Consider the following 72,089-nt stretch of genomic DNA (forward strand, 5'->3'; position numbering starts at 1 on the left):
AATGTACTGAAACTGGAGAGAGTTCAAAGGAGATTCACAAAAATAATTCTAGGAATGAATGGATAGTCACATGATAAGCATTGAATGAATCTGGGCCTGTATTCATTGGAATTCAGAAGAATGAGGTGTGACCACATTGAAACCTATTGAATGGTGAAAGGGCTTGATAGAGTGGTTGTGGACAGGATCTATTCTATGGTGGGGTCACTAAGACCAGAGGACATGCCTCAGAATAGAGCGGTGTCCTTTTACAACAGAGGTGAGGAGGAATTTCTCTAACCAGAGAGTGGTGATTCAGTGGAATTCTTTTCCACAGGCAGCTTTGGAGGCCAAGTAATTGGGTATATTTAAGTTAGAGCATGATAGATTCTTGATTAGTCAGGGCACGATGGGATATCGGGTGAAGGCAGGAGATTGAGGATGAGGGGACCCATGGCTCAGCCTATATCCACTGCTGAACTTTGAGCAGGTTTTTACCTGAGCAATCAATGCACTCATTCCCCTCAACACTTCTATGTGCAGGGTCCCTTAAGAAACAAACAGATAACCCAATACTTTGTACATGAGATAATGTCTGATGAGATTCCGATAGTAAATCTGACCTACTGCTGGAATGACCTGTTTTAATTCTCATCAAAACTGAAAAGGATTCTGAACAAATTATAGCTTTCCATGGACCAATTTTCCCACCTACTGTAAGCCCAAAATGATGGCAGCCTATCCTGTTGTATATATTCAAATAGATGGTTAGAAGGTCACTTCTTTATCGTTACCTATAATGCAGGCACAAAGACAGCCAAAGCAACATTCCCAGTTAAATTATCTTTTAATCCATCTGTAAAAATGGTTAACATATCATTATAAATTTCCTTAATATATTGATGAACCAACAGACTTTCAGGCAAAAACGGAATCTTTCGACTTTATTAAATTGTGTAACCTAAAATCAACTGAAGTCATTGTGGAAAAAGCCTTATTGTGAAGCTACAGGAGGACATGATGTGTAATCCCCACTTTGTTGTCTGTGGATGGCACCAGGGTGAAGCCGCTGATTGGTCACGTGTGCAATGGGTGGGGCTGGCATTTGGGAGTGCGTAGTGGGGTTTCATTTTAAATACCGTCCCGATGCTTCACACCGATAGTACTGGGTGACTTAGCGGGGGGCAAAAGCAATTAGTAGACACAGGTCTGTCAGGGGGCAGGTATGGTAGTCACGGTGTCTCATTGGTCAGAAGGGTGCCCTGGGCCCAGTCAGCGATGCAGTGTAGTGGAGGAGGCTATTCAGCCCTTCGTTACCATCCACTCCTCTGGTTAAAGTCATGGCAGAGCCAATTATCACCATCCTCCGATCGCTCCCCCCACCGCCCAATCTCAACATCATCTCCCTCCAAACTACATTTTTTCTTTCTTTTTCGATCTTTTTATTAAGTTTCCAGTTAACAAACATATCAATATTGATAATGGTACATAGAGATCGGGAATACATTAATAACGGTTAACATGTAAAAACAGATATTCCAAGTAGCAAATGGAGTTTAACCTCCCAATCTCTTAGTAATTAACCATGAAAAAGATAATTATAAAAAGTGAAAAAGAAAAAAGAAAACCCAAACTAAAAAAAAACTAAACTAAAAGAAAGACAATCAAAATTGGGCTGCCATATTTTGTCGGTTAAAATTATAATTTGCCATTAACTCCACTCCTCTATACATAAAAAATTACTAAAAAAGGATTCAGAAAGGGTCAACTCACATCATATGAAAATATTGATTAAATGGCCTCCAAGTTTCTTCAAATTTAACTGAAGGGTCCACAGTACTTCTGCTGATTTTTTCCAAATTTAGACGTGCTGTCGTTTGGGAAAACCATTGAAATGTGGTACGGAGGTTGGAATCTTTCCATTTAAGTAAAATGGAGCTTCTGGCTATTAATGTCATGAAAGCAATTAGACGACAAGCTGATGAGGATAAATGACCAGAATCTATCTCTGGTAGTCCAAAGATTGCAGTAATAGGATGAGGTTGTAAATCAACATGCAGAACCACTGAAATAATATCAAAAATATCTTTCCAATATTTTCCTAACAGAGGGCACAACCAGAACATATGTGTCAAAGAAGCTATTTCAGAATTATATCTATCACAAACAGGGTTTAGATGACGATAAAAACGAGCCAACTTATCCTTCGATGTATGTGCCTTACGAACCACCTTAAATTGTATCAAAGCTTGTCTGGCACACAATGAAGAAGTATTAACTAGTTTAAGAATTTTCTCCTATTTCACTGTAGATGATATCTGAAGTTCTCTCTCCCACTCATTCTTAATTTTATCAGAAGTACCTAGAGGTTTTTTCGTAATCAGATCATAAATAATTGCTATTAAACTCTTCTGAAAGGGGTTTAAACCAAAATTTTTTTCTGTAACTTCGATTTGATGTGATATCGGAAAGGTAGGTAAAGTAGCATTCAGAAAGTTTCTAATCTGTAAATATCTGAAAAGGTGTGATCTAGGCAAATTATATTTATTAGACAACTGGTCAAAAGACATAAAATAATCATCCATAAATAAAACATGAAAAAAGGTTATTCCTTTTATTTTCCACAGCAAAAAAGCTTGATCAATTCTAGTTGGTTAGAAAAAAAGTTAGATAAAATAGAGCTTGACAGGATAAATTTATTCAATCCAAAAAAATTATGAAATTGAAACCATATTTGTATTGTATGTGTAACTATTGGATTTATCATTTGTTTATTCAGTTTAGTAAATACAAAGGGAAGCACAGCTCCTGGAATAGAAGCCAAAGAAAACCCCTGTACAGACTCCCGCTCGAGGTTCATCCATCGTGGGGATTGAGATTCATCCAACTCTTGTGTCCAAAATGTTAAATATCTAATATTAATTGCCCAATAATAAAATCTAAGATTTGGCAAAGCAAAACCGCTTTCCTTTTTTGAGGTCTGTAAATATTTCTTACTTAACCTGGGATTTTTGACAGTATGGGGTCGCTCAGTCGACATCTTCCAGATTGCTCATGAAAATAACTCTTTCTTCTTTCATGGCTGTTTTTCACCTTGAATGTGTTTCTGGGACAGATAGAGTCTGCAATTTACAGTTTAGAGATTGTTTAAGTGATCCAGTGCTTTGATGTCTCAGAGAAGATTCTGGAAAGCAAGCGTGTACTTGGACAGCCTTGAGTTAAAGAAACTTCAGGATGGGAGATGAGCCGATATTCAACTCCATTTCATTGATTAAAGTGTCCATTAATCGCAGATTAAAGCATTCAAGGAGGTTGAGACATTGGGGCGAATGTGGAAGATGAGCGAGAGTTCAGTGCCAACGGCCTCCCTTTCCATTGCTGGGGGAGAAGGAGTCTGTGAGCGGCCTATCGCTGTGTGGCTCACTGTGGCAGGCAGGTAGGCCTCTCCCTTGTATGGTGTTCCTCTCTTTTGATGAGTGTCACTGATACCATAGGATGGAATGGTAGTTCTGTGTTTATGGATTGAACTATTGAGTGTGGACTTTTTCACTTATGGTTTTATATTATGTGTTTTTAGCACCCATTCCTTTACTGTTCAGTTGTGCAAAGGGGGGTTGTTTGGATGTTGATGTTCTGTGGTGTTCTGTAGTATTTTTGTGTGGGGGAGGGGTTGATTTTTGGGTATCGATGTTCTTGTTCCATTTTATGTGGGGGACGGGGTTTGGAGTTAATGATCAGGATAGCATTCTTTTTTGTAGTGGGGTGGTGGGAAAGATTTTTCTTTCTGAATAACTTACATATTCTTTCCTTGTTTGATGGCTATCTGGAGAAGATGGATTTCAGAGTTGTATACGGATACATGCTTTGATAATAAGTGAATATCTGAACCTTTGTATTTTCCATTGCTGACCATTCCTTCAGGTAAAAGCTGGCTGTGAAACCTTGTATCGGTATGATCCCTTTAAGTTTACTCCTGTATTCGACCCTGGTAGATCTCTGAGCTATCAGGATGACTGCAGAAACACAAGAGTTCTAGTCACCACCACCTTTTCACAGACAATTGAACACAGATGAATACAGCACAGGGACAAGCCATGCTGTTCACCGTGATACCAAATTGAACAACTCTCATTATGCTGAACTGCTTCTCAACCCTTTCCAAACCTCCAGCTCCTTCCTGTAACGTGGTCACCAGAAATCCAACTGGCCATCAGCAGGGGAATGGAGGGTCACTGAGCCTGGGCAGAACAGCAGTTCATCATGGACTAGATGGGCCAAAGGGCCAGAGTACTCTACGACTCCCTGGGGTCCTGCTATTGACTGTAAATGGCAGAGTTGCACAACTGAGCATTCCAGTATCAAAATCCCACTGTTTAATTCATAAATATACAGAGAATTTTATTTCAATAAGACACTTTGACATTAATATCAATATTTGCAAGCAATCTGCACACAGCTTTTCTTGCCAAAATTAATACGTTGCATTTTTATGGAATATAAATTGGGGGAGTAAACTCGTTATCTAAGAGCAGAATACATGCCTCATATTACAGCACTAACTGAGCTGATGAAGTCTCACCCACGTTCTTGTAGCATTGACAAGGTTTCACATTAAAGGAAATTGCAATATGTTCTGTCTTCTGTGAATGCAACTTCCCAACTGCCCTTACCCCCAAAATATGGGGTTTGTCTGTAATTAATTAACAAAATGTTCTGCAAAATTTGAAAATGATATCCATTTTCCTAGGTTCCTTTAAGGTTGTCACAGCCGCCTTGGTGGGGTGGCAGTGTGGATAAGATCCCACTAGCAATTAAATTCTCACAATGTCATACATTTCAAATAGCCTTTGATAACCAAGTCCAGCTTCTCATCTTCACCTGTGGCTTAGCTACTGAGCTCAGTGAAACTATTTCTACTGATAGGAGAAGGGGAAAGGGCAGTTTACTGTCTCCTTAACACCAATCGCTTCAGGAAGATGTCAGCAGTACAGTGAGAAGGAAGACTCTGATCTCAAATCTCTGCTGGCTCATGGGGAAGGCATCGGGTGTAACCCTGATGAAAATCCAGAGCTGGGGTCCCTAAGGCCACTACATTGAGCTCAACATGGGAAGTGAAACTAGGTTAAATGGGAATCTTGGTCAGCATGGATTGGATAGGCCGAATAATCTCTTTCCTTGCTGTTTGACTGTGAATTTGTGAAGGGGTTTAATCTCCTGCAGCTGCAGGGGAAAGCCCCTGGGGATGGGAAGAAATGGGTGGGGAGAGATGGACAGACCAGGAAGTTGTAGACCCTGTGGAAAGCAGAAAGGGGTGGGGAGGGGAGGATGTGGTGATTGTAGGATCACGTTGTAGTTGGTAGAAGTAGAGAGGTGTGACATTCCGGAGTCCCATGTGCTGATTTTTACCAGCAAGAAGCACACACATATTTAATAACCTGCTGCTGCTGAAGAATTATTTTTAGTCACTGGGTGCGTTTGACCATGGCATATTCAGTTGTTTCCTCGGTGACTTGTATTCTTGGAGCTGTCTTCTGCCGTTGGAACTGAATATCAGCATAAAACATCTCTGATTGCTCTGACTGGAACAGAAGAACACAGACGTTTACAGTACTGAAACAAACCACTCAGCCCCTGGTTTATATCTGACCCATTCCACAGGACATTGCTGCATTTGGCTACTAAAGACACGGTCTCTGTTGTAACCTCAGGGATCTTAGACACCAGAGATACTGACGATGCAATTAGTTTGAAGCAACACACAGAAAATGCAGACAAAGTTGAGGATCCCCACCACCATCCCATAATCACTATATCCCACTATCATCAGGAAGGAGGATATTTTATTCATGTATTGTTGATAATATTTGGTTTTATGTGGTAGATGTATTGTGGGTGTACCGTGGTCTGTTGGAACACTGTTTTGTCTGTTTGTATCCATGTACAGTCAGATGACCATAAACTTGAACTTGAACTGAGTTCTGTTGAACGTTGTGGGCTGGTCAGGTTGGTGCTGAATATGTTGTGACACTTGCAGGCTGCCCCAGCACATCCTTGGGTGTGTTGGATGTTAATGTATGTTTTGATATACATTGATAAATAAATCTGAATGACATTTGCTAAATATTTCCCTGCAAGGTTATGCCTCAGAATCGTTTGGCTCAGAACAGTTTACATGTGGAGTTTTTACAAAATTGAAATACAGTGCAGAATGGGCCCCTCGACCGTGACACTCAGCAACCCACCTACTTAACTCCAGCCTATCACAGGACAGGAGGAAATCAGAGTACCCAGAGGAAACCCACACGGTCACAGGCAGAACATTCAGACTCCTGAAGTGGTGGGAATTGAACCCCTGTTTCTTGTACTGTAAGACGCTTTGTTAACCACAGAAAGAGATGGACTCTTGATAAGCAAAGGGAAGAAAAGTTACTGGAGGAGATGGGATCATGGAGTTGCAGTTACAATTGAACCACCGTGACCTTAATAAACAACAGGGCAGGTCTGAGGGTAAATTGTTAAACTGGTTTATCGTAGCCATATGTACTGAGGTAGACTGAAGAACATACACATTGTTCACACAGATCAAATCATTACCATAGTGCACTGAGGTAGAACAAAATAAACCAATAACAGAGTGCAGAATAAAGTGTGACGGTCACAGAGAGAGTGCAGAGCAGACAGACAATAGGGTAGAAGGTCATAACGAGGTAGATTGTGAGTCAAGGGTCTTATCCTACAGGGGATCCTTTCAAGATTCAAAATTGTTCAACATCATTTCCATTTCACAAGTGCGAAGCAGAACAAAATAATTGTTACCCTGGATGTGATGCAGCACAAAAACACAAGAAGATAAAGAACACAACAATAAAAATATACAATAAATATAAATACTTATATAAATAGCTTATATACATAGATTGATCATATGTCCATAAAGTGACATCAGGCACAAGACAGTCTGTACATAAGGAGACAGTCAGGAAATGATAAAGTAGTGGTGGTTGGGGGTGTGGAGGGGTGGGTTAGTGGGTTGAGGTGTTGATCAGTCTTACTACTTGGGGAAAGTAACTGTTTTTGAGTCTCGTGGTCCTGGTGTGGATGCTACATAGCCTCCTCCCTGATGGGTGTGGGACAAACAGTCCATGAGCAGGGTGGGTGGGATCCTTCACAATGTTACTAGCCCTGTTCCAGCACCTCTCTGTATCTGTGTCTTTGATGGATGGTAGCTGGTGCTGGTGATGTGTTGGACAGTTTGGACTGCCTGTTGTAGATCTTTCCTGTCCACAGCAGTGCAGTTTCTGTACCGTGCAGTGATGCAGTTTGTTAGGATGCCCCCTACTGTACATCTGTAGAATGACATGAGTGTGGATGTGCAAAGTCCAGCTCTCTTCAGCCTCCTCAGAAAGTAGAGGTGAAATAGGCGAGTAGAGGAGAGTAGAAATACAGACAGACAGACAGACATACTTCATTGATCCCGAGGGAAATTGGGACTCTTTACAGTTGCGCCAACCAAGAATAGTGTAGAAATATGGCAATATAAAACCATAAATAGTTAAATAATAATAAGTTAATCATGCCAAGTGGAAATAAGTCCAGGACCAGCCTATTGGCTCAGGGTGTCTGACACTCCAAGGGAGGAGTTGTAAAGTTTGAGGCCACAGGCAGGAATGACTTCCTATGATGCTCAGTGTTGCATCTCGGTGGAATGAGTCTCTGGCTGAATGTACTCCTGTGCCTAACCAGTACATTATGGAGTGGATGGGAGACATTGTCCAAGATGGCATGCAACTTGGACAGCATCCTCTTTTCAGACACCACCATCAGAGAGTCCAGTTCCACCCCCACAACATCACTGGCCTTACGAATGAGTTTGTTGATCCTGTTGGTGTCTGCTACCCTCAGCCTGCTGCCCCAGCACACAACAGCAAACATGATAGCACTGGCCACCACAGCCTCATGGAACATCTTTAGCATCGTCCAGCAGATGTTAAAGGACCTCAGTCTCCTCAGGAAATAGAGACGGCTCTGACCCTTCTTGTAGACAGCCTCAGTGTTCTTTGACCAGCCCAGTTTATTGTCCATTCGTATCCCCAGGTATTTGTAATCCTCCACCATGTCCACACTGACCCCTTGGATGGAAACAGGGGTCACCAGTGCCCTAGCCCTCCTCAGGTCCACCACCAGCTCCTTAGTCTTTTTCACATTAAGCTGCAGATGATTCTGCCCGCACCATGTGACAAAGTTTTCCACCGTAGCCCTGTACTCAGCCTCATCTCCCTTGCTGATGCATCCAACTATGGCAGAGTCATCAGAAAACTTCTGAAGATAGCAAGACTCTGTTCAGTAGTTGAAGTCCGAGGTGTAGATGGTGAAGAGAAAGGGAGACAGGACAGTCCCCTGTGGAGCCCCAGTGCTGCTGACCACTCTGTCTGACACACAGTGTTGCAAGTGCACGTACTGTGGTCTGCCAGTCAGGTAATCAATAATCCATGACACCAGGGAAGCATCCACCTGCATCACTGTCAGCTTCTCGCCCAGCAGAGCAGGGCGGATGGTGTTGAACACACTGGAGAAGTCAAAAAACATGACCCTCACAGTGCTCGCCGGCTTGTCCAGGTGGGCGTAGACACGGTTCAGCAGGTGGACGATGGCATCCTCAACTCCTAGTCGGGGCCGGTAGGCGAACTGGAGGGGGTCTGAGTGTGGCCTAACCATAGGCTGGAGCTGCTCTAGATCAAGTCTCTCCAGGGTCTTCATGATGTGGGAGGTCAATGCCACCGGTCTGTAGTCATTGGAGCCACTGGGGCACGGCATCTTCGGTACAGGAACGAGGCAGGACATCTTCCACAGCTCAGGAACCCTCTGGAGACTCAAGCTCAGATTGAAGACATGGTGAAGTACTCCACATAGCTGGGGGGCACAGGCTTTGAGCACCCTGGGGCTGACACCATCTGAGCCTGCAGCCTTGCTTGGGTGGAGACGTTTCAGCTATATAAAAAATAGTTTTATAACAGCAGGGTAGAAGGGCCTGTTCCTACTGCTAATTCACATCAGCGTCTAAATAAAAGGTTAAAGAGGAAGTAATGGTGTTTATCGAACAGACTTCCATTACTTGATTTATTAGGAAGTAAAAGTGTTCATGGAAAACATTCGTCAATGTTATATTGAAGGAAGTTACTTACCATAGTAACATTTCTGGCTGCCTGGGTTTTCACCTCGGTTTCAGCTGAAATAAAATGAGAATTTGTTTGAGTGCCACACACGAGTGATAACTGAACTGAAATCACATTGTGATGAATGGTCTACTATTCACCCTTATCAAGTGCATTCAGATAGGGGCAGCAAACTGCAGAACATGCCACGTGAAGCATTTCCCATCAGAGCCTCCACAGGGGCATGGCAAGCAAGACTCGCATGTGATTCAAAGGACAGAGTCTTTTATCTGTTGATCAGTGTCAATCAAAGCCAAATCAGTTTCACTGTGATTCAACGTTGTGAAACAATAAAGCATGAAAACTTCCAAGGGGGGGGGGGTGAATACTGTTTATAGATTCTGTAATAGAGCAAAAATTATTGGGAAGTTGGGGGATTGGGAAGCTTTTAAATACCAGCAGAAGGCAACTAAAACAATCAGTAAGAAGGTAAAGATGGAATATGAAAATAAGCTCGCCAATAATATTAAAGAGGATACTAAAAGTTTGTTTAGACACATAAAGTGTAAAAATAAAGATGTAAGTGGATGTCTGACGCTGGAAAATGATGCTACAGAGGTGGTAATGGGGTCAAGGAAATGACAGATGGACTGAATAAGTATGTAACGCCCTTGGAAGGGGTTCACTGCGAATGTAAAGTTTGTTCTGCGGCAGCAGTGTTTGGGTTGTGATGAGAGATAACGGGGGCATTGGAATGTGCGCCGTTCAATGAAGCGAGTGTTTCTCTCATTGTGTGCCTAAGAGCAAGTGATTCGAGATCTTTTGTTCGGCAGAAGATGAAGAGGGAAGATGCCTGAAAGGGGTGGACGGAGTGGGGCTGGGATTCGACGAAATCCGGGGGAAATCGATGAAGGGCCACCAGAAGGGAAGCTGTGAGTTCCAATGTGCACATTAGACTGTTCACTAAAATGGGCCCTTTTTTGTTTATCTTTACTAACTCTCTGGTCAAATTAAGAACTATAAAGCTAAATTGTTAAATTGCATATAGTGTACTGTCTGTTATTTCTTGGTACTGATTTGTAACAGGATAACACATCACACAGCATCCACACAAACGAGAGGTTTTACACCTCAGACTTCACACGTTTGGCGGGGCCAGAGACTGTCTTCCTTAGATTCCCGTTATCTCCAGTCATAACCCAAACACTGCTGCTACAGCACAACCATTACGTTAGCAGTGAAACCTTTCCCAGTGCATTACAAGTATTTTGCATCAGCCTTCACTGTGGAAGGCACTAGCAGTATGGTGGGTGTTCCAGGTATCAGGAGGCATGAAGTGTCAGAAGTTAGCAGAACTAGAAGGAATGTTCTTGGGAAATTGAACAGTCTGAAGGTAGATAAGTCACCTGGACCTGATGGTCTACACCCCTGCATTCTGAAAAATGTGGCTGAAAAGATCATGGAGGCATCAGTGATATTCTTTCAAGAATCATTTAATTCTGGAATGGTTCCAGAAGACTGGAAAATTGAAAATGTCACTCCAATCTTCACGAAGAGAGAAATGTAGAAGAAAGGGAGCTATAGGCCAGTTAGTCTGACATCAGTGGTTGTAAAGATTTTGGATTGTTGAAGATGTGGTTTTGGGGTACTTGGAGGCAGATGATAAAATAGGCCATAGTCAGCATGGTTTCCTCAAGGGAAAATCTTACCTGACAAATCCGTTGGAATTCTTTGAAGAAATAACAAGCAGGATAGACAAAGGAGATGTGGTAGATGCTGTGTACTTTGATTTTCAGAAGGCCTTTGACATGGTGCCACAGATGAGGGTGCTTAACAAGCTGCGAGCCCATGGAATTACAGAAAAGGTTCTTGCATGGATAAAACAATGGCTGATTGGCAGAGGTAAAGAGTGGGAATAAAGGGAGCCTTTTCTGGTTGGCTGCTGATGACTCATGGTGTTCCACAGGGGTCTGTGTTTGGACTGATTATTTTTATGTTACATATCAATGATTTGAATGATGGAATTGATGGCTTTCTTGCAACGTTAGCAGATGAAACAATGATAGGTGGAAAGGTAGGTTGTTTTGAGGAAGTAGAGAGAATACAGTAGGACTTTGACAGATTGGAAAAATGAGCAAAGAAATGGCAGATGGAATAAAGTGCTGGGAGTGTATGGTCACGCACTTTGGTAGAAGGAATTAAAGGGTTGAATATTTTCTAAATGGAGAGAAAATACAAAAATCTGAGCTGTAAAAGGACTTGGCAGTTCTTGTGCAGGATTTCCTAAAGGTTAATTTGCAGGTTGAGTCAGTGATGAGGAAGGCAAATGCAATGTTAGCATTCATTTCAAGAGGACTGGAATATAAAAGTAAAGCTGCAGAGTTGAAATTTTATAAAACACTTGAGAGTATTGTGAGCAGGTTTGGGCACGTCGTCTTAGAAAGAATGTTTTGAAACTGGAAACGGTTCAAAGGTGATTCACAAAAATGATTCCAGGATTAAACAGCTTGTTATATGAAGACTGTTTGATGGTTTTGGGCCTGTATTCACTGGAATTCAGAAGAGTGAGGGGTAACTTAAGTGAAACCAATAGAATTGCGAAAGGCCTTGATAGAGTGGATGTAGAGAGGATATTTCCTATGGTAGGAATGTCTAAGACAAGAGGGCACAGCCTCAGAATAACAGACATGAGGAGGAATTTCTTCAGCTCGAGAGTTTTTAACCTGTGGAATTCATTGCCATGGGCAGCTGTAGAGGCCAAATCTTTATTTATATTTGAGGCAGAGGATGATAGATTATTGATTGGTCAGGGTGTGAAGGGATACAGGGAGAAGGGAGGAAATTGGGGCTGAGAGGAAACATGAATCAGCCATGATGAAATGGTGGAGCAAACTAAATGGACCAAATGGTCTAATTCTTTTCCGGTATCATAGAGTCTTTTGTTCTTATGGACTCTTTTCTTGTTTAGCTTGTGTGCAGCATCTTCTAGGCTAATGCTTCAGTACAAAGCTGCTTTCAGTTGGCTTTTCCATAAGCTTTTCAATTGAGAGTAAAGGATTAATCAAAGAACTAACTGTATGTCCTTTAGTTTGCCATGATCACAGGTGTGAGTTCAACTGAGGTGAAATGGATGAGAATTTGAAAATCTTATTTAACTTTATACAAGACCAAAACATATGAGTTAAGGTAGCCACCTCAGCATTACATCCATCACAGGTGGGGTTTATATTAGAAAAAATATGCGCGAGTTTATCTTTTGACATATGCGCCCTGTGCACTACCTTGAACTGAATCAAGGAGTGACAGGCACAGGTAGATGAATTGTTAACTAAATGATAAATTTTATTCCATTGACCATCTGCAAGTGACTCCCAAAGTTCCACATCCCAAGCACGTTTAACCTTATCATTAGACATCGTTCGTAAATTCATAAGCCGATTATGTATAATTGCTATCAATCCTTTTTGAAATGGTTTAAACTGAAAAATAACAGCTGTCATATTTGGTAAATGAGCAAATGGATAATTCGGTAACAAATCTCGTAGAAAACTCCTAACTTGTAAATATCTAAAAATTGTGCGTTAGATATATAATTTTTGGAGAGATGTTTTTAGAATGTTATCCAAAGTCATAGGTTTGGACCTACAACCTAATTCACTTACGGCAATCTTTGGGATCACTCCAAAGGAAGCAGGAAATGTTCCTGTTTCCGCTCAACATATTATAGCTTTTTCAACTTTATTGGCTAGGAGAGCTATTTTGTTGTATCGGGAAGATTCTAATCCACCTACTGTTTTATTTTTGGTTCTCTTCCATTATGTCATGTTGCTTGGAGAAAATCAGAAGTCAAATGTTTGATACATCTTTTAAATTTGAGCAAACTTGGCGACCTTTCATTCAATATTTTCATAAGATTTACATTTTCTTTTTTTATTACTTTTAAGGTAATCTTTTCTCTTCTTCTCCGTGATGTTTCAGATTTGACCACAAGGTTTTATCCCCCCTTTTTTTAGTAATTATATCGTCAAATGGACTGCCCAGTCTTCTTTCTTTTTTCTTTTTGTTTGTTTTAGGTTAGTTTAGTGGGTTTTTTTTTTCTTCTCGACAATAAAAATTTTGAGTCTTTTTTATGAATTGTTAAGAGGAGTTGTGGCTCCTTTTAGCTCAATACTGTACGTGATTTTGACAGTCTATATTCCTTTCTTTGTTTGTACTTTTACTGAAATATGTATTTGATATAACTTCTCCTTTGTATTTATTCTTATATTTTAAATCAATAAAAAATATTGAAAATTAGAATTTGAAAATCTTTACTCATTCATCCTTTTAGAGTGGAGAGAAGGAGATATTTCTTTAGCCAGAGAGTGGTGAATCTGTGGAATTTGTTGCTACAGGTGGCTGTGGATGCCGTGTTATGTACATTTATGGCAGAGATCGATAGATTCTTGATTATTCAGCATATGCCAAAGAGTGCTGAATGGGTGGAATTTTTTTGCCACATGTTGCTGTGGAGGTCAAGTCTGGACACTGGGGATGAGAGGAAAATTGGATCAGCTATGATGAAGTGGCAGAGCAGATGGGACAGATGATGGCCAAGTAATCTTGTTATATGTCCATTGGGGGCCTGAGTCACCCCAACCACAAACTGTTCCAGCTGCTACCATCCAGGAAGTAGCACTGCAGCATAAAAGCCAGGACCAACAGGCTCTGGGACAGCTTTTCCTGCCAGGCCATCAGACTGATTAATTCATGCTGATACAATTGTATTTCTATGCTATATTGACTGTCCTGTTATACATATTATTTATTACAAATGACTATAAATTACACATTGCACATTTAGATGAAGACATAGTATAAAGATTTTTACTTCTCATGTATATGAAGGATAGAAAAAATAAAGTCAATTCATTAATCATGTAACTAATCTTGTTTCAACTAATTTTAATCTATTTTTCTCTCACTATCATAGAGGGATGTCCCTTTAGAACAGAGACGAGGTGGTGTTTCTCAAATCAGAGAGTGGTGAATCTGTGAAATTCTTTGCCACAGGCAGCTGTGGAAGCCAAGTCTTTACTACATTTAAGGAAAATGTTAATAGATTCTTGATTAGTCAGGACATGTCTGCTCCTGTATCTTATGATCGTATGTTGTTAGTCTTGGTAAAATTCTGCTATTAATTTTGCATTAATGTTAACAAACTTTAGAGAATGTGCATGAACTGAGATTTTTTTAAAGTTTGCTCAAGACTGGTGATATGTCAGTCAGTGTCAGTGCCCTGTAGCAAGCTGTCCTCTGATTTGATGCAGATGTTGAGTGCTTAATTTGGATTGTGTGGATACAGAATCTGATTGGAATTGAGACCCTAATAGAGTAGAGATCTTCGCTCCTTTTCTATCTCTTGGTATGGTCTGTGTGTACGGGTATCAGTAATTTAGGACAAAGTTACGATGAATTTCCTTTCATCTGGCTTGTGAATCTTTATCCTTCTCTATCTCAGAGGATGAGGACAGTTTATTTGTCTGCATACATTAAAGAGAAGTGAAAAGGCAGGACTGGAGTTGCTGTTGAGGATGATGAAATGATTGATTACTCCCTTGTCCTGCATTGGGAATCATTGTTGAACATAACTATCATGTGAAGTAATTCCCAATATGAGCACTGAAATGAACTTTTTACCTGTAACTGTGGCATACACTGTGTTCTGATCTTCAGTAGAGCACCTGGGGAAATGGTGAAGATAATGTTCGTGAATTAGTTATATGATGGATGTTAATATCTAAAAACAACTTAACTATTTTATGAGAGTTTAAAGTAGTCAGATGATCTTTTCCGGTATAATGAAGTTTTGTGAAGGTAACAGTTGTCTGTTTCATGTCGGTTTCAGTACTCCTGATGGAATTGGATTAATCTCATCCTCAATACACGACACAGCAGGGTTGCCAGGATTAAGATAGGAATGGACTAGATTATTTCAATCACACTGGATACTGCAGATGCTGGAAATCCAAGGTAATACACACAAAATGCTGGAAGAACTCAGAAGGTCAGGCAGCATCCATGGAGAGGAATAAACCATTGACATTTCAGGATGAGACTCTTCATCAGGTCTGGAAAGGAAGGAGGAAGATGCCAGAATAAGAAGGTGGAGAGCGGGGAAGGAGGACAAAGCAGAAAGTGGTTTCCATGTCCAGTTTCACTTTTGCAGATGAAAGTATCCAGGATCTGCTAATGTATAAATTGGAGCTCACATTCAATTGTGAGCAGACGTTCATCCTGTAGTAGAGATAAGGTATCAGCAGGTCAGCTCAGGTACCTGGTCAGCACAGAGGCTGATGTTAATACGGGTATATTGGATAGAGTCATACTGTACAGAAACAGGTCCTTCAGACCACCCTGTACATACTGGCCCATCTCTACACTAATTCCATTTACCAGCACCTTGCTGATGAGAACGATTCAAACACTCATTGAGATACTTCTCAACAGTAGCGAGATGGTTCATACCAGTGATCTCAGTTCAGTTCCTGCCACTGTCCGTAAGGAGTTTGCACGTTCTGCACATAACTTTGTGGGATTACGCTGGATGCTCCAGTTTCCTCCCACAGTCCAAAGATGTACTGGCTGGTTGGTTAATTGGTCATTGTACGTTGTCCCATAATTAGACGAGGGTTAAATTGGGGGATTGCAGGGTGGTTTGGCTCAAAGGGCTGGAAGGACTGACTCCAGGCTGTATCTCAATAAGTAAGTAAAGGGTCTATCTGGGATGCAACCCATTGATGCAATCATGAAGAAGACATACCAAGCGTTCAACTTCATTAGGAGTTTGAGGAGATTTGATATGTCACCAAATCAGATGCACGGTGGAGCGCATTCTAACTAGTTGCAGAACGGCCTGAGAGAGTCTCCAATACAAAGATTGCAAGAGGCTGCAGGGGGTTGTAGACTCAGCCAGCTGGGGAACAGAACCGTCCCCGTCATCGAGGACTATTAAAGAGGCAGGGCCTCCAGAAGGTTTGTGAAATCCATCATTCAGGACCCTCACCATCCAGACATCCCCCGGCTTGTGAAATCCATCATTCAGGACCCTCACCATCCAGACATCTCCCTTGTGAAATCCATCATTCAGGACCATCACCATCCAGACATCCCCCTTGTGAAATCCATCATTCAGGACCCTCACCATCCAGACATCCCCCTTGTGAAATCCATCATTCAGGACCCTCACCATCCAGACATCCCCCGGCTTGTGAAATCCATCATTCAGGACCCTCACCATCCAGACATCCCCCGGCTTGTGAAATCCATCATTCAGGACCCTCACCATCCAGACATCCCCCGGCTTGTGAAATCCATCAGTTAGGACCCTCACCATCCAGACATCTCCCTTGTGAAATCCATCATTCAGGACCCTCACCATCCAGACATCCCCCGGCTTGTGAAATCCATCATTCAGGATCCTCACCATCCAGACATCCCCCGGCTTGTGAAATCCATCATTCAGGACCATCACCATCCAGACATCCCCCGGATTGTGAAATCCATCATTCAGGACCATCACCATCCAGACATCCCCCGGATTGTGAAATCCATCATTCAGGACCCTCACCATCCAGACATCCCCCGGCTTGTGAAATCCATCGTTCAGGACCCTCACCATCCAGACATCCCCCGGCTTGTGAAATCCATCAGTCAGGACCCTCACCATCCAGACATCCCCCGGATTGTGAAATCCATCATTCAGGACCATCACCATCCAGACATCCCCCGGCTTGTGAAATCCATCATTCAGGACCCTCACCATCCAGACATCCCCCGGCTTGTGAAATCCATCAGTCAGGACCCTCACCATACAGACATCTCCCTTGTGAAATCCATCATTCAGGACCCTCACCATCCAGACATCCCCCGGCTTGTGAAATCCATCATTCAGGACCCTCACCATCCAGACATCCCCCGGCTTGTGAAATCCATCATTCAGGACCATCACCATCCAGACATCCCCCGGATTGTGAAATCCATCATTCAGGACCCTCACCATCCAGACATCCCCCGGCTTGTGAAATCCATCATTCAGGACCCTCACCATCCAGACATCCCCCGGCTTGTGAAATCCATCAGTCAGGACCCTCACCATCCAGACATCTCCCTTGTGAAATCCATCATTCAGGACCCTCACCATCCAGACATCCCCCGGCTTGTGAAATCCATCATTCAGGACCCTCACCATCCAGACATCCCCCGGCTTGTGAAATCCATCATTCAGGACCATCACCATCCAGACATCCCCCGGATTGTGAAATCCATCATTCAGGACCATCACCATCCAGACATCCCCCGGATTGTGAAATCCATCATTCAGGACCCTCACCATCCAGACATCTCCCTTGTGAAATCCATCATTCAGGACCCTCACCATCCAGACATCCCCCGGCTTGTGAAATCCATCATTCAGGACCCTCACCATCCAGACATCCCCCGGCTTGTGAAATCCATCAGTCAGGACCCTCACCATCCAGACATCCCCCGGATTGTGAAATCCATCATTCAGGACCATCACCATCCAGACATCCCCCGGCTTGTGAAATCCATCATTCAGGACCCTCACCATCCAGACATCCCCCGGCTTGTGAAATCCATCATTCAGGACCCTCACCATCCAGACATCCCCCGGCTTGTGAAATCCATCAGTCAGGACCCTCACCATCCAGACATCTCCCTTGTGAAATCCATCATTCAGGACCCTCACCATCCAGACATCCCCCGGCTTGTGAAATCCATCATTCAGGACCCTCACCATCCAGACATCCCCCGGCTTGTGAAATCCATCATTCAGGACCATCACCATCCAGACATCCCCCGGCTTGTGAAATCCATCATTCAGGACCCTCACCATCCAGACATCTCCCTTGTGAAATCCATCATTCAGGACCCTCACCATCCAGACATCCCCCGGATTGTGAAATCCATCATTCAGGACCCTCACCATCCAGACATCCCCCGGCTTGTGAAATCCATCATTCAGGACCCTCACCATCCAGACATCCCCCGGCTTGTGAAATCCATCATTCAGGACCCTCACCATCCAGACATCCCCCGGCTTGTGAAATCCATCATTCAGGACCATCACCATCCAGACATCCCCCGGATTGTGAAATCCATCATTCAGGACCCTCACCATCCAGACATCCCCCGGCTTGTGAAATCCATCATTCAGGACCCTCACCATCCAGACATCCCCCGGCTTGTGAAATCCATCATTCAGGACCCTCACCATCCAGACATCTCCCTTGTGAAATCCATCATTCAGGACCCTCACCATCCAGACATCCCCCGGCTTGTGAAATCCATCATTCAGGACCCTCACCATCCAGACATCCCCCGGCTTGTGAAATCCATCATTCAGGACCCTCACCATCCAGACATCCCCCGGCTTGTGAAATCCATCATTCAGGACCCTCACCATCCAGACAACCCCTTGTGAAATCCATCATTCAGGACCCTCACCATCCAGACATCCCCCGGCTTGTGAAATCCATCATTCAGGACCCTCACCATCCAGACATCCCCCGGCTTGTGAAATCCATCATTCAGGACCCTCACCATCCAGACATCCCCCGGATTGTGAAATCCATCATTCAGGACCCTCACCATCCAGACATCCCCCGGCTTGTGAAATCCATCATTCAGGACCCTCACCATCCAGACATCCCCCGGCTTGTGAAATCCATCATTCAGGACCCTCACCATCCAGACATCCCCCGGCTTGTGAAATCCATCATTCAGGACCCTCACCATCCAGACATCCCCCGGCTTGTGAAATCCATCATTCAGGACCATCACCATCCAGACATCCCCCGGATTGTGAAATCCATCATTCAGGACCCTCACCATCCAGACATCCCCCGGCTTGTGAAATCCATCATTCAGGACCCTCACCATCCAGACATCCCCCGGCTTGTGAAATCCATCATTCAGGACCCTCACCATCCAGACATCTCCCTTGTGAAATCCATCATTCAGGACCCTCACCATCCAGACATCCCCCGGCTTGTGAAATCCATCATTCAGGACCCTCACCATCCAGACATCCCCCGGCTTGTGAAATCCATCATTCAGGACCCTCACCATCCAGACATCCCCCGGCTTGTGAAATCCATCATTCAGGACCCTCACCATCCAGACAACCCCTTGTGAAATCCATCATTCAGGACCCTCACCATCCAGACATCCCCCGGCTTGTGAAATCCATCATTCAGGACCCTCACCATCCAGACATCCCCCTTGTGAAATCCATCATTCAGGACCCTCACCATCCAGACATCCCCCGGCTTGTTACCACCGTCAGGGAGAATCAGATTTAGGTATAACGTCACTGGCATATGTCATGGAATTTGGTGTTTTGTGGCAGCAGTACATTGTAACACATAAAAATAACAAACTATAAATTTCAGTAAGTGTGTAAATATACATAGAAATGTGTGTATGTGTGTGTGTAAAATTAAATAAATAGTGCAAAAAGAGAAGCTAAAAAGTAGTGAGGTGGTGATCATGTGTTCACTGTCCATTCAGAAATCTGATGGTGGAGGAGAAGAAGCTGTTCCTGAAACGTTGAGTGTGTCTTCGGGCTCTTGTACCACTGCCTGTAATGAGCTCTTCAGGCCTGTGTGGGGCGCTGGAGAACACTGGTCTTTGAGGTTTTCCAAGTACCTGAATTAGTTCGTTGTTGTTTAATGAGAATTACTAATTACTTACAGTTGTTTGTGTTTTTCTCGAGCAACTCACACTTTGTCATGCATTCTCCTGTTGCTGTCTGTTTAAGCTTGTTAAGTTTATTTTGATCAGCTCAGGGATTCTGCGTTACTTGTATTATTTAAGCGGATGCTCTATTCGTGCTGATTGCTGGGTCCTGGTTTCAAGAATGTTGTTTCTCACTGCGTTGCTCGACCGAGCCACCGATGTTCTTTTGGAATTATTATGAACAAACTCTGGTCACCGTCCCTACATCAGTGTCCGTCTTTCCTCTGCACTTGGGTTGTGATATTGCCAGTGAACACTGTGACATCTCCTTGACAGTAGCAATGAAAAGCGAGCAAGTCCTGGCTGATGAGGGTCCTTAGTGTCAATGCCAGTTTTCAGAGACGTCGTTTCTTGAAGGTGTCCGGGATACTGGAGAGGTTGTGCCCATGATGGAGCTGGCTGAGACCATGAACCTGAATATCCACACACGATTCAGAAATGTCTGAATGGCCATACACTCATGGAGAAGTACAGCACGTAAACAGGCCCTTTGGCCCATCTAGTCCAAGCCAAAAATATTTAAATTGCCTACTCCCACTGAACTGCACCAGGACCATAGCCCTCCGTACCCTGACCATCCACTTCTCTTAAACTTTGAAATCGAGCGTGCATGTACCACTTGTCCCAGCAGCTCATTCCACACTCTCACCACCCTTTGAGTGAAGAAGTTACCCCTCATGTTCCCCTTAAATATCACACCTTTCACACTAAACCCATGACCTCTGGTTGTAGTCCCACCCAAACTCAGTGGAAAAGGGTAAATGCAAGCTGGCTTATCGATACCCTTCATAATTTTGTATACCTTTATCAAATCTTTCTCAATCTTCTACATTCTAAAGAATACATCCTAACCTATTCAATCTTTCCTTATAACTCAGGTTCTCCAGACCCGGCAACATCCTTGTAAATTTCTCTGCATTCCTTCAACCTTGTTTACATCCTTCCTTCCTTCCTGTAGGTAATTAAAACGGCACACAATACTTCAAATTAAGACTCGCCAACGTCTTAACCTCAACACAACATCCAGTCTGCTGTACTCAATACATTGATTTATGAAGGTCAATGTACCAGAAGCTTCTCTGCAATCCTATCCACCTGTGATGTCACTTTCAATCAATACAGGCATCTGTTAGTCTCGCGAGACCATGGATTTGCACCTTGGAAAGTTTCCAGGGTGCAGGCCTAGGCAGGGTTTTATGGGAGACCAGCAGTTGCCCATGCTGCAAGTCTCCCCTCTCCACGCCACTGATGTTGTCCAAGGGAAGGGCAAGGGCTGATACAGCTTGGCACCGGTGTTGTCGCAGAGCAATGTTTGGTTCAGTGCCTTGCTCAAAGACACAACACGCTGCCTCAGCTGAGGCTCGAACTAGTGACCTTCAGCTCACTAGTCCAACACCTTAACCACTTGGCCATGCGCCAACACTTTCAATAAATAATGGCCCAGTATTCCCAGGTCCTGCTGTTCTATCTCACTCCTCAGTGCCCTATCATTCACTGTGTACGACCTACCCTGGTTGATCCTACCAAAGTGCAAAACCTCGCACTTGTCTGCCTTAAATTCCATCTGCCACTTTTCAGCCAATTTTTCCAGCTGACGCAGATCCTTCCTCAGTGTCCATGTGGAAGAATTTAAGACTGTTTGGATATGTAGGGGTTAATCTAATCGCTTGTGAATGCTCTTAGAATTTAGCTAAAAGTCTTTGCAAATCTTAGAATTTAGCTAATGTCCTTCCTAAAGTCTAAATAGAAACATTGTGGCACCACATTTACATCATGCTCTTATTTGTTGAAAATTAGTCCTAAGTTCAAAGTCACACCCTTTGTCGAATTCTAGTGCTAAGTTCACAGTCAAGCAATGTTACTGTTTAGTGTTTTTAGTCACGTACGCTGTGCCTATATAATGAAGAGGGTTTGCAAGATGAGCAGAACCTCTGAACACTGCTTTTAGGATAAGAGGCTGCCCATTATATCATGTATAAATGAATCCTTTAGTCTGAGACAATTCTCTGAGTCGGTCTGATCTATTCTGTCTGCTGCTCCTGAGGTTTCTGCAACAGTCCGCTACACCCCCAATCTTGGTGTCATCTGCAAGCTAGTTGATCAAGTTAATCACCCGATCATCCAGATCATTGATGAACATGACAAACAAAGGACTGAGCACCGATCCTTGCGGCATTCAATTCGTCCCAGGTCTTCAGTCAGAGAGGCAACCATCTACTACCATGTTCTGGCTTCACGCAGGAAGCCGATGGCTAATCCAATTTACTACCTCATGCTGAATGCCAAAGAGCTGAACCTTCTGGACCAGCCTCCCATGTGGGACCTTGTCAAATGCCTTACTAAGGTCCATGTAGACAGCACCCACAGCCTTGCCTTCATCCACCTTCCTGGTAACTTCCTTGAAAAAGTCTATAAGATTGGTTAGACATGACCTATCATGCTGCCTATCCTTAATCAGTCCATGTCTATCCGAATATTTATACATCCAGTCCCTTAGAATACCTTCCAATAACTCTCCATGAACTGATGTCAGACTCTTCAGCCAAAAATTTCCTGTTTAGAGCCTTTTTTAAACAATGGAATAATATTAGCCATCCTCCAATCCTCTGGTAGCTCTACTGTCGCTAAGGCCGATTTAAATATCTCGGCTAGGAACCTGGCAATTTCTGTGCTTGCCCCCCGTAGGATCTGAGGGAACACCTTGTCAGGCTCTGGGGATTTATCCACTCTGATTTGCCTCAGGGTAGCAAACACCTCCTCCTCTGTAATCTGTGCAAGGTCCATGAAGCTGATGCCATTTTTGCCTCACTTCTATAGACTTTGTGTTGATCACATGACTAAATACAGATGCAAAGAGTTCAATGGATATTGGATAAAATTGGATAGGTATATGGACAGGAAAGGAATGGAGGGTTATGGGCTGAGTGCAGGTCGGTGGGACTAGGTGAGAGTAAGCGTTCGGCACGGACTAGAAGGGCCGAGATGGCCTGTTTCCGTGCTGTAATTGTTATATGGTTATTTAAGATCTCTCCCATTTGTTTCGGCTCCACAGATGGAGTACCGTTCTGGTCTTCCAGAGGACCAAATTTGTCCCTTGCAATCCTTTTGCTCTGAACATATCTGCAGAATCCCTTAGGATTCCCTTTCACTTTGTCTGCTGGAGCAACTTCATGCCTTCTTTCAGCCCTCCTCATCTCCTTAAGTGTTCCCTTGCGTCTCGTACACTCCATAAGCACCTCCTGCATTCTTATAACTGCTATGCACCTCCTTTTTTTCCTTTAACCAGGGCAACAATATCCCTTGAAGATCAAGATTCCCTACACTTAAGACCATAAGACCATAAGAGAAAGGAGCAGAAGACGCCCATTTGGCCCATCGAGTCTGCTCTGCCATTTCATCATGAGCTGATCCAATCTCCCCTTTAGTCCCATTCCCCTGTCTTCTCACCATAACCTTTGATGCCCTGGCTACTCAGGTACCTATCAATCTCTGCCTTAAATATACCCAATGACTTGGCATCTACTACTGCTCGTGGCAACAAATTCACCACAGATTCACCACCCTCTGGCCAAAAAAAATGTCTTCGAATTTCTGTTCTGAATGAGCGCCCTTCAATCCTTAAGTCATTCCCTCTTGTACTAGACTCCCCCACCATGAGAAACAACTTTGCCACACCCACTCTGTCCATGCCTTTTAACATTCGAAATGTTTCTATGAGGTCCCCCCTCATTCTTCTAAACTCCAAGGACTACAGTCCAAGAGCGGTCAAACATTCCTCATATGTTAAACCTCTCACTCCAGGAATCATTCTAGTGAATCTTCACTGAACTCTCTCCAACATTAGCACATCCTTTCTTAAACAAGGAGCCCAAAACTGCACACAGTACTCCAAGTGAGGTCTTACCAGTGCATTATAGAGCCTCAACATCACATCCCTGCTCCTATACTCTATTCCTCTAGAAACGAATGCCAACATTGCATTCACCTTCTTCACCACCAACTCAACCTGGAGGTTAACCTTAAGGGTATCCTGCACGAGAACTCCCAAGTCCGGTTGCATCTTAGAACTTTGAATTCTCTCCCCATTTAAATAATAGTCTGCCCGTTTATTTCTTCTACAAAGTGCATGACCGTACACTTTCCAACATTGTATTTCATTTGCCACTTCTTTGCCCATTCCCCCAACCTATCCAATTCTCTCTGCAGACTCTCTGTTTCCTCAGAACTACCGGCCCCTCCACCTATCTTTGCATCATCAGCAAACTTAGCCACAAAGCCATCTGTTCCATAATCCAAACTGTTGATATACAACGTAAAAAGAAGCATCCCCAACATGGACCCCTGTGGAACACCACTGGTAACCGGCAGCCAACCAGAATGGGATCCCTTTATTCTCACTCTCTGTTTCCTGCCAATCAACCAACGCTCTATCCACATATATAACTTTCCCGTAATTCCATGGGCTCTTGCTAAGCAGCCTCATGTGCGGCACCTTGTCAAAGGCCTTCTGAAAATCCAAATAAACAACATCCACTGACTCTCCCTTGTCTAGCCTACTTGTAATTTGCTCAAAAAATTGCACTAGGTTTGTCAGGCAGGATTTTCCTTTTAGGAAACCATGCTGAGTTCGGCCTATCTTGTCATATGCCTCCAGGTACATATTCTGCTTCTCCTTCTTTTCAGATATCACCATACATTCTGTCTTTTTGCAGTTGATAGACAGACACATTTTTGCACTTTCTTCAATTAAGAAAAAACTATATCAATTAAGTTTTGTAGTTCTTCCTCCGTACTTGCAATTAACACAGTGTCATCCGCATTTCTGAAATTATTGATGTTACACCGCTAACTTTGATTCCCAAGATATCTCTTAATTTTTGTAATATTGCTTCACTGTACACATTGAACAAATCAGGGGGGAAAACACACCCTTGTCTAACGCCTCTCTTGATTTTCGTAAACTGACTCACTTCTCCATCTATTCTTACAACGGCAGTTTGTTTCCAGTACAGATTTCTGATTAGGCGGAGGTCTTTCGAATCCAGATCTCGAGTTTCCTGTAATATTTCAAATAACTTATTGTGCTTCACTTTATCAAATGCTTTTGTGTAGCCGATAAAACAAACAAATCTTTTTGCACTTGAATAGCTCATTCTGATAGTATTCTTAACATCAATATCACGTTTCTTGTACCTTTGTCTTTCACAAAACCACATTGTTCTTTACCTATTTCAGCCTGTATCTTACTTTTGGCACTTGTCATCAAAATTCTTAGAAGTATCTTGGTGATATGACTCAGTAAACTTCTGCTCCTATGTAATTCACATTCTGTCGCTCCAGGTTTCTTAGGAAGAGTGATAAATACTGATTTTTTCATCTTTCTGGTATTATTCCAGTCTCATCAATGTCATTGAATAAATCAGTAAGTTTTTCAATTCCATAATCTTCAAGGGCGATAATTTGTTCTATCACAAATTCATCAGGACCTGCTGCCTTTCCTTTCTTCATCTTATTTATTGCATTACAAACTTCAGATTTTAAAATACTTGGACCTTCAATGTTCTTCTTAATTTCTGGTTTTTCACCTCGACTGTCTTCAAACAATTCCTGAACGACAGTGGACAGCTGTGCCTTTTAACTGACTATTAAACCTATCCATCCTCCTTTAATATCTCCTGCTTTGTCATGTTTAAAACAACAGAACCCTGGAATACTGAGCTGCTAATCCTGCCCCTCCTGCAAACAAGTGTCACTAATGGCTACAGTATCATAATTCTATGTGTTGATCCATGTCCTGAGCTCATCTGCCTTTCCTACGATACTTCTTGCATTGAAATAAATAGAGTCAGGACACTAGCCACAGAATGCTCAACCATTTGATTCCTGACTTTGTCTGATGTCTCAGCAACAACTGTCTCCACAAACCTCTCCATTAACTGTTCTGGCACCCCGGTTCCCATCCCCCTACAACTCTAGTTTAAACCCCACTGTGCAGCTTTAGCAAGCCTTCTATCAACACTGTTTTGTAATTCAATGTTTCACACTTTTTATTTTGAATTTACAGTAATTGTATGTATACGCACTGGATGCTGACCAATAGTAACCCCATCGCCTGGCACCTTGTACCACCTCCTGTCTGCCATCAGATTTCTGAATGGTCTATGGACACTGTTTTGTTATTCATTGTTTCACACCTTTTGTTTTGAATTTACAGTAATTTCATGTGTTTGTACTGCATGACGACCAATATTGACCCTTCCATAGTAATCCCATCACCTGGCACTTTGTCCACTGCCCTCTCAGCCAAAGTGTTCATTGTTAGTGCTGTCAGTGACCCAGTTTCAGCCTCTCTCTCTGGCAATGTGTTGTGGTACTCCCACTCTCTGGTTGAAGAGGCCCTGGCATAAACCCTCTGAGTCTCTTCCCCCTCACCTTAATTACATGTTCTCAAATTTTATCTACCCCGATATGGGGATGAGTTTTCTGCAGTCTATACCCTATCTATGTCCCTCATAACTCTGTACACCTCAATCACCCCCCTTGAGCTCCCCTGCCCTAGAGAGACCAGACTCAGCTTCTCCTGTCTCTCCTCATTCATCCCAGACAACATCCTGGTGGAGCTTCTGTGTTCTCTGACTCATTCAGTTTCAATTCCTTTACCAAACATGTTTGATTCAATATTGTTGAAACAAGATACAAAATAAAATGTTATTTACCCTTCTGGCGTCAATCTCTGTTGAAAACATGCCCATTTTTTCACATAGCATATTGCTGTAACTAAGATGCAGAATAAGAGGACGAGTATGAGGATACTGGTGAGGATACTGGTGAGAATACTGGCCAAGACTTTCCAAGACCCACCTTCATCTGCTTCTGAAAAATAGCAAAGATTGATATACAGTTTAACACTGGTAATGTGAATTGTCCTTTGAATGGCAGGTTTAATATGTGAACATTGGAGGCTGATAGTTCTCCCTTAGACGCCTCATTTACAATCAGTAAGGGAGGAGAGCACCGTGCTGAAGGATGAACTTACTGTGCTGCTATTGTAGGGAAGGAAAGAAACATCAAGGTTATTAATAATAATAACTTATTTAAAGAACAACTTACATACAGACAATGTGGACAATGGGATAAAGTACAAACAGGAAATAAATAAATATATAATCATGAAAATAGATGAGAAGCATGGTTAAATAAATGGGTCTTGATCTGATGTTTAGAAGTGTCTGCATCCCTTATAGTTTTGTGAGTTACAGTTTATGAGCATTGCTCAAAAAAGCTGATCAGCCAATTATCTTTTGAGGGAGATTGTTTACATTTAACAGGCCGGAGGAAGAAGGCCAGAGAGCTCGAGCAGGATTATAAAAGAAAAATGTTCTGCTATGTACTCTGATCTCAGACCATTAAGATCTTTAAACGCAAGAAAGAGAACTTTGAAATCAATTTTTGAACATCCAGGAAGCCAGTGCTGAGCAGCTAGGATATCAGTGATATGCTCTCCCATCCTGGTTTTTGTTTAAAAGCCAGCCGTGGTGTTCTGAATGAGTTGCAGTTTGAACATTAAAACACTGGCTAGTTTCTACAATGACCTCCATCTGCAATGTTAACTTTGATGCACCATCAATAACTCACTCTGAGACGTAAAAGCGAGGTATCGGCTTTTATTGACTGGAAGAAGGAACAAGCAGTGATTGACCACTATACTACATCCTGGAGACTGAGAGGCCGGGCTCAGACCTCCATCACCTTTATACTGGTGTCTGTGGGAGGAGCCACAGGAGCAGTCATCAGGGTGCGTGTCCAGACAGGTATATGTAGTTCACCACAAACTTATTGCTCTCATTTTAATCAGAGGTGCAGGTTGTGAAACTCCAAGGGCAGTGACACTAATGTTTGTCCACCAATGAATTCCCCGGTGACCTCCATCACTCACCAGTACAGAGTGGGATAAAAACAGAATACGTTGGAAAAACTCAGTCATTCAGGCAGCCTGTGTGGAAAGGAAAATGGTCAATATTTCTGGTTGAAGATTCTTCATCAGAAATGAAAAGGAGGAAGTCTAAATAGCAGAGAAGGCTGGGAGAGAGGGAATGTCTGTAATGAGTGGAACAACACAGCATTGATGGATAGTTAACTTTCCACCTATCACCTCCCAGCTTCTTACCTCATTCCTCCCTCCCCCACCCACCTGGCATCGTCTATCACCTTCCAGCTTGCCCTCTTTCCCCCACCACCCCAGCTTTTTACACTGCCATTTACCCCCTTCCTTTCCAGACCTGAAGAAGGGTCTTAGCCCAATAGGTTGACTGTTTATTCCTCTCCAGAGGTGCTGTCTGACCTGCTGAGTTCCTCCACCATTTTGTACGTGTTGCTCTGAACTTCCAGCATCTGTAGAATCTCTTGTGTTTATTCATTTCCATAGATTCTGCCTCACTTGCTGAATTCTTCCAGCTTTTTTTTATGTGTGTGGCATTGAAGAGTTAAGCTGCTTTGTGTAACATGTTGTTAATGGTGTAAAATCTGTTGGTGTTATACAGTCTGGTCTACTGGTTGGGTGCAGATGCCCAAAATATACAAAGGAAAGACAAGAGAGAGAAGAATGGCGACACAATACTAGACCTGACCTGATTCACACAGGAAAAAAGAGCAAATTATCTGAAGTTGGTGAAGTTTATTCTGAGTCCAGCAGCTTGTAATGTGTCCAGATGATAAATCTGTTGTCCCTCAGCGTACATCACCCCGGTAACAATACAGGAGCCCAGCGCAATGCTGAATCACCTGATTTAATGCAAACGGTATATTTCAAAGTTCAAAATAAATTTAATATCGAAGTACATATTTGTCACCATATACAACCGAGAGATTCATTTTTTCATGGGCATACTCAATAAATCCACAATAGAATAATAACCATAATGGGTAATCATGACCAGAATCAGCTCCTTGCCCTTGCTGACAGTGAGTAAGAGATTGTCGTTATGACAGATTTTCAATCTATGTTGATTCATTCATTCATTGTATGTTCTGATGAACATGTGACAAATAAAGCTAATCTTTCTCTTTAGGAGGCCAAGACAGAGAGGTCAGAGTGGGAGTGAGATGGGGAATGAAGGTAGCACACAACTGGAAACTGGGGAGGTGTGAATGGTGGGGGGTGGGTTTTACCCCTGTGGACTCAGTGCAGGTCCTTTACTAAATGATTATCCAGTCAGTGTTTGGTTTCTCCATGGGGGAAAAGGCCACATTGTGAATACCAAGCATATTCACTAGATGTAAGTGTCCCTGGGAATCACCGCCTTACCTGGAATGACTGTTTGAGAATCTCAGTAGGCAGGCAGTTGATGTTTCAGACTGAGACCCTTCATCAGGACTGGAAAGGAAGGGGGAAGAGGCCAGAATAAGGAAGTGGGAGGATGGAAATACACAGGACATCATGGAAACAGACCCAGTGAGTCCCAGCATCCATTGTCCACCCCTTCACTCTAAACCTAGCTTAATCCCATTTATCATCTCCATGTTCCCATCAAGTCACCCGAGGTTTGACAACTCACTCACTAGTGATCTGTCAACCAGCATGTTTTTGGACAGTGAGAGGAAACCATTGTAACCACAGGGAGAGAAAGCAAACGTTACACTGACTGCACTGAAGGTCACGGTTCAAGCCAGGACACTGGAACAGTGAGGCCGCTGTTCTACTCACTGTGACATTGTGTTGGTTTGTGGGTTGTGAGGTGACTGCTGACACTCTGTCACTGATGAGGAGGGGAAGATGGTCAGTTCAGATTGTGTGTTTCTCCCTCTGTTTACACAGACGTTTGTACACTTCCTCTGCATGGACTGACGGTTCTAATTGTCTCTCTGTCTCCACTTTGACCAGTCAGTCATCTGCCAGTGACTTCCTAGGGGTCAGTGGGGACGCTGCACTTTACCAGGTGGTTTGAGTACATTCTTGATTCTCTGTCCTTTGTTCGCCTGGAATCTTTACCCATTACAGAGCTCAGAATGGTTTCTCAGAAACACAGGAGATTCTGCAGATGCTGGAGATCCAGAGTAACACACACAACGAGCTGGGGGAACTAGTGAAATAAAGACGAGAAGCCGTGACTGGGAGCTCGGTGTGTAACCCCCTGCACTGTTATAATGTAGATCAGAGCAATCTTCAGTAACAACACCTCATCTTCCCATTGGGCACATTGCAGCATTCGGGACTCACTGTTGAATTCCACAACTTCCTGCAACCTGATTTCTGAGTCTGTCTCCGTCATTCATCTGTGGTATTGGCTCAGCTTTTTGCTTCACTTTTCCTCTTAGTCTGGCTTTTTTCCCTCTGGGAGTGGAGGACGTGGCCAGTCTAATCTGCCAGGCATGTCCTCCTCCTCCGCCTTTCACAGCTCCTACATTCTTTTCAGACCATAAAACATAGGAGCAGAATTAGGCCATTCAGCCCATTGAGTCTACTCTGCCATTCCATCATGGCTGATTTATTATCCCTCTCAGCCCCGTTCTCCTGCCTTCTCCCCGTAACCTTTGACACCCTGATTAATTAAGAGCCTATCAACCTCAGTTTATAAAAATACCCAGTGACTTGTCCTCCGCAGCCGTGTGTGGCAATGAGTTCCACAGATTAACAACACTCTTGCTAAAGAATTTCCTCTACATCTCTGTTCTAAATGGACATCCCTCTGTTTTGAGACTGTGTCCTCTGGTCCTCGACTCACTCACTATCCTCTGTATTCTTTCGTTCTCTGTTCTGACTCATTGTCTAGGAGACGGGAGATCACAGCCAGCCAGGCAGCATCCATGGAGGCTGAAGGATCCTGATCCTGTGCAGCTCTGTCAATGCAGAGGGCAGATGCTGGTCTGTGGAAGAGAGGGCTGGGGGTGAATATGAGACAATGGCTGGTAGGTGACAGCTGGAACCTGATGAGAAGGAGAGTGAGGAACAGATGGAACCAGGTGGGGTTGAAGGAGAGGTGGAGATGGGAGAAGGGTAGAGAGAGACGAGGAGAGTTGGAAAGGACAGGTGGGGAGAGGGATAGGTAGAGATTGTGACAGATTGACACTGCACACACTGGAATCAGGAGGAACCAGATGGAACCAGGTGGGGTTGAATGAGAGGTGGAGATGGGAGAAGGGTAGAGAGAGACGAGGAGAGTTGGAAAGGACAGGTGGGGAGAGGGATAGGTAGAGATTGTGACAGATTGACACTGCACACACTGGAATCAGGAGGAACCAGATGGAACCAGGTGGGGTTGAATGAGAGGTGGAGATGGGAGAAGGGTAGAGAGAGATGAGGAGAGTTGGAAAGGACAGGTGGGGAGAGGGATAGGTAGAGATGGTGACAGATTGACACTGCACACACTGGAATCTGATCATCATCATCACAATGTGCTGTGGCATACGATGTGGGCGATCATCGTCTGTGACCATTATTGTTCTTGAAAAAGTTTTCTACAGAAGTGGTTTTCCATTGCTTTCTTCAGGGTAGTGACTCAACAAGACGGGTGGCCCCAGCCATTATCAATACTCTGCAGAGACTGTCTGCCTGGCGTCATTGGTCTCATAATCAGGAGTTGTGTTTTGCACCAACTGCTCATACGACCACCCACCACCTGCTCCCGTGGTTTCTCGTGACCCTGATTGGGGTGAGAGGGGGATGGGGGGGCTACACATTGACCATCAGAGATGGAGGACCTTCATTCTGCCCCAAATGCCAGTGGTGTCATGGGCAGGAAGTAGGTACAGTGAGTAAGTCCACCTTGTCCAGGGTAACAGAGGGAAGGAGCACCTTACGCCTCCTTTGGTAGAGACGTATCACCCGTCCCCTCCCCCCCCGCCACCCGGAATCTGACAAGGAAGGGATCAGTGGAGGAATTACGAGTTGATGGAACTTTTATTTGATTTTATTTATTTATTGAGATACAGCGTGGAATAGGCCCTTTGGCCACTTGCCCCACGCCACTCAGTGATCCCTGATTTAATCCGAGCCTAATCACAGGACAATTTACAATGACCAATTAACCTGCCAACCGGTGTGTCTTTGGATTGTGGGAGGAAACCGGAACACTTGAGGGAAACCCAGGCAATCATTGGAAGAATGTACAAATTTCTTTCAGCAGCAGTGGGAATTGAACTGATACTGTAGGCATTGTACAGTTCTGTGCCAACCCAAACTCGTCAGGGAAAAGAGGAAAGGGGTAGGACACACAGAAGGTTAAGTTTGTGTGAGATAGGCAGGTGGGTGACAGGAATGGAACTCGTTAACGGGTCTGGGTGTAGTGAGAGACGGTAGGAGTATGAAAAGCAGACAGGAAAGGTGTAGGGTAGGGTTGGGTTATCAGAAATTGGAAAATTCCATGTCCATATCATTGGGCTATAATATCCAGTCAGGATCCCAGAGTGAAAAGCAATATTCCACAAAACTGTTGTCAGATGTGTTCATGAAAACCAAAAGATTTAATATCTTTAAGACATTTAGGAATAATCACATCATAGTTTAAAGAAATGAATTTACAGAATTGTTGTCCTGGCCCATACATGCTCAATACCTCCAGTACTAGAAATCAGTTTGCATTGTGTGAACTGAACTTACTAATGACAGTGAGCCGGGTTCCGTTCCCACTGATGTCTCCCCACACTCTGCAGTAATAGTCGGCAGAGTCATTGACCTCGACCTTTGTGACCATCAGGATGAAACTGCTGTTGGAGGAGTCCCTGGAAGGCTGGAACCTCTCAGTGAAACCTGGTCTCCTTTGTATGCTCTCTCCTGCCTCGTGCGTTAAGACCCACTCCATGTCCTGCCCAGGTCGTCTCCGATACCAGTGGACATCAGTGTCTCCCAGTCTGGCGTTCTTCATGGTGCACCATAACCATGCCGATTGCCCCTCGGTGATGTTCTCCTGGCTTGGGGACTGGATAAGGACTGGAGGATTGGCATCTTTAAAGGGAAAGTATCAATTACTTTAAAAATCTTTCTGCGTAACTACGTCTAAAAGAGTAAACAGATTGAAATACTAAATTTGTAGAATTGTTTTAGCTGCACTGTATGATGCAAATGGAAGCATTTTGCTGAGAGTTATTAATTGTACAGAAATGGCTCTTATCGTATTTAAAAGCATTAGTGTTGTGTTTATTGTCCTCTGCACAAGTACATATCGGGACAGATGCAATGAAACGCTTGCAGTTCAGGCACAGAGCATTGGATAGGCAGCAGTCATGAGAAAAGCACCAATTATACACAAATTTTACAAGAAAGAACATAGTTGGATCAAAAATAAAACACAGCTGGTTTTAGTACACGGTGATCAAAGTGGTCATTGTCTTGTTAAGCTGTCGTGAGTTGGGTTGTGCTGCTTGGTTCAGGAACTCAATGGCTGAAGGGAAATAGCTGTTCTTGAACATGGTGGTGTGAGTCTTCAGGCTTCTGTACCTCCTGCCTGATGGTAACAGTGAGGAAGTAGATTGGGAACAGCTGACGGAAGGGAAAACAACATTTGATGGGAGAGGCATTTTAAAAGTGAGATGCTGGGACTTGAGGGTCAACATCTTCCTGTTGAAGGAAGAGTGGTGGGAATTGATAGAAGCTCAATACTGGCTTCAATTAGCTGTCTGGTTGTATCATTGTGTGGTACGGATGCTGCAAGGCATCGGACCGCAAACCCTACAGAGGATAGTGAAAACTGACAAGGGGGTATTACCAGAACTTTAAGAAATCAATGTGCATGCCATCAAGTTGGAGGCTACCCAAACAGAATATGAGGTGTTGTTTCACCAACCTACGTGTGGCCTCATCAAGACAGTGGAGGAAGTCATGGATAGACATATTGGAATAGAAATGGGAAGTGGAATTAAAATGTGTGGCCACTGGGAGATGGCACGTGTTTCGGCAGACAGAGTATAGGTGCTCAGCGAAGCGGTGTCCCAATCTACATCGGGTCTCACAAATATACAGGAAACCACACTGGGAGCACCGAACATTAAGGGTGGAACTGAGAAACAAGAAAGGTATGACCACATTAATGGGGCTATAGTAAAGAACAAATTTCCAGAGAGATCACAGACTGTTGCAAGAAATATAAGGTTGTTCTAGTAGGTGATTTTAACTTTCCATGTATTGATTGGAAATACCACACTGTAAAAGGTCTAGATGGGACAGAGTTTGCCAAAAGTGTTCAGGAAAGTTTCCTTCTTCAGTATGCAGATATCCCAATGAGAGAGTGCCTGATACTTGACCTGCTATTAGGGATTGAGACTGAAGTGTGTGTAGGGGAACACTTTGTATCGAATGATCATAATGCCATTAGTTTCAAGGTAATTATGGAAAAGGATAGGTCTGGTCCAAGGGTTGAGATTCTAAATTAGAGAAAGAGAAAAACCTGTTCACCCACAAAATGATTTGCCAAGATTTTCTATATTATTCCAGAGTACTTGTCCTTTCCCATTTTTCCATTTCCCAACTGTTACCAGTTTACACTCCAGGGAAAACCATCTGACTCTCTGTTCTACTGGGGACATTACAGAACCCCCTGTGTCTGACAGTCATCGTGTGAAGGTTGGATACTGAGATGTTGTTATTGTCAGTGTAAACTGACATTGACTTACCAGTTACATTGAGCTGCGTTCCTCCTCCGTAGATGTAATTCCACACACTGCAGTTGTACACTGCAGTGTCACTAATAGATGTGTTGCTGATGGTCAGAATGTAACTGTTACTCACGACATTCCTGTAAGACTGAAAACGATCAGAGATACCCCCGGACCTGCTCACAGAGTCATTCACAAAGTGACTCAACGCCCACTCGCTCTTGTTCCCAGGCCGCTGGTGGTACCAGTGGACGTCGGTGACAGTCACACTGGCATTATACAAGGCACAGTGGAGCTGGACAGTTACACCCTCTGGCACCTTGCTGACTGGTGGATACTGCACAAGGACGGGATCATCTGCAGGATCTGTGTGTTGGATATGGATACATTAATGTGTATTTATGGAGATCAATTCAAGGCAGTATATTTCCTCAGCATTTAACAATTTCTAAAATTTAAATAAATGTTAGCCACAAGAATAATTTGCAGTCTCTTTAATGAAGTCAATGATATCCGGCTGGGTCTGGAAATGTTACTGCCCTACAGTCATGGGTCTGTGATAGATTGGAGAGAGTTTTGAAGATCATTTTGCATATATTGATAATATTTCATGCTAGATCCCTCTTTTTCCCTCCATAATTCAATTTGCTCCATTGTAACACTAATGCATCTGATTTAGCTTCTCCTCAGATTTCAGAGAGAATTTGATCAGATAATGATCACTTTCCCTGAAGGGTTTATTTACCTTCAGCTCTCTAATCAATTCTGCTTCATTGCACAACACCCAATCCAGAATATCTGATTCCCCAGTGTGGTCAACCACGAGCTGCTCTAAAAAGCCATCTTGTATGCATTCTACAAATTCCCCTTCTTGGAATCCAGCATCAACCTGATTTTCAATTCTACCTACATATTGAAGTTCCCAATGACGATTGTAACATTGTACATTTGGCATGCATTTTCTATCTCCCGTTGTAATTTGTAGAGTACATCCTTACCACTGTTTGGGGGTCTTCCTACAACTCCCATCAGGATCTTTTTACCCTTGCAGTCCCTTAGCTCCACCTACAATGATTCAACGCCTTCCGACCCAATGTCACCTCTTTCTAATGATTTGATTTCATTTTCCACAAACAGAGCAAAGCCACTCCATTGCCTTCCTGCCTGTCCATAAGACCATAATACATATGAGCAGAGTTAGGTTATTCAGCCCATCGAGTCTGTTCGCCATTCCATCCTGGCTGATCCTGGATCCCTCTCAACCCCATACTCCTGCCTTCTTGCCATATCCTTTGATGTCCTGATCGATCAGAAAACGATCAACCTCTGCCTTAAATATATTCACGGACTTGGCATACACCACAATCTGTGCAGAACATTCCACAAATTTTCCACTCTGGCTAAAAAATTTCCTCCTTACCTTTGTTGTAAAGAGTCACCCCTCACTTTTGAGGCTGTGCCCTCTAGTTCTGGATACCCCCACCATAGGAAACATCCTCTACACATCCACCCTATCTAGTCCTTTCAACATTTGGTAGGTTTCAATGAGATCCTCTTGCATTCTTCTAAATTCCAGTGAGTTCAGGCCCAAAGCTGCCAAACACTCCTCACATGTTAACCCCTTCATTCCTGGAACATCATCCTCTGGACTCTCTCCAACGACAACACATCCTTTCTGAGGCATGGGGCCCAAAAATGCAGCCTGACTAGTGTCTTAAAAAGGCTCAGCATTATCTCCTTGCTTTTATATTCTATTCCTGTTGAAATAAATGCCAACATTGGATTTGCCTTCTCTATTACCGACTCAACCAGTAAATTAACCTTCTGGGAGTCTTGCACAATGATTCCTAAGTCCCTCTGCACCTCTGATGTTTGAACCTTCTCCCCACTTAGATAATAGTCCATACTGTTGTTCCTTTTACAAAATGCTTTATCATACATTTCCCAACACTGCATTCCATCTGCCACTTTTTTGTCCATACTTCCAATTTGTCTAAGTCCTGCACCAATCGCATTGTTTCCTCACCACTATGTATCCCTCCCCCTGTCTTCGTATCATCAGCAAACTTTGCCACAAAGCCATTAATTCCATTATCTAAATCACTGACAACCAATGTGAAAGGCAGTGGTCCCAATACTGACCCCTGAGTCACTGGCAGCCAACCAAAAAAGGGTCCCACTCACTGCCTCCTGCCTGTCAGCCATTCTGCTATCGATGTCAGTATCTTTCCTGTAACGGCATAGGATGACACCTTATCAAATGCCTTCTGAAAATCCAAGTACATGATATCCACCGCCTCTCCTGTGTCTACTCTACTTGTTACATCCTTGAAGATTTTCCAGGCAAGATTTCCCTTGACAGAAACAATGCTGACTTTGCCATATTTTATCATTAGTCTCCAAGTACCTCGAAACCTCATCCTTAAAATAATACTCTCCAACACTTTCCCAACCACTGAGGTGAGGCTAACTGGCCTATAATTTCCTTTATTTTGCTTTCCTCCCCTCTTAAAGAATGGAGTGACATTTGCAATCCTTCCAGTCCTCCAGAACCATGCCAGTATCAAGCAATTCTTGAAATATCATCGGTCATCTCTGAAGCAACCTCTCCCAGGACTCTGGGATTTAGTGCATCTGGTCCAGGTGACTTGTCCTCCTTAACACATTTCACTTGCCTTGCACTTTTTCTTTTGTAACAGCAGTGACACGCACTCCTGCTCCCTGACACTCATGGAACATTGGCACACTGCTAGTGGCTTCTACAGTGAAGAAAGATGCAAAGTACCCATTACATTTATCTGCCATTTTTTTGTCTCCCATTGCTACCTCACCAGCATCATTTTCCAGTGGAACAATATCAACTTTCACCTCCCTTTTACTCTTCATAAAACTGAAAATCGGGGATCTGTTCTGGGACCCCTTCTTTTAGTAATTTTTATAAATGTCCTGGATGAAGAAGGGCAGGGATGGGTTAGTAAATTTGCTGATGACACAAAGGTTGGGGGTCTTGTGGATAGTGTGGAGGGCTGTCAGAGGTTACAGTGGGGCATTGATAGGATGGAAAATTGGGCTGAGAAGTGGCAGATGGAGATCAACCTGGATGTGTGAGGTGGTTCATTTTGGTAGGTCAAATATGATGGCAGAATACAGTATTAATGGTAAGACTCTTAGCAGTGTGGAGGATCAGAGGAATCTTGGGGTCCGAGTCCATCGGACTCTCAAAGCTGTTGCGCAGTTTGACTCTGTGGTTAAGAAAGCATACGGTTCATTGGCCTTCATCAATCATGGAATTGAGTTTAAGAGCCGAGAGGTAATGTTACAGCTATATCGGACCCTGGCCAGACCCCACACAGAGTACTGTGGTCATTTCTGGTCACCTCACTTCAGGAAAGATGTGGAAACCATAGAAAGGGTGCAGAGGAGAATTACAAGGATGTTGTCTGGATTAGGGAGCATGCCTTATGAGAATAGGTTGAGTGAACTCAGCCTTTTCTCCTTGGAGCAATGGAGGATGCGAGGTGACCTGATAGAGGTGTATAAGATGATGAGAAGCATTGATCTTGCGAATAGTCAAGAGGCTTTTCCCCAGGAATGAAATTGCTAACATGAGAGGACAGTTTTAAGGTGCTTGGAAGTAGGTACGTAGGAGATGTCAGGGGTAAGTTTTTTATGCAGAGAGTGGTGAGTGCATGGAATGGGCTGCTGCCAATGGTGGTGGAGGGAGATACGATAGGGTCTTAAAAGTCTTCTGGACAGGTACATGGAGCTTAGAAAATAGAGGACCATGTGTAACCCTAGGCAATTTCTAAAACTGTTCGGCACAGCATTGTGGGCTGAAGGGCCTGTATTGTGCCGTAAACTTTCTATGTTTCTATGAAAAACTTCTGGTATCCTGCTTTATAGTGTTACGTACCCATGACATGTGACAGTGGTATACTTGTCACGTGACAGGTGTTGAAGCTATACTGGACTTGAGGTAATGGTCTTGTGATGGTGGAGTGACGTCATTTTCCCACCAGTAGAGGTTATGTGACAGTTTTTTTTTACAGGGTATAAAAGGAGGACCCCTCCCTGTGAGGAGGGGCAGTTCGTGGCTGGATTTGCCATGTTGACTTCATGCCACTGCGTGATTTAATGTTATGACGCAGTTTAGTTGAAAGATGAAGTTTTATCTAATGCCTAAAGTTTAAAAGGTCATTGCCAGCAGTTTCTTTATAATACTGCTAGTTGAGAATCAGTGGAGAGTGAAGATCGGAGTTCGGGAGTTAAAAGATCGAGGGAAGTCGATCTCGACAGTGAAACAGGTTCGACCTTGTTTGATCCTCATTCGGAAGGAATTTGTTGACTGTGCCCATGTTAATCCCTGTGAATAGCAGAAAGGATTGGGAACAGTTTTGTAAAGGAAAGGTCAGTGCCTTTAAGCCGTTACATTCTTCATCTTTGTAAAATACTTCGTGGGAAAAGTAGTTCGACTGGGAATCGCAACAACACGATGTGAAAGAGAATTTAAATCGTCTTAAAAAGTCTCTCCCTTAAATGGACTGTAAGCATTTTGAACTTTTGCAATACTACTTTGAAGAACTGTTTTTGCAACATCATTTTAAGAACTGTTTAAGCTTCATCGCTTTAAGAACTGTTTAAGCTGCCGCACAGCAGCTGATTTCCGGTTACGTGAGTGGTTTGTTTACTTTTGGGGGTTTGTTTTTCAGTGTTTGATAAATGTTTTATTTGTTGTAAAAACCCCTGCCTCACTCAAATATTTATTGTTGCTGAATCCGTAACAATAGTCTATCCTCATATTTTATCTTTTCCCTTCTCAAGACTTTTTAGTTGCCTTTTGCTGGATTTTAAAAGCTTCCCAATCATCCAACTTCCCACTCACTTTTGCTGTTTCATATGCCCTTTCCTTGGATTTTATGCAGTCCTTAACTTCCCCTGCCTTTTCAAAACTTCTTCCTCTGTGGGACATATCTATCCTGTGCCTTGTGAACAATTCCCAGAAACGTCAGTCATCTCTGATCTGCCAGCATTCCCCTCCAATGCACCTGGGCAAGCTCCTCTCTCATGACAATAAGATATAGGAACAGAAGTAGGCTATTTGGCCCATCAAGTCTGCTCCACCATTCAATCATCCTTCATCCTGCCTTCCCCTCATACCCTTTGATACCCTGGCTCAAGAGCCTATCTATCTCTGTCTTAAATGCACCCAATGACTTGGCCTCCACAGCTGCTCATTGCAACAAATTCCATAGATTTACCACCCTCTGGCTAAAGTAATTTCTCCATATCTCTGTTCTAAGTGGACATCCTTCAATCCTGAAGTCGTGCCCTCTTGTCCTAGAATCCCCTACCATGGGAAATAACTTTGCCATATATAATTTGCTCAGGCTTTTTAACATTCAGAATGTTTCTATGAGATCCCCCCTCATTCTCCTGAACTCCAGGGAATACAGCCCAAGAGCTGCCAGACTTTCCTTATACAGTAACCCTTTCATTCCTGGAATCATTCTCGTGAATCTTCTCTGAACTCTCTCCAATGTCAGTGTATCAGTAATTCCCTTTATTCCATTGCAATACAGATACATGTGATTTGTTCTTCTTCTCAAATTGCACTATGAATTCAATAATATTATAATCACTGCCACCTAAATATTCCTTTACATTAAGCTGCCTAATAAGATCTGTGTTATTAATCAACACCCAATCTAAGTTAGCCTTTCCCTGAGTAGTCTGATGCACAATCGGCTCTAAAAAGACATCTCATGGGCATTCAACAAATGCCCTCCTGTCCTTTCAATACAATATGTATCCTTGGACATTGAGCTCTAAGCTATAAACTTCTTTCAGCCATGATTCAGTGACGCCTACAACATCATACATACCCGTCTGTAACTGCACTAAAATTTTTCTGTTTTTCTGCATACTGTGCACATTCAAATATAACATCTTCCTTCCTATATTCACTCGTTTTGATTTTCTCTGCCTTTTACATTGCAGCTCATCCTGTTGTCTGTAATTTTGCCCTGTCTACAACCTCTCCTCACTAAACTTTGACTGTTTGTAAACCAGCTATCTCATAGAACATAGGACATTGAAATTTACAACACATTACAGGCTCTTCGGTGCACAATGTTGTGCTGACAATGTAGCCGAGTCTAGAAACTACTTAGAATTACCCCAGCCCATAGCCTTCTATATTTCTAAGCTCTATGTACCTATCTAACTGGCTGTTAGAAGACAGGCCCAGGAGACTTACCATTTATATTATATTCTGTCTTCAAATTGGACCTATGAAAATGAACCACTTCACACTAATCTGGGTAAAGTCCATCTGCCACATCTTAGCACAATTCTGCATCCTCTTGCTGTCCCTCTGACAACTCTGCAGATATCCACAACACCCCCAACTTCTGTGTCATCAGCAAACTTACTGACCCACCCTTCTATGCAGGTCATTTATAAAGATGACAAAGAGGAGGAGTCCCAACACAGATCCTTGCGGAACACCATTGGTCACTGACCTCCATGCAGAATATGAACCATTTACAACCACATTTTGCATTCTGTGGGCAAGTCAATTCTGGATCCACAAAGGCAGCTGTAATTGGATCCCACACCTCCTTACTTTCTGAAGGAGCCTTGCATGGGGACCCTTATCAAATGCCTTACTGAAATCCATATACACAGCTCTACCTTCATCATTGTGTTTTGTTACATCCTCAAATAATTCAGTGAGGCTTGTAAAGCACAACCTGCCCTTGACAAAGCTATTTTGACTATCCCTAATCAGATCATGTCTCTTCAAATACTCATAAACCCTACCTCTCAGGATCTTCTCCTACAATTTGCCCACTGCTGAATTCAGACTCACTGGTCTATAATTTCCTGGGTTATCTCTACTCTCTTTCTTGAACAAGGGAACAACATTTGCAACTCTCCAATCCTCCAGTACTTTTCCCGTCCCTATTGATGATGCAAAGATCATCACAAGAGGCTGAGCAATCTCCTCCCTTGCTTCCCATAGTAGCCTGGGATACATCTCATCTGGCCCCAGTGACTTATCTAACTTAATGCTCATGAATACCGAAGCAAAGTATTTATTAAGTACCTCTGCTACCTCCTCCAGCTCCATGCACACATTTCCACCATCGTTCCTGATTGGTCCTATTCTTACACAGCTCATCTTCTTTCTCCTCACGTACTTCCAGAATGCCTTGGAGTTTTCCTTAATCCTGCTTGCTAAGGCCTTCTCAAGGTCCTTTCTGGCTCTCCTAATTCCATTCTTAAGTTCCTTCCTGGCAACCTTGTAATTTTAAATCCACCTGAGCAACTCTAGCCAACCTGCCCACAGGTTTATTGGATCCCCTCAGGTTCAGCTGTAACCTGTCGTTTTGTACAGATGGTACCTTCCCCAGAAGAGATCCCAATGATCCATAAATCTGAACCCCTGCCCCCTGAACCAATTCCTCAGCTGCACATTTACCTGCCAAATCATTCTCTCCTTACACTGACTGGCATGTGGCACAGGCAACAATCCAGTGATTACTTCCCTGGATGTCTTGTTTCTCAGCTTTCTACCTGGCTCCCTAAAATCTCTCTGCAGGACCTCCTCATGTGGTCTACCTATGTCATTGTTGCCAATACGTACCAGGACTTCCAGCTGCTCCCCCTCATCCTTGGAATGCCACGGACCTGATCCGAGACATCCCTGTTCCTAGCACCAGGGAGGCAGTATACCATCTGGGTGTCCCTTTTGCACTCATAGAGCCTGTGTCTGTTCCTGTGATGAAGGAATCCCATCAACCCTGCAGCTGTCTTCACCTCTCCACTCTTCTGAGCCACAGCTCCAGACTCAGTGCCAGAGATCCGGTCACTCTGGTAGGTCATTCCCCTTATTGAGGGGGATGGCCACAGGTGTATCTGCACTGGCTGTGCATGTCCCCTCCTTCTCACAGTCTCCCAGTTACCTGTCTCCGGCAATCTAGTGGTGACTACCTCCATGTAGCCCCAGTCTATTAAGGTTCTTTCTGGCAACCTTATAACTCTCAAGAGCCCCGTCTGATTTTTTTTACTTCATAAACCTTAAGTGTACATCCTTCTTCCTCTTGACTAGATGTTCCACTTCTCTTGTCAACCATGGTTCCTTCACCCTCCCATCCTTTCCCTGACTCAACGGGACAAAGCTATCCAAAATCCTGTGGAAGTGGTCCCAAAACAACTTCCACATTTCTGTTCAGTGAGTGGTGGAATTATCAATATTCATCGTTTGAATGATTAGGGAGAGTAGGTTCATTTAAATCCATCACTGGCCAGAGTTCTCTTCTCCAGGGCTTTTAGTCAGGCACCTTTGCACAGTGTCATCTGTAATAATAACATTCCAGACTGGACAATCCATTATAACCGTCTGGATATAATAATACAGGATAAACTTCTAAATCCATCACCAGCCAGAGTTCTCTTCTCCAGGGCTTTCAGTAAAACCTTTGCACAGTGTCCAGCTATGAGGATAATAATGTTACAGATAGGACAATCTGGACCATAATGACTGTCTGGATATCATATTGCAGAATAAACAAGCAAGAACAACTTACTAAATAGATATAGCCATTCTAATCACACATAACATACAGAAATCAGTAAATGAAAAACACCAGAAATATGCTGAATTAACAGAGGAAATTGAAAGACTATGCAACATGAACAGGATGTACATTGTCCCAATAGTAATATCTACAACTGGTATCATCCCAAAGGCACGACACAATAGCATTAAACTATTAGGGCTACGCAGCAATACTTAGGTAAATCTTCAGAAAGCCACAATATTGACAGCCAAATTTGTGCCAGGTGCATCGAGCTGCAGCTCCTTAGAGAACAGGTTATGGAACTGGAGTTGCAGCTCGATGACTTTTGGCTTGTTAGGGAGAGTGAGGAGGTGGTAGACAGGAGCTACAGGCAGGTAGTCACCCCGGGGCCACAGGAGACAATAAGTGGCTGACCATCAGGAGAGAGAAGGGATTCAGGTAGTGGAGAACACCTCTGTGGCTGTCCCCCTTAACAATACGTACTCCATTTTGAGTGCAGCTGGGGGGCTGACCAACCTGGGGGAACCAACACCCTGGCGGGGAGTTTTGCTAATGCTATTGGGGAGGGTTTAAGCTAGATTTGTAGTGGGATGGGAACCAAAGTGAAGAGGCAGAGGATGGAGAGGTTGGAGCACAAGTAGAGGTAGCTTGTAGGGAGTTTGTGAGACCATAAGACCCACAGACATAGGAGCAGAATTAGTCCATCTGGCCCATCGAGTCTGCTCCACCATTCAATCATGACTGATCTCTTTTTTTGTCTCCTCCTCAACCCCAGTACCTGGCCTTCTCCCTGTAACCTTTGATACCATGTCCAATCTCTGCCCTAAATACACCCAATGACCTGGCTTCCACAGTTGAATGTGGCAACAAATTCCACAAATTCACCACCGTTTGGCTAAAGAAATTTCTTCGCATCTCTGTTTTCAAAGGGTGCCCCTTTTTCATGAGGCTGTGCCCTCTTGTTCTAGATTCCCCCACCATGGGAAACATCCTTTACACATCTACTGTGTCTAGACCTTTCAACATTCAAAATGTTTCAATGAGATCCTCCCTCATCCTTCTGAACTCCAATGAGTACAGACCCAGAGCCATCAAATGATTCTCGTATGATAACCCTTTCATTCCTGGAATCATCCTTGTGAACCTCCTCTGGACCCTCTCCAATGCCAGTACATCTTTTCAGAGATGGAGATGAGGAGCCCAAAACTGTTCACAATACTCAAGGTGAGGCCTCACCAGTGCCTTATAAAGTCTCAGCATCACATCCTTGCTCTTGTATTCTAGACCTCTCGAAATGAATGCTAACATGGCATTTGCCTTCCTCACCACCGACTCAACCTGCCAGTTAACCTTCAGGATGTTCTGCACGAGGATTCCCAAATCCCTCTGCATCTCAGATTCCTGGATTTTCTCACCATTTAGAAAATAGTCCACACATTTTTTTCTCTTACCAAAGTGCATGACTGTGCATTTTCCAACAGTGTATTTCACTTGCCATTTTCTTGGCCATTCTCTGACTCTGTCTAAGTCCCTCTGCATCCTACCTGTTTCCTCAACACTACCTGCCCCTCTTCCAATCTTCATATCATCTGCAAACTTGGCAACAAAGCCATATATTCAATCATCTAAATCAAAAAGAAGTTGTCCCAACACCGACCCCTGCAGAACACCACTAGTCACTGGCAGCCAACCAGACAAGGATCCTTTTATTCCCACTCACTGCCTCCTACCAATCAGCCAATGCTCTAACCACATTAGTAGCTTTGCCTTAATACCATGGGCTCTTAACTAGGTAAGCAGCCTCATGTGTGGCACCTTGTCAAAGACCTTCTGAAAGACCAATATACAATATCCACTGCATCCCCTTTATCTATCCTCCTTGTCGTTTCCTCAAAGAATTCCAACATGTTCATCAGACAGGATTCTCCCCAAAGGAAACCATGCTGACTTTGTACTATCATGTCCTGAGTCACCAAGTACTCCATCACCTCATCCTTAACAATTGACTCTAACATCACTGAGGTCAGGCTAACTGATTTATAATTTCCTTTCTGTTATCTTCCTCCTTTCTTAAAGAGTGGAGTGACATTTGCAATTTTCCAGTCCTCTGGCACCAATGATTTTTGAAAGATCATTTCTAATACCACCACAATCTCTAATGCTAACTCTTTCAGAAACCTAGGGTGCAGTTCATTTGGTCCGGGTGACTGAGGTGCTTTTAGGTCTTTCAGCTTTTTGAGCACCTTCTCCCTTGTAATAGTAACTTCACCCACTTCTCTTCCTTCACACACTACAACAAGGATAGGCTGATATTCAAGCAAAAATGCACTCAGCCTGATGGTTTGAGATGTGTCTGTTTAATGTAAGGAGTACAGTAAACAAGGTGGATGGACAGAGCGTGGATCAATGCGTGGATCTGTGACATTCTGGCCATTACAGAGACTTGGATGTCTCAGGAGCAGGATTGGCTGCTGAGTGTGCCAGACTTTAGATGTTTCAAAAAGAACAGAGAGGGAGGCAAAAGATGTGGGGGTATGGCATTGCTAATTAGGGATAGTGTCATGACAACAGAAAAGGAGCAAGTCATGGAGGAATGGTCTACTGAGTCAGTGTGAGTGGAAGTCAGAAACAGGAAAGGGTCAATAACTCTACTGGGTGTTTTCATAGACCCCGATTGTAACAGGGATATGGAGGAACAGATAGGGAGGCAGATGGAAAATTTTAACTTTCCTAATATCAGTTGGCATCTCCTTAGTGCAAGGGGTTAAGTTGAGCTGGAGTTTGTTATGTGTGTTTAGAAAGGTTTCCTGATGCAATATATAGATAAGCCTACAAGAGGAGAGGCTGTACTTGATCTGGTATTGGGAAATGAACCTGGTCAGCAGTCAGATCTCTCAGTGGGAGAGCATTTTGGAGGTTGTGAACACAACTCTATCTCCTTCACCAAAGTGCCGCAGAGGGACAGGAGCAGAAAATTTGAGAAAATATTTAATTAGGGTAGGGGCAAATATGATGCAATTAGGCAGGAACTTGGTAGCATAAATTGGGAGCAGATGTTCTCAGGGAAATGCACGGCAGAAATGTGGCAAATCTTCAGGGAACATTTGCATGGAATTCTGCATAGGTATGTTCTATTGAGGCAGTGATAGGATGGTAAAGTTAAAGAACCATGGTATGTAGAACTTCTAGTTCAGAAGAAAAGAAAAACTTATGAAATGTTCAAGAAACAAGTATAGTTAGAGCTCTAGAAAATTACAAGTTTGCTAGGAAGGAGCGTAAGAATGGAACTAGGAGAGCCAGAAGGGACTTTGAGAAGGCCTTGGTGAGCAGGATTAAGGAAAACCCCAAGGCATCTACAGGTATGTGAAGAGCAAGAGGATGAGCTGTATGAGAATGGGACCAATCAGGTGTGATAGTGGAAACGTGTACATGGAATCGGAGGAAGTAGCGGAGGTACTTAATTAATACTTTGCTTCAGTATTCACCATGGAAAAGTCCTTGGCATTTGTGGGGATGACTTGCAGTGGATAGAAATGCTTGAGTGTATAGACGTTAAGGAAGAGGATGTGCTTGAGCTTTTGAAAAGCATTGTTAGATTAGTCACTGGGTCTGGATGAGATATACTCCAGGTTACTGTGGGAAGTGAGGGAGGAGACTGCTGAGCCTCTTGTGATGATCTTTGTATCATCAATAGGGATGGGAAAAGTACCAGAGGATTGGAGGGTTGCAAATGTTGTTCCTTTGTTCAAGAAAGAGAGTAGAGTTAACTCAGGAAATTATAGACCAGTGAGTCTGAATTCAGTGGTGGGCAAGTTATTGGAGAAGATCCTGAGAGGCAGGTTTTATGAGCATTTGAAGAGACATAATCTGATTAGGGATAGTCAGCTTGGCTTGGTCAAGGGCAGGTCATGCCTTATGAGTCTGATTAAATTCTATGTTCTATGTTCTAAACCACATTGATGAAGGTAGAGAAAGTGATGAAGACGATGTAGCGTATATGGATTTCAGTAAGGCATTTGATAAAGTTCCCCATGCAAGGCTCCTTCAGAAAGTAAGGATCCAAGGAGACCTTGCTTTGTGCATCAGAGGTGTCCGCAGGGATCTGTGCTGGGACCCCTCCTCTGAGTGATATTTATAAATGACCTGGATGAAGAAGTAGGAGGGTGGGTTAGTAAGTTTGCTGATGAAACAAAGGTTGGGGGTGTTGTGGATATCTGCAGAGTTGTCAGAGGGACAGCAAGAGGATGCAGAATTGTGCTGAGATGTGGCAGATGGACTTTGACCCAGATTAGTGTGAAGTTATTCATTTCGGTAGGTCCAATTTGATGACCGATTATAACATAAATGGTAAGTGTGGAATATCTGAGAGATCTTGTGGTCCATGTCCATAGAATACTGAAAGCTGCTATGCAGGTTGCAGTATTGTTAAGAAAGTGTATGGTGTGTTGGTATTCATCAACCATGGGATTGAGTTCAAGAGCCATGAGGTAATGTTATGGCTATATATACCTTGGTCAGATCCCACTTGTACTACTGTGTTCAGTACTTGTCGCCTCACTACAGGAAGGATGTGGATACTATAGAGAGAGTGCAGAGGAGATTTACAAGGATTGGAGGGTGTACTTTATAAGAATAAGCTGAGTGAACCTGGCCTTTTCTCCTTGGAGCGTCGGAGGATGAGAGGTGACCTGATTGAGGTGTATAAAATGATGAGGGACACTGATCATGTGGATAGTCAGAGGCTTTATTCCAGGGCTGAAATGGCTAACACAAGGGGGCACAGTTTTACGGGGCTTGGAAAAAGGTACCGAGGGGATGTCAGGGGTAAGTTTTTCACACAGATAGTGGTGAGTGTTTGGATATTATAGGGTCTTTTAAGAGCTTTTAAGATAGTGGTGGGAGTGTGGATACTATAGGGTCTTTTAACAGTACATGGAGCTTAGGAAAATAGAGGGAAATGCACCAGGGAAATTCTAGGCAGTCTCTAGAGTAGATTACATGGTTGGCATAATATAATGGGCCGAAGGGCTTGTAATGAGCTGTAAATTTCAATGTTCAATGTTCTATTAAACAGCACTAGAATAGTCCGATAGTTCCTTGCAATTGAGAAATTACCAAGCAAGGCTATGCCTGTACCTCAGGTTTTACCAGTTTGAGCTGAGAAAAATTAAATAATAATAATTATTTATAGGCATCCGTTAGTCTCGTGAGACCATGGATTTGCGCCTTGGAAGGTTTCTAGGGCACAGGTCTGGGCAGGGTTGTATGGGAGACCGGCAGTTGCCCAAGCTGCAGGCCTTCCCCTCTCCACGCCACCGATGTTGTCCAAGGGAAGGGCACTAGGACGCAAGCAGCTGGCACCGGTGACGTCGCAGAGCAATGTGTGGTTAAATGCCTTGCTCAAGGACACAACACACTGCCTCAGCTGAGGCTCGATCCAATGACATTCAGATCACTAGACCGATACCTTATCCACTAGGCCATGCGCCAACACAGTAATAATTATTCTAATATTCCAAAAAAGAACTTTTCAAAGAGAAGAAGGACAATACTGTGGCTGACAAGTGAAGTCAGAGCCAAAGTAAAAGCAAAACAGATGGTGTACAAGGAAGCCAGAGCTAGTGGGAAGATAGAGGATTGTGGAGCTTTTAAAAACTTTCAGAAGGAAACTAAGAAGGTCATTTGGAAGAAAAAGATGAATTATGAGAGGAAGCTGGTGACTAATATCAAAAAAGATACTAAAAGCTTTTTTAAGTATATAAAGGGTAAAAGAGAGTTGAGGGTAGATATAGAAACAATACTAAATGATGCAGGAGACATTGTAATGAGAGATGCAGAGATGGCAGAGGAAGAGAATGGGTATTTTGCATCAGTCTTCACAGTGAAAGACATCTGCTGTATACTGGACATTCAAAAGTGTCAGGGAAGTGAACTTTGTGTGGTGAAAATTACGACTGAGAAGGTGCTCAGGAAGCTGAATAAGTCTCCTGGACCTGATTGAATGCACCCTTGGGTTCTGAAGGAAGTAGCTGGAGAGATTGCAGAGGCATTAATGGTGATCTTTCAAATCGATAGATTGGAAAATTGCAAATGTTACTCTGCTTTTTAAGAAGGATGGGAAGCAGCAGAAAGGAAAATATAGACCCGTTCACCTGATGTCAGTGGTTGAGAAGCTGTTGGAATGGATTGTTAGGGATGAGATTACTGAATACCTGGAGGCACATGACAAGATAGGCCAAAGCCAGCATAGTTTCCTGAAAGGAAAATCCTGCCTGACAAACCTACTGCAATTCTTTGTGGAAATTACAAGCAGAGTAGACAAAGGAGATGCAGTAGATGTGGTGTACTTGGATTTTCAGAAGGTCTTTGACAAGGTGCCACACATGAGGCTGCTAAACAAGATAAGAGCCTATGGAATTATGGGAAAGTTACATACGGGGATAGAGCATTGGCTGATTGGCAGGAAACAGAGCATGGGAATAAAGGGATCCCATTCTGGTTGAGCAAAGAAGTGGCAAATGAAATACAATGTTGGAAAATGTGTGGTCATGTACTTTGGTGGAAGAAATATATAGGCAGACTATTATTTAGATAGGAAAAGTTCAAAATGCAGAGATGCAAAGGGACTTGTGAGTCCTTGTGCAAGATACCCCTAAAGCTTAGCCTGCAGTTTGAGTCAGTTGTGAAGAAGGCGAATGCAACATTGGCATTAATTTCTAGAGGTATAGAACATAAGAGCAGAGATGTGATGTTGAGGCTCTATAAGGCACTCGTGACACCACACTTGGAATATTGTGTGCAGTTTTGGGCTCCTTATTTTCAAAAGGGTATACTGACATTGGAGAGGATTCAGAGCAGATTCACGAGAATGATTCCAGGAATGAAAGGGTTACCATGTGAAGAATCTCTGGCAGCTCTTGGGCTGTATTCCCTGGAGTTCAGGAGAGTGAGGGGGATCTCATAGAAACATTCCAAATGTTAAAAGGCCTGAAAAGATTAGATATGGCAAAGTTATTTCCCATGGTAGGGGATTCTGGGACAAGAGGGCACAACTTCAGGATTGATGGACAGGCAATTAGAACAGAAATGCGGAGAAATTTCTTTGGTCAGAGGCTGGTAAATCTGTGGAATTTGTTGCCACGAGCACCTGCGGAGGCCAAGTCGTTGGGTGTATTTAAGACAGAGATAGATAGGGTCTTGATTAACCAGTGCGTCATAGGGTATGGGGAGAAGGCAGGGGAGTGGGGATGACTGGAAGAATTGGATCAACCCATGACTGAATGGCGGAACAGACTTAATGGAACGAATGGCCTACTTCTGCTCCTATATCTTATGGTCTTATGGTCTAATAATAATTTTAACTTACTTATAGTGCACTTTTCATACAGACTGGTGATATGTTGCAGCCCTGACCAGGTTGGTGTGGTCTTCATTGAATCTATAATGGTAATTGTTCTATTATGGATTTATTGAACATGCCTGCAAAAAATGAATCTCAGGGTTGTAGATGGTGACAAATATGTACTTTGATAAACGTACTTTTGAAAAGATATTAGTTAAAAGCAAAGTTAAATAAATAGGGTGTGTTCTTGTGTTTAAAGGTTTTAACTGAGTCTTATCATTTTATGTTTTGAATTCTGCACTATAAGCACTATTGAGGGAGGTGTTTTAGATTGAAGAGACCCTGATCTATGACTCCGAACTCTGAATATTTTCTCCTTTTCTCTCCTGTGATATCACACTCCACATTGACATTTATTTTCAAATATCCAACTGGACACACAGAGCAGGTGGTCAGTCACCATGTTGGTGCTCCCCACCCATGAGTTAGAGGCCACAGTGCTCTGGATCATGTCCCAGTGACGGGGCTCCAGTATTACACTGTGTGTTCTTCACTACAATGTGCCCAGCCACGGGAAGTGAGTGGTGGTGGAATAACTCCCAATACAGGGACACACTGCTGAATAAATAGAACTTGTACTCACTGGTTACGATGAGCTGGGTGCCATTCCCGTCGATGTCTCCCCACACTCTGCAGTAATAGACGGCAGAATCACTGTGCACCACGTCTGTGACTGTCAGGGTGAAGCTGCTGTTGGACGTGTCTCTGTAAGACTGGAACCTCCCAGTGAAACCCCGTCCCCACTCTGGGCTGCCTCCTGCCCTGTGTGTTAGAACCCACTCCATGTCCTGCCCAGGTATTTTCCGATACCAGTGGACGTCGGTGTCTTCCAGCCTGGCTTTGCTCATGGTACACCATAACCACGCCATGTGACCCTCAGTGACACGCTGTATGCTCGAGGACTGGATAAGGACAGGATCGTCTGCACCTGTAAGGGAGAATATCATCAGTTCAACCCCAGCTTGAAGAAGCCATCTTTTGTTACATGACCTCTTGTGAAAGTACAAACACTTTATTGCTTCTGATATTAATATAATGTTCCAGCTGTTCCCGAGTTTACAGAGTTCAGGTGAGATCAATGATGGGTGATAAATATGTGCTTCAAATAATCACCACCCACTTCGAATTGAACGTGGAACAGTACAGAACTGGACAGGACATCTGGTCTTGATGTTGTGCCGACCTTGATGCTCATTTATGTTAAATATCCTCCTCCTATGTATCATTCATATCCCTCCATTCCCTTTGTATTCACATGTCTATCTAAAATCCTCTTAAAGTCAAACAAACTCCCAGCTCCACTACTACCCAGTAACCTGTTGCAGGCAGATAAGGCAGATTCCGGTTCATTGGGCTGTCGGTTAATCAGGGAGCTGTTAATTTGGGACATCTCTTAAATAACAAAAGCTAATTGAGAAAATAGACAGGATTCACTTTGTTTATTTGGGACACTAAGTCGTTTAATTGGGACAGGAGGTTGTTGCTGAACAGTTTCTAACGAGAGTCAGTGGCGTGCATTTGTAAGGCCGTTACACAACACTGCTTTGTTTTTAAATAGCATCAAAGCACGTGCTTTTGTTCAAAAAGCAGTGATTTTGTCACTGATAGTTGATGAGAAATTAGCAGTAAGGCAATTCAGAACTGTTTTGCTAGCTGCACAAGTACATTTAAATTTGTCCTTCACATCACCTTTAATCTGTCCCCTGCTCTAAACTTAAAATCATGTCTGGTGTTTGACATTTCTACCACGAGGGAGACCACCCTGAGATTGACCAAGCGTTCCTTGTATTTCATTCCCTCTAATCCAGGCAGCATCCCAGTGAACCTCGTCTCAGTCTTTCTACAGTCTCCACATCCTCACTACACCAGGAACTGTATGCAATACCCACAGTGGATCTGAGTCAAATTTCATATATCTGCAACATGACTTGGAGTCATGGAGCACTACAGCACAGAAACTGGCCCTTCAGCCCTTCTAGTCTGTGCAAGCCTGATTTTCTGCCTATCTATCCAAACTTCTCTTAAATGTTGCAACTGAATGTAATCCACCACTTTCACTGGGAACTCATTCCACATTCTCAGAATCAGTTTCTCTTCAGTTCCCCTTTAAATATTTCACCTTTCACTCTTAACCCATGACCCCTATTTCTAGTCTCACCTCACCTTAGTGGAATAAACATGTTTGCATTTACTCTGTCTAATAATTTTGTATGCCTCTGTCAAATCTATGCTCCAGGGAATAAAATCCTAACCTATTCAACCTTTCCCCATTCCTCAGGTCCTCAAATCCTGGTTCAAAGTTTCATTTTATTTTCGAAGTACTGTATACATATACACTACAACTCTGATATTCGTCTTTGCAATATCTGTGTAGATTTTGTCAGCACTCCTTCAAGCTGAGGGTAGGTGAGCAGAACTGCACACAATACTTGCTCAAAGGATGCAGTGTTGAGGTTGTACAGGGCATTGGCCAGACTGCTGTTGGAATATGGTCTCGGCCCGAAACGTCGACTCTACATTTCTCCGCAGATGCTGCCTGGCCTGTTGAGTTCCTCCAACATTTTGCGTGTGTTGCTTGGAATACGCTGAGCAGTTTTGGGCCCTTATTTACAAAAGGATGTGCTGGCATTGGAGAGGAGATTCATGAGAATGATCCCAGGAATGAAAGGGTTAACGTTTCTGGCTCTGGGCTTGTACTCACGGGGATTTAGAAGAATGAAGGGGAACCTCATTGTAACTTATCAGATACTGAAAGGCCTAAAGAGGATGGACATGGAAATGATGTCTCCTATCGTGGGGAAGTCAAGAAGATTGGAGGGTGGCTGGTGTTGTTTCATTGTTCAAGAAAGCTAGTGAGGTAGGCCAGGGAACTACAGGCCGGTGAGCCTGAATTCTGTAATAGGGAAGTTACTGGAGGGAATTCTGAGGGTCAACACACTCAGTGCTGGAGGAACTCAGCAGGTCAGGGAACATCTTGAGAGAGGAATAAACAGCCAACGTTTCAGGATGGGACCCTCCAGCAAGATTGGGAAAAAAGGAGGAAGAAGCTAGATTAGGAAGGTGGAAGGGGAAGGAATACAAACTGCAGGTGATACGTGAGACCAGGTGAGAGGGAAGTTAGGGGTGATATGAGAACCTGGGAGGTGATGGGAGGAAGAGGTATAGAGCTGAGGAAGAAGAACTCTGATAGGAGAGGAGAGTAAGGCACACCATCACTTGGATAGTCGAGGCCAGATCAGCAAATGGATAGCCTATGAGCAGACTTGATGGGCTGAATGGCCTAATTCTGCTCCAATGTCTTATGGTCAATTTATCAGTTAAGGAGATGGGATGATGAATGGCAACTGAACCCATGATTTTAATGCGCCGGGTCGAATCGGAAAGGGCAGGTACAAGCAACTGAACCAGGTGGATACTAAGGGACTATAGATCTGTTGCAGATTTGGGCTGAAGAATGGGAAAGAGAGATCAATATCTGTGACAGCATACAGTAACTGGAGCATTAGTGTACAGAGAGACCTTACGGTACAAATCCAAAACATCTGGGCAGTTTCAATATTCGATAGTTTTCATTGAGATCACCCTGCTTCTTCTAAATTCCAGTGAGTACAGGCCCAGGGCCATCAAATGTTCCTTGTACATTAATCTTTTCATTGCTGGAATCATTCTTGTAAACATCCTCTGGATTCTCTTCAATTACAATAGATCTTTTCTTAGATAAGGGGCCAACATCTCCTCATTATTATCCTCATTGTTTTAATCATGCCTGCAGTCCAGTCGAGGTCCGGTTTTATTCAGATGGTATCTGCTGTTCCTCTGGGTGCTTTTGTCTTTCAGCACCTGAGTCCGTGCAATGGTTGTCCCAAACCTTGAATTTGTCTGTTCACAGACACGGACATCACTGGTAATACCAGTATTTACCCTTTTTCCCTGATTACCCCTGAACTCAGGAGCCAGTGAAAAGTCATCGACATTGTTCAGTTAAAAAAAATCAGTTCATTCCACTCTTTATTCTGCAGCAGAAACTGATAACAACCAGGCATTTCTATAAAACTGAGGACATAGTGTCATTGTTATTTGTACAGAGATGTTGATACAGAGACGTGACTAGAAATACAAGCAACATGAAGTACTCACTGGTCACATTCAGCTGGGTTCCATTTCCAAAGACCGAGCCCAAAATGCCACAGATGTAAAGTTTAGAGTCGGTGATCCTCACGTTGCTGACGGTCAGTGAGTAGCTGTTAGTGGTGACATTCCTGGAAAGCTGAAATCGATCGGAGAAGCCCCGTGACCTGTAAACTCGGCCAGTTTTGTAAAGACTAAGGACGATTCCTTTCTGTGTCAGTTCATTGCGTGAGTTGTACCAGTGTACATGGTATTTATCCACAGTGACATCCACATTGTCACTCTCCAGGACACACTGTATCTGCACCGTTCCACCTTCACGCACCTTCACAACTCCTGGTGATTGGATCAGGACTGTCCCTGCATTTACACCTGTGGGCAGTAAATGACTGAAGTTCAGGGCAGATGAAGAATCCCAAAAACAATCATGATAATTTGAAATTTATGAAAAATATTTATGATTATTTTACACATTGAATATCAATTTGCAGTGTAACTGTTTCACTCCTGAGCTCAGATCTTTCACTTTGTTCCGAACCACCAACAATCCCAACAAGAACATCAAACAACACACACACAAAAAGCAAATTATGCAAATGGCAACAAGAATATGAAACCCCTCCACATGCAACAAAAATCATGCAAACGGCAACGAGCACATCATCTCCCCGTCTCTAAGCTTCTTAGACTTGAGGCCACTCTCATCCTGGAATCTGTTCAGAGACAGCAAAGCATCTGATTGATCAAACTGTAGATCACTGGCTATAACTTTAAAATTAAGATTTATTTTAAATTTTCCACATTAAAGCCAGAGGACATAAAAGTGAAAGATGCAGTTTTGTGGACTATCTGGAAAATGTCGCCGATGCAATGTAGTTCACTGGTGCCATCTTGATTGGAAGCAGTTATATCTCGACGTTATATGTCAAGGATTTGGATGATGGAGTTGAAGGCTTTGCAGGCAGGTTTGCAGACAATAGAAAGATAAGTGGAGGGGCAGGTAATGTTGAGGAAGTAGAGAGACCACTGCAGGACTTAAAGAAGTGGCAGATGGAATTCAATGTCGGGAAGTAGAAACAAAGAAACATAGAAAACATACAGCACAATACAGGCACTTCAGCCCACAAACCTGTGCCAAACATGTCCTTACCTTAGAAATTACTTAGTGTTTCCCATAGTCCTCTTTTTTCAAAGCTTCATGTACCTATCCAATAGTCTCTTAAAAGACTCTATCGCATCTGCCTCCACCACCGTCGCCAGCAGCCCATTCCATGCACTCACCACTCTCTGCTTAAAGAACTTACCCCTGACATCTGCTCTGCACCTGCTTCCAAGCACCTTAAAACTGTGCCCTCTCATGCTAGCCATTTCAGTCCTGGGAAAAAGCCTCTGACTATCCACACAGTCAATGCCTCTCATCATCTTATGCACCACCATCAGGTCACCTCTCATCCTTCATCACTCCAAGGAGAAAAGGCTGAGTTCACTCAACTTATTCTCATAAGGCATGCTCCCCAATCTAGGTAACATCCTTGTAAATCTCCTCTGCACCCTTTCTATGATTTCCACATCCTTCTCCCAGTAAGGCAACCAGAACTGAGAACAGTACGACAACTGTGGTCTGACCAGGGTCCTAAATAGCTGCAACATTACCTCTCAGCTCTTAAACTCAATCCCACAATTGATGAAGACCAATACACCGTATGCCTTCTTAACCACATAGTCAACCTGCGCAGCAGTTTTGAGCGTCCTATGGACTCGGACCCCAAGATTCCTCTGATCCTCCACACTGCCAAGAGTCTTACCATTAATGCTGTATTCTGCCATCATATTTGACCTAGCAAAATGAACCACTTCACACTTATCTGGGTGGAACTCCATCTGCCACTTCTCAGCCAATTTTTGCATCCTATCAATGTCCTGCTGTAAACTCTGACAGCCCTCCAAAATGCCCACAACCTTTGTGTCATCAGCGCTCCTCCATTTCCTCATCCAGGTCATTTATAAAAATCACAAAGAGTAGGGATCCCAGAACAGATCCCTGAGGCACACCACTGGTGACCGACCTCCATGCAGAATATGACCCATCTACAACCACTCTTTGCCTTCTGTGGGCAAGCCAGCACTGGATCCACAAAGCAATGTCCCCTTGGATCCCATGCCTCCTTACTTTCTCAATAAGCCTTGCATGGGGTACCTTATCAAATGCCTTGCTGAAATCCATATACACTACATCTACTGCTCTTCCTTCATCAATATGTTTCGTCACATCCTCGAAGAACTCAATCAAGCTCGTAAGGCACGACCCGCCTCTGACAAAACTATGCTGTCTATTCGTGATCATATTACGCCTCTCCAAATGTTCAGAAATCCTGTCTCTCAGGTTCTTCTCCATCAACTTACCAGCCACTGATCTATAAATTCCTGGGCTATCTCTGTGTGGCATCCGTTAGTCTCGTGAGATCATGGATCTGCACCTAGAAAGTCTTGCTTCAGTCCTCTCCAGGAAGCAGGCCTGGGCAAGGTTGTATGGAAGACCGGCTGTTGCCCATGCAGAAAGTCTCCCCTCTCCACACCACCGACGCTGTCCAAGAGAAGGGCAAGGGCTGATACAGCTTGGCACCGGTGTCGTCACAGGAGTTGCCAGAACGAGTTTGAAGGCAACGTTGGACTGCCTTAGGGACTCCAGCTCCGGATTTGTCCTCAGAGTTTACTCCTGAAGCCTTTCCCATGAGGGGTATGGCCGCAAAGCAGCGGAGGTGTGAAATCAGAGTTTTCTCTCTGTTAGATGGACTGCCTCCCCAGGCTAACGAGATCCATCTACCCGAAGGGCTATCCCTGCACCCTTTCTTTACCAAGGGAACACCATCTTTAACCCTCCAAACCTCTGGAACCTCTCCCGTCTGCATTGATTACATATATAATTACATATAACAATTACAGCATGGAAACAGGCCATCTTGGCCCTTCTAGTCTGTGCCGAATGCTTACTCTCAACTAGTCCCACTGAACTACACTCAGCCCATAACCCTCCATTCCTTTCCTGTCCATAGACCTATCCAATTTTTTTTTAAATGACAAATGGAACCTGCCTCTACCACTTCTACTGGAAGCTCATTCCACACAGTTACCACTCTCTGAGTAAAGAAGTTCCCCCTCGTGTACCCCTAAACTTTTGCCCCCTAACCCTCAACTCATGTCCTCTTGTTTGAATCTCCCCTACTCTCAATGGAAAAAGCCTATCCATGTCAACTCTATCTATCCCTCTCATAATTTTAAATACCTTTATCAAGTCACCCCTCAACCTTCTACGCTCCAAAGAATGAAGACCTAACTTGTTCAACCTTTCTCTGTAACTTAGGTGCTAAAAACCAGGTAACATTCTAGTAAATCTTCTCTGTACTCTCTCTATTTTGTTGACATCTTTCCTATAATTCGGTGATCAGAACTGTACACAATACTCCAGATTTGGCCTTGTACAATTTGTACAATTTCAACATTACATCCCAACTCCTATACTCAATGCTCTGATTTATAAAGGCAAGCATACCAAAAGCTTTCTTCTCCACCCTATCCACATGTGATTCCACCTTCAGGGAACTATGCACCATTATTCCTAGATCACTCTGTTCTACCGCATTCCTCAATGCCCTACCACCCTACCATTTACTATGTATGTCCTATTTTGATTAGTCCTACCAAAATGTAGCACCTCACACTTATCAGCATTAAACTCCATTTGCCATCTTTCAGCCCACTCTTCTAACTGGCCTAAATCTCTCTGCAAGCTTTGAAAACCTACTTCATTATCCACAACGAATAATGAACCTACTTCATTATTAAACACCATTATTGAGGGGTATACTCCCCGCCACCCTACCCCTCAACTCCTGCGGAAGAAGAACTCTAAACTGTGGTCCTTCCCCACCGGGCCCTTGTGGTGGCTGCACCGAGTTAGAGTGCATCCTTCAGCACGTAGTCCTGCAGCCGAGAATGTGCCAAGATCTTAAAGCACAAACTAACGGAGATGGGAGTAGACTCTTACATGGTGGATTGGATAGTGGACTACTTGACAGATAGGCCTCAGTATGTGCGGTTGGGAGACTGTAGGTCTGACACAGTGGTCAGCAGCACAGGAGCGCCACAGGGAACCGTACTCTCTCCGGTCCTGTTCACCCTGTACACATCTGACTTCCAATATAACTCGGAGTCCTGCCATGTGCAGAAGTTCGCTGATGACACGGCCATAGTGGGGTGTGTCAGGAATGGACAGGAGGAGGAGTATAGGAAACTGATACAGGACTTTGTGATATGGTGCAACTCAAACTACCTGCGTCTCAATGTCACCAAGACCAAGGAGATGGTGGTGGACTTTAGGAGATCTAGGACTCATATGGAGCCAGTGATCATTAATGGAGAATGTGTGGAGCAGGTTAAGACCTACAAGTATCTGGGAGTACAGTTGGACGAGAAGCTAGACTGGACTGCCAACACAGATGCCTTGTGCAGGAAGGCACAGAGTCGACTGTACTTCCTTAGAAGGTTGGCGTCATTCAACGTCGGCAGTGAGATGCTGAAGATGTTCTATAGGTCAGTTGTTGAGAGCGCCCTCTTCTTTGTGGTGGCGTGTTGGGGAGGAAGCATTAAGAAGAAGGACGCCTCACGTCTTAATAAGCTGATAAGGAAGGCGGGCTCTGTCGTGGGCAAAGTACTGGAGAGTTTAATATCGGTAGCTGAGCGAAGGGCGCTGAGTAGGCTACGGTCAATTATGGAAAACCCTGAACATCCTCTACATAGCACCATCCAGAGACAGAGAAGCAGTTTCAGCGACAGGTTACTGTCGATGCAATGCTCCTCAGACAGGATGAAGAGGTCAATACTCCCCAATGCCATTAGGCTTTACAATTCAACTGCCAGGACTTAAGAACTTTTTAAAGCTATTATTAATGCTTTTTGAGCTAGTGATTTAGATGCATATCATATTATTACTGAGTTAAGTATTGTATTGTATGTAATGAGTTTTTGCTACAACAAGTGTATGGGACATTGGAAAAAAATGTTGAATTTCCCCATGGGGATGAATAAAGTATCTATCTATCTATCTATCTATCAGTTGGCAGCATTCTTCCGAGGACATCTCCATGTGCTGGTGGACCATCAAGTTTCGGGCCGACCAAAGAGCGTCTTTCACCGAGTTGATGATCTGCCACCAGCACTGGATGCTTGTCTCGGTGTGCATCCCTGGGAACAGCCCGTAGATCAGAGAGTCCTCTGTTACGCAGCTGCCCCTTCCATCTTCCTCCACACCTTCTCCATGAACTCACAGTGTGCAGAGGTGGGTCACTGAATCCTCCTCACTGCAGTCCTCCCGTGGGCAGAGGGGTGTGGGGATGACATTCCGGGCGTACAGGAGGGATCGGACTGGGAGGGCCCCTCTCACCTCCAGCCAGGCGAGGTCTTGGTGCCTGTTGGTGAGGTCTGGCGATGAGGCATTTTGCCAGATGAACTGGATGGTCTGCTCAGGGAACCACCCTACTGTGTCCATCACGTCCTTCTGGCAGTTAGATCTGTCCCAACCCTGCACATGCTGATGGTGATTAACAGAATGTGACCACTCGACATTGAGTTGCCCTGCCCTTTTGCTCTGGTTGGTGTTGCTGCTGAGGCTGGCTGTGTGCACGCGTCGTGGTGTCGCGTCCCGATTTCCATGATGGCAGATTGGCTCTTGGGTGAAAGTGGGCCATGTTAATTTTGACGAATGAGCAATCTTATACGAATATATAACCCTGAGCTTTGTCTGCATTCTGTAAGTTAGCACATTTTGAGTCAATTTAGCCAAAAAAAGTGCCGCTATAACAGAGAGAGCATGAAAGTTTTAGTAGTATACAGATAGATAGATAGATAGATGGATACAGCACAATACAGGCCCTTCAGCCCACAAAGCTGTGCTGAACATGTCTCTACCTCTGTTAAATAATAGTTTGTCTTTTTTATACATTTGTAACTATTTCTATCAAACTTCGGATAATTGTGGCAGCCATTTAATTGGGCCAAAATGTTCTGGTCCCAATGTGTCCCAGTGAGCCAGAACCCACTGCGTCTATTCCCCAATTACTGAAAGCAAGCACACAGGTGTAGTGACCTGTAACAACGGTCTTATTTTGTGTGGCTGATCACCGCACACTTTATGAGAAAATCAAATTACATAGTACTACACTGGGTGCTAGTAGGCCATCAGAAGTTCTAATTATTACTAAGGATGAGGTTTCGGGGTTCTTGGAGAATAATGATAAAATAAGTCAGCATGGTTTCTGTCAAGGGAAATCTTGCCTGACAAATCTGTTTTAGGGTCAGTAATGGGATTGCTACTGTTCACATTATTTGCCAGTGATTTAGATAACAGAATTGATGGCTTTGTGGCAAAGTTTGCAGATGATACGAAGATAGGTGGAGGGGTAGGTAGTGCTGAGGAAGCAATGCGATTCGAGCAGGACTTAGACAAATTGGAAAAATGGACAAAAAAGTGTCAGATGGAATACAGTGTTGGAAAATGTATGATAATGCATTTTGGTAAAAGGAACAATAGTGTGGACTATTAACTGAATGGGGAGAAAGAAGGTTCAAACATCAGAGGTGCAGAGGGACTTAGGAGTCGTCGTGCAAGACTCCCAGAAGGTTAATTTACAGGTTGAGTCTGTGGTAAAGGAAGTAAATGCAATGTTGGCATTTATTTCAAGGCGAATAGAATATAAAAGCTAGGAGATAATGCTGAACCTTTATAAGACAGTAATCAGTCCACACTTGAAGCATTGTCGACAGTTCTGTGCCACGTATCTCAGAACGGATGTGTTGTCATTCGAGAGAGAGTGCAGAGGAGGTTCAGGGATATGAGTAAGAAAATTCAAGATTCCAACATTCTGCTTATGTTCCAAATCTCAGATATCAAACAGAAACTAAATCCCTTTTTAGTTAGAATCAGTGAGATTCAATAGAATAACCTTTATTACTCCAATTTCTCTAATTAATAGACTCTAGTGCTATTCCCTATTTAAAGATTTACAGACTAACCTTTCCTTTTTAATTATGTTATGTGTGCTGAACAAACCAGATGGAAATGGGATCCAGAGCTAACCCCGCCCCCCCCCCCCCCGGAACTATGCTGCTAATGAGAGAGAGAGATGAAGAACAGAGGTAGAGGCATCTGCTACAGATAAGAGAGAGAGAGAGAGAGACGAATGATTTATGTATTATGGCTTCTTCACTGATTATTTACCTTTTGCTACAAGGACACTTCTTTGCTCATTAACATTCCTGAGGAGACAGCAGGAGTGGACTAGTTTGATTGACGTGGACATGTGGGGTTGATGGATGGCTGATACCCGGTCAGTGGGGATAAAAGACGGGTCTGGGGTGACGCCCTTAGACACACCAGTGGACACTGAAAGGTTGTTGTGCACCCACAGGAAGGTGGGGGCCTGGAGGATCGGTTCAGAAGAATCGGTCTGGAGCACGATGGATGAAGGCAGACCGGTGGGGACTTGTGTGTGTGTCCGCCCTTGCCCGGGTGACGAGTCCATCACTGAAGAACGGTCTAGCCTGGAACGGAAGGGTCATAATCGGTGACCCCAACGGTACAATGGAACAAGAAGACGACGGAAGGTTTGCCTGCTGCAGCTGCTCATCTCTTGCTCGCTCGCTCTCTCTCTCTCCAACATTGCAACACAACGACTACCTCAGCATGAACTGAACTGAACTCTATATTCTCCTATGACAATTCATTTACCCCTAGACTTTGATAGAGCTTGTTTTTTTACTGTTGATTCTTATTCCTACACTTCTGTTTTTATTATTGCTAACCTGTTTTATATGTATATTTGCATTTTTGATACTGTATTGCTTAGTTTAATCCACTCAACTCAATATCACGAACTGAACTGACTCCATACGTAAGACTGTATTGTTTACCTCCTGAGCTTGAAGAAGTTTGGGAACTTTATTTACTCAATTATGTATGCATAAACTCTGCTAACCTGTTTGCCTTATCTTGTTTTAAATTATTATTTTATGCAATTACTAATAAAATAGAGTTTGATAACACAAGACTCAGACTCCAGGTGTGTTCCATTTCTGCTGGTCCTTTTAACCCGGTACGGGGTACATAACATGGTCAACTTCAGTTTCAGTTCCAGTCAGTAAGTCTACAAATTCAAATTCAAAGATTATACATCCATACAGCTTTACTCCTTTCATGACAATTCTCCAAAATCATATCATTTAAACAAAGTAAATCTCATTCAGTAATTCATCAAATTCTTTGCAAAAATAATCAGTTCTTGCAAAAAATCAAATTCAGATCCTTTGAATGAAAATAAACACTCATCCAACTGTATTAAATCCTCTACATCATTAAACATTTTGTTCCCTCGCTGGTTCTTCGATCTTGGGTGGCTTGTCATCTTGTTTCTTAGATCACTGGATGAAATAGTTGATCATCCATGGAAAGTCGATTCACAAACAAATCCTTTGGTATGATTTAACAGAACTAACTCCCAGTTATATGGTAGAGATCTTGGACACGCGTCTCTGCCGATATTGGCTCGTTATAGCTGCTGTTTGTTACAGCTGTAGTTTCAATAAATCTTTTATCGCTATTGTCTCTCCTGCAGGCATTTCACCCTGAGGTTTTCAAGTACGTAGGGTAGAGATACTCACTAGTAATTCCTCTTTTAATAGTTTATATCCTTAGTTTCTAATGGTTTGCTGTGTTTCTCTCACTTGTCCACGCCTGTGTCTGCCGTTCTCACATAGCTTTTTTTTCCCCAAATTCTCTTTTTTTAATTGACAAACCTTGTTTTCATCCCTCCACAGGTGGAGCTTTCTAACATTACATCTTGGGGTTTAATTATCCTGGGTTACTGATCGGTTAAGGAGTCAAGTACATTGCTAGTCTCACAGCAAAAGGTTTTAAGTGCAGGAGCAAGTATGTCTTGCAACAATTGTACCTGGCCATTTTTGTTTTCCAACCCACAGATATAATTACTGAAAGCAGAGAAGGCAGGGTGAAAAAAATAAACTGCATCTACAGTTTGCAGAACTTTTCTCTGATATTATCCTGAATTTGAAAGATCCAGTTTTGGTTAATCTTGGAAGTCCCGAAGTTTTTTTCATTGCATTAATTTACATATGTTAAATTCTGTAAGTTATTAAGAATAATAATGGATGTAGAGATGGTGTTTCTTGTCTTGGGTGAGTCCAGGACCCGAAGGCACAGCCTCAGAATAGAGGGACAACCCGTTAGAACTGGGATGTGCAGGAGTTTCTTTAGCCAAGGGTGGTGAATCTGTACAATTCATTGCCACAGATTGCCGTGGAAGCCAAGTCATTGAGTATATTTAAAGTAGAGGTCAATAAATTCTTGAATAATCAGGGTGCCAAAGGTTACGGAGAGAAGGCAGGAGAATGGGGCTCAGAGGGAAACTAAATCAACCATGATTGAAAGGCAGAGCAGACTAGATGGGCTGAATAGCCTAATCCTGCTCCTATGCTTTATGATCTTATCCAGATTTTTCACCTGTGGTCTGTCATTTCCTTAATACACTTTATAATCTTCACTGCAATTGGCTTTGCTGATCTGTGATGAAAGTTCATCAGCCTGAAAAGCTGCTTCTCTCTCCACACGGTGCTCTGACTTGTTGAGAATTTCCAGATTTTGGGTTCTTTTCCTCTCTGTCTCTCTAATACTTTGTCTGAGTTTCTTCACTGTGCCGACATTGCCCCGTTCCATTCTCTTTCTGTAAATTCTTCCGTCATTAGTGTTAGCTCTCTTCACACTAATTTTTAAATTTCTTTCACCTCATTTCTTTTCTTCCCTCCATTGCTTCTGCCTGTCTTAATCAATAATTTTTGTGCATTTGTATGAGCCACTTCTTTCAGATTTGTGTTGTGAATGCCCAGGTGCTTCCTATCTTCAGAACCTTCACCCAATTAACTTGTACAGAATGTCTCAAATCACTTCTGAACCTTGTTCGGCAAAGAGTAAAACTTTGTTTATCATGCTGAATAGGAACTCTAGAAGATTATACTAAAATTACACATTGAAAATCAGTTTGATAACAACAACCCCCGCAGTATGTGGAAAGGCGTCAAGGCGCTGACAGACTACACAACCAATAATCTGCTGCCAGATGATGACGCCACACTGCCTGATGTCCTAAACCAGTTCTTTGCCCGCTTTGATACTCGGAGGGAGGAGGCTGCTCCACTCATCAACCCACCTGACGATGAGTCCACACCGGTCCTTAAGCAGCATCGGGGGAGATCCACCCTGAGGAAAGTGAATGCGAGTAAGGCAGCTGGCCCAGACGGAGTGCCCGGCCGGGTACTGAAAGCATGTGCCGACCAGCTTGCTGAGGTGTTTACAAGTATATTTAACCTCTCACTGCAACAAGCTGCTGTTCCAACATGCCTTAAAACCTCCACCATCATCCCAGTGCCCAAAAAATCAGCTGTGAAGTGCCTGAATGACTATCGCCCTGTAGCGCTGACACCCATTGCCATGCAGTGCTTTGAGAGACTTGTGCTCTCACACATTAAGCCTACAATCCCACCTGATCTGGACAAACCGGGCAAACCATTCCACAGAGGATGCAGTCACAACAGCCCTCCATATTGCTCTGACTCACTTAGAGGAACCAAACACTTATGTGAGGATGTTATTTGTGGATTTCAGTTCTGCATTTAACACAGTCATCCCCCATAAACTGGTCAGCAAACTGAACGCTCTTGGCCTTGGTTCCCCCCTGTGCTCATGGGTCATGGACTTTCCCACAGACCGACCACAGCAAGTCAGAGTTGGTAAGCACACCTCCACCATCCTCATCTTAAAGACAGGCACCCCACAGGGCTGTGTGCTGAGCCCTATGCTCTACACACTCTTCACACATGACTGCATCCCCATCTACACCTCCAACTCCATAATTAAATTTGTGGACGATACCACAATGGTTGGTTGGTCTGATCTCGGATGAGGATGAAACAGCCTACAGGCTTGAGGTGGATCATCTGACGGAGTGGTGTAAGGACAACGACCTGGTCCTTAACACTTCTAAAACAAAAGAGATGATCATTGACTTCAGGAGATCAAAAGACAGAGTACACACCCCCCTCCATATACATGGAGAGCTAGTGGAAAGTGTGGAAAACCTAAAGTTCCTTGGAGTTATGCTATCAAAACAGCTGACATGGACCACCAACACCTCGCTGCTTGTAAAAAAGGCACAACAAAGACTCTTCTTCCTCAGAAAGTGGAAACAGGTCATACTCCCACAAAAGCTGTTGCTTAACTTCTACAGAAGCACAACTGAAACCATCCTGGCCAACAGCACCACAGTGTGGTGTGCCAGCTGCACAGCCGCTGAGCGACAAGACCTGCATCACGTGGTGAAGGCGGCCCAGCGAATTGTCAGGATGGAGCTCCCAGGACAGGACATCATCTACTCCAGCAGACTCAGGAGGAAAGCAATCAGCATAACCAGAGACACCACACACCCCGGCCACTCCCTGTTTGACCCGCTGCCATCCAGCAAAAGGTTCAGGACACTAAAAGCCAGAACAAATAGACTGAGGAACAGCTTCTACACCAGAGCTGTGGCCTCCATCACACCACTCCCACAGAACAATGGCTGAAACTGTGAGCACACACAAGGACTCAAATACCTGCACTAACGGCACTTTGTGCATTACTGCGACATTCTGGTGCTGCTGTAACTTATTTTCTGCTACTTATCTATTTAATACTGTTTTCTATCACTGTCTTGTTTTTATTTGCTTGAGAGGAAGCCAAACAGAGTTTCATTGTACCAATGTATAATGGCAATAAAGATTATTCAATTAAATTCAATTCAGTTCAGTGTCTCAGCTCAGTGTGAACCCAAAAAAACCCCGACATCTCTCAATGTTTAATCTGCAAACTTTGGATTCATATGACTCATAAAATCATTCAGCCCAGAACCAAGACCTTTGGCTCAACTTGTTCACACAGACTGTGTTACCCAGCATGCATTTGCCCCACAGACCGCTCACCCTCCCCTATCCATGTACTTCTCTAGATGGCTTTTACATGTTGCTAATGTGACACCACACCATTACTTCTGTCAGCACAGTCCAAATATTCAACACCCTTTGTGTGAAGAAGCTGCTCCGATGTCCCATTTCAGTCTCTCAACTCTGATCTTTAACCTGTCCTTTTGTTTTTATCACCCGCTTCCTGGGGAATAGAATGTGTGCTTTCACCCTGTCTATGCGCCTCATGATCAAATACCCTCTATCAGGTCTCTCTCCCCCCAGTCTCCTCAATTCCAGGGAATAAAGTCCTAGTGGACACAATCTGTCCTTGTGACACAGACCCCCAGGACCAGACAACACCCTGGTGGATCATTTCTGCACTCTTTCTAGTTCAATAACATCCTTCCTATCACAGGATGATCAAAACTGTACACAGTACCACTGCCCACAACCGGTCAATTAAACTCAAAGGCAGATGAAACCATTCTCAGACTGGGTGACCCCACTCTGGGAATTTACTCACCCACTGCACAGACGGACAGAGTCAAGGTTGTGATTATCGCTGCAAACATTTCTTCTTGCTTGTTTTTTAAAAACTGAATTTCTGCTCATTCGGACCTGATGCTCCCCGTTGGTATTTCACAAGTGACCGATTCCCCTTTGACTTCCCCACATGCTTATTTCAGCACAAAGGCACGGTGTGTGAGAGGAAGTGATGGGGGTAAGTGGGCAGCCCTGCGGAAACTGCTGAAAAAATGCCCACAAACTGCAGAGTATCTGAATGTTTTCATCCACATTTACATATCTGTCACTGAAACTCACTCCTTACGCCCACACACCATTATCAGATTGAAATGTGAGAAACAAGCCAAGTACACTGTTTCCCCTTCCTGACAGTAGGGCTGCTCGTGGTGAGGCTGCAAACACCGGCCCAACACCAGGTACACTAGACGTTTATCTGTATGACACTTACTGTACAGTTCAAAGGTCAAAGTAAATTTATTATCAAAGTCTATGAATGTCTGGTACTCCTTCCCTCTGCTAGCCTGCAGGTCGCCCTTGGGCAAGGTGCAGCAACTGCTCAGTCCCTGAACAGGGTTGTGTGAAGCCATGGGAGCAGGTGGTGTATGGTTGTTTGAGCAGACAGTGTATATCACAAGTTCTGGTTATGTGACCTCTGGCCCCAGGCAGACAATCTCTGAAGAGTATTGATAATGGCTGGGGTCACCCGTCTTGTAAAGACTCTGCCCAGAAGAAGGCAATGGCAAACAACTTCTGTGGAAAAATTTGCCCTGAACAAAAATGGTTAAAAGACCATGATCGTCCATGTCACACGACATGGCACGTAACAATTGGACAATTGATACATCACCATGAATTGCATTTTCTGCCTTTTTGTAAATGGAAAGAAATACAATAAAGTCAATAACAGCTGCACATGACAGAGACATGGAACATAAAGCAGTACAGCACAGGAACAGGCCCTTTGCCTATAATGTTGTGCCAAGTCAGTGAAATTAGTTTCCAAATGGCCTGCTAAATTTGGCTCTTTTTCCTACACAATGTCCAGAACCAGCAAAGTTGTATAAGACATCCGTGAGGTTTAATTTGGAGTGTTGTGTGCAGTTTTGTTCCCCTACCTACAGGAAAGATGTAAACAAGATTAAAAGATGGACTGGTGGACCTGAGTTATAAGGAAAGATTGAATAGGTTAGGACTTTATTCCCTAGAAAATACAAGCTTGTATGTGAGACTTGGTTGCAGGAGAGGCAAGCCTGGCGGCTTATTATTCTAATCAGGGAAAATGTCACGGCAGTGCTCAGTCAGGACAGACTGGAGACCCTGTCTAGTGAGGTGTTATTGGTGGAACTGAGAATTAAGGTAAGTATGATAACGTTAATGAGGCTATATTCCAGACCACCCAACAGTCCTCGGGGTTTAGGGGAACACATTTGTAGAGAGATCACAGACTATCACCAGAAACATAAGGTTGTTATGGTAGGTGATTTTAATTTTCCACACATTGACTGGGACTCCCATACTGTGAAAGGACTAGATGCGATAGAGTTTGTCAAATGTGTTCAAGAAAGTTTCCTTCATGAGAGAGTGTACAATACGTGATCTGTTATAGATGCCTTGTGCAGGAAGGCACAGAGTCGACTGTACTTCCTTAGAAGGTTGGCGTCATTCAACGTCTGCAGTGAGATGCTGAAGATGTTCTATAGGTCAGTTGTTGAGAGCGCCCTCTTCTTTGTGGTGGCGTGTTGGGGAGGAAGCATTAAGAAGAAGGACGCCTCACGTCTTAATAAGCTGATAAGGAAGGCGGGCTCTGTCGTGGGCAAAGTACTGGAGAGTTTAACATCGGTAGCTGAGCGAAGGGCGCTGATTAGGCTACGGTCAATTATGGAAAACCCTGAACATCCTCTACATAGCACCATCCAGAGACAGAGAAGCAGTTTCAGCGACAGGTTACTGTCGATGCAATGCTCCTCAGACAGGATGAAGAGGTCAATACTCCCCAATGCCATTAGGCTTTACAATTCAACTGCCAGGACTTAAGAACTTTTTAAAGCTATTATTAATGCTTTTTGAGCTAGTGATTTAGATGCATATCATATTATTACTGAGTTAAGTATTGTATTGTATGTAATGAGTTTTTGCTACAACAAGTGTATGGGACATTGGAAAAAATGTTGAATTTCCCCATGGGGATGAATAAAGTATCTATCTATCTATCTATCTATCTATCTATTAGGGAATGAGACAGTGCAGTTGTCACAAGTTTGTGTAGTGGGACACTTTGCATCCAGTGACCACAAAGCCATTAGTTTCAAAGTACATGTGTAAAAGGATAGGTCTGGTCCACAGGTTCAGATTCCAAATTGGGGAAAGGCCAATTTTGATGGTATCCAAAAAGATCTGGCAAGTGTAGATTGGGACAGGCTGTTTTCTGGCAAAGGTGTACTTGATAAGTGGGAAGTCTTCAAAAGCAAAAATTTGAGAGTTCAAAGCTTGTGTGTGCCTGTCAGAATAGAAGTTAAAAATAACAACTGATGGGAAATGTGGTTTTCAAGATATATTGAGGCCCTGGTTAAGAGAAAGAAGGAAGTGCTTAGCAGGTATGGAGTATAAGAAATGCAAGAGAATACTAAAGAAATAAGTCAGGCAGGAGGGCTAAAAGAAGGCATGAGGTTGCTCTTGCAGAGAAGGTGAAGGAGAATCCTAAGGGATTCTACAAATATGCTGAGAGCAAAAGGATTGCAAACGAGAAAACTGGTCGTCAGAACGGTCTCCATGTGTGGTGCCGAAACAGATGGGGGATGTCTTAAATAATTCTTTTTTTGCGTCTGTGTTTACTCAGGAACCAGACACAGAGTCTATAAAGTGAGGCTAAGTGGCAGCTACTTCTTAGACCCTGTACAGATGACAGAAGAAGAAGTATTTACAATCCGGAGACAAATCATAAGATATAGGAGCAGAATTAGGCTATTTGGCCCATTGGGTCTGCTCTGCCATTTTATCATGACTAATCCAATTTTCCCCTCAGCCCCAATCTCCTGCTATCTTCTTGCATCCCTTCAAGCCCAGACCAATCAAGAATCTATCAACCTCTGCCTTAAATACACATGAAGATTTGACCTCACTGCTACCTGTGGCAAAAAATATGCCAGAAAGCATTTATCAGCCAATGAGTGTGACATCTGTCGTGGGAAAGTTATCAGTAAGTATTCTAAGGGATCAGATATATAAGTATTTAGATGGTCGTGGACTGGTTAAGGATAGTCAGCATGGTTTCAAGCATGGTAGGTCATGTCTAACCAAACTTACAGAGATTTTCCAGGAGTTGCCATGAGTGTCGATGAAGGCAAGGCAGTGGATGTTGTCTACATGGGCTTTCACAAGGCATTCATGTGAACTTGGTCAAGAAGGTTCAATCGCTCTGCATTCAAGATGAGGTAGTAAATTGAATTAGACGTTGGCTTCATGGGAGAATCCAGTGGGAGTGGTAGTAGAGAGTTGTCTCTCTGACTGGAGGCCTGTGACTAGGGGTGTGCCACAGGGACTGGTGCTGAGTTTATTGTTGTTTGCCATCTGTATCAACGATCTGAATGATTATGTGGTTAACCGTATCAGCAAATTTGCAGATGACAATAAGTTTGGGGCTGTAGTGAACAGCAAGGAAGGCAGAAGATCTGCTTCAGCTGGAAAAATGTCAGATAGAATTTAATCCAGCCAAGTGCAAGGTGTTGATCTGGTAGGAGCAACTAGGGTAGGTCTTACAGAGGGAACAGTAACTGAGGCATGTTTAAAACAAAGGGATCTGGAAATACAGGTCCATAATACATTGAAAGTGGTGTCACAATTAGATAGGGTCATAGAGAAAGCTTTAGGCACATTTGCATTCATTAATCAAAGTATCGAGTACAGGAGATGGGATGTTATGTTGATGTTTTGTGAAATGTTGGTGAGGCCTAATTCTTTTTCACACATCCATGTACCAATCTAAATGTCTCTTAAAAATATCTAATGTCTCTGCCTCTATCACCACCCCAGGCAGTGCATTCCACACACCTACAAGCTGCCCTGAAAAGCCATCTCGTAGGCATTCAACAAATTCCATCTCTTGTATCCAACATCAACCTGATTTTCCCAATCCCCTTGCACATTGAAGTCCCCCATTACAAGTGTGACATTACCCTAATTACATGCCTTTTCCAGCTCCCTCATCCTGACATCTTTGCTACTATTTGAAGGCCTATATATGATTTCCATAATGGTTCTTTTACCCTTAACTCCATCCATGAAGATTTGAAGTTCTCTGACCTTCTGTCACTTCTCTCTAAAGACGTAATTCCATCTCTTACCAACTGAGCCACACCCCTGCCTGTGCCTTCCTGCCTGACCTTTCGATACAAAGTAAATCCTTTGGTTAAACTTGCTGCTATAACCTTCTTTCAGTCCCGACTCAGTGACGACCACAACATGCCGACCAATTTCTAATTGCACCATGAGTACGTCCACCTTATTCCGAATGCTACATGCATTTAAATACAGTATTCTCAGTCCTGCATTCTTCACCCTTGTGAATTTTGACTCTGTTACAACTTAACTCTTTGCTCTGTCTGCATTTGTGCAAAATCGTTGGCTCGTCCTTCCTTACATTCACGTTACACCATCATCTACTTGTAAATCTGTTGGCTCATCCTCAGCTCGATCATACTGGTTCCCATCCCCCTGCCATATTAGTTTAAATCACTCCCAACAGCTCTATCAAACAAGGATATTGGTCCCCCTCGGAGTCAAGTGCAACCCATCCCTTTTGTACAGAAAGAGGTCCCAATGATCCAGAAATCTGAACGCCATGATGGAAATGACTGAGTCTGTAACTCTCTG

The 72,089-nt window shown here is 43.5% G+C and overlaps 1 protein-coding gene across 1 annotated transcript; it reads right to left on the bottom strand.

Annotated features, from left to right (window-relative positions):
* Positions 1-26,643: 26,643 nt before the first annotated feature.
* Positions 26,644-51,352, bottom strand: LOC140730023 (uncharacterized). Its single transcript, XM_073050172.1, has 4 exons — positions 51,088-51,352; positions 34,536-34,883; positions 32,527-32,871; positions 26,644-26,804 (listed from the first exon to the last, which is right to left on the bottom strand). Exons 1-4 carry the CDS (start codon positions 51,350-51,352, stop codon positions 26,644-26,646), a joined length of 1,119 nt encoding a protein of 372 aa, XP_072906273.1.
* Between the last annotated feature and the right edge of the window lie 20,737 nt (positions 51,353-72,089).

The sequence above is a fragment of the Hemitrygon akajei genome, chromosome 7 (assembly GCF_048418815.1).
Source record: "Hemitrygon akajei chromosome 7, sHemAka1.3, whole genome shotgun sequence".
Taxonomy (NCBI): domain Eukaryota; kingdom Metazoa; phylum Chordata; class Chondrichthyes; order Myliobatiformes; family Dasyatidae; genus Hemitrygon; species Hemitrygon akajei.

Coding starts and splice junctions, on each gene's coding strand:
- LOC140730023 (XM_073050172.1), bottom strand. CDS start 51,352: ATGAGCAAAGCCAGGCTGGAAGACACCGACGTCCACTGGTATCGGAAA. Junction 34,884..51,087: donor CACCCAGCTCATCGTAACCA/GTGAGTACAAGT, acceptor TCCAACACACAG/ATCCTGCAGATGATCCCGTC. Junction 32,872..34,535: donor AACGCAGCTCAATGTAACTG/GTAAGTCAATGT, acceptor TTCCCTTTAAAG/ATGCCAATCCTCCAGTCCTT.